At 34.9% G+C, this 72,089-nt stretch overlaps 3 protein-coding genes across 3 annotated transcripts; all 3 read right to left on the bottom strand.

Annotated features, from left to right (window-relative positions):
- Positions 1-32,358: 32,358 nt before the first annotated feature.
- LOC139892420 (protein PHYTOCHROME KINASE SUBSTRATE 3-like) lies at positions 32,359-33,293 on the bottom strand. Its single transcript, XM_071875491.1, has one exon. The coding sequence runs from the start codon at positions 33,286-33,288 to the stop codon at positions 32,434-32,436; it is 855 nt and encodes a 284-aa protein (XP_071731592.1). The 5' UTR covers positions 33,289-33,293; the 3' UTR covers positions 32,359-32,433.
- A 1,905-nt stretch (positions 33,294-35,198) lies between these two features.
- On the bottom strand, positions 35,199-39,041 carry LOC139892419 (probable methyltransferase PMT2). Its single transcript, XM_071875490.1, has 7 exons — positions 38,887-39,041; positions 37,675-38,330; positions 37,359-37,569; positions 36,898-37,186; positions 36,418-36,807; positions 35,743-35,820; positions 35,199-35,638 (listed from the first exon to the last, which is right to left on the bottom strand). The coding sequence occupies exons 2-7, from the start codon at positions 38,317-38,319 to the stop codon at positions 35,404-35,406; spliced, it is 1,848 nt and encodes a 615-aa protein (XP_071731591.1). The 5' UTR covers positions 38,320-38,330; positions 38,887-39,041; the 3' UTR covers positions 35,199-35,403.
- Positions 39,042-53,084: 14,043 nt separating this feature from the next.
- Positions 53,085-54,671, bottom strand: LOC139889239 (serine/threonine-protein phosphatase 7 long form homolog). Its single transcript, XM_071872201.1, has 5 exons — positions 54,654-54,671; positions 54,338-54,566; positions 53,509-53,977; positions 53,231-53,318; positions 53,085-53,141 (listed from the first exon to the last, which is right to left on the bottom strand). The coding sequence occupies exons 1-5, from the start codon at positions 54,669-54,671 to the stop codon at positions 53,085-53,087; spliced, it is 861 nt and encodes a 286-aa protein (XP_071728302.1).
- Positions 54,672-72,089: the final 17,418 nt, after the last annotated feature.

Here is a 72,089-nt window from a genome sequence, read left to right as displayed (position 1 = left end):
ATATATATATATATCACTATCAAGTGATCCATATAGATAATCAGTCACAACATCCATGAGATGCATTTCTAAATTTTTAGAAACTGCCAGGCTGATTAAGTATCTAAAAGTAATTGCATCCATAACAGGGGAATAAGTTTCTTCATAATCAATTCCCGGTCTTTGAGAAAAACCTTGAGCTACAAGTCTAGCTTTATACCTTGTAACTTCATTTTTCTCATTTCTTTTTCGGACAAAAATCCATCTGTATCCTACAGGTTTCACATCTTTAGGAGTGAGAATGATGGATCCGAAAACTTTTCTTTTATTGAGTGATTCTAATTCAGCTCGTATTGCTTCTTTCCATTGAGCTCAATCATGTCTATTTTAACATTCAACCATAGATGTTGGTTCTGGATCATCATCATTATTCATGATGTCATATGCAACATTAAATGAAAATTTTTCATCAAGATTTTTCATTTCATTTCGGTTCCATAATATTTTTGAATATGCATAATTGATTGCAATTTTTGTATTGACATCATCAATATCCTCTGCAGTAGGAGTACTGATTTGTGGTTCTTCTTGAACACTTTCTTTTACCTCATTATCAGCTGATTTTCTTTTTCGAGGATTTTTATCCTTTGAACCAATTGGTCTTCCACGTTTCTGACGTGGCAAAGATTCATGAGTGACGTTATTGCCAGCTTTTGGAATTTCAATTCGAGCTGGAGTATTTACTGCTGGTATATATGATTTTGTCACCATTTTTGTATCTGTAAATGCATCAGGCAATTGATTTGCAAGTTCTTGTATATGCATTATCTTTTGAACTTCTGTCTCGCATTCTTTCGTGCGAGGATCAAGATACTTTAATTGAGGTTCACACCATGAAACATCATTTTCTTTATTTTTCATTTCTTCCCCTAATCTAGGGAACAATGTTTCATTAAAATGACAATCAGCAAACCGTGCTGTAAAAACATCACATGTCATAGGTTCAATATACCTTATGATTGAAGATGTTTCATATCCAACATATATTCCCAACCTTCTTTGAGGACCCATTTTTGTACGTTGTGGTGGTGCAATTGGAACATACACTGCACAACCAAATGTTCTAAGGTGGGAAATATTTGGCTCTTGACCAAAAGCAAGTTGTAGGGGGGAATATTTATGACTTGCACTCGGTCTGATACGAATCAATGCAGCAGCATGTAAAATTGCATGACCCCATATAGATACAGGGAGTTTTGTTCTCATTATCAATGGTCTAGCGATTAACTGTAAACATTTAATCAGTGACTCTGCTAAACCATTTTGTGTATGTACATGAGCAACAGAATGTTCAACAAAAATTCCTATAGACATGCAATAGTCATTAAATGCTTGAGATGTAAATTCACCAGCATTATCAAGTCTCACCCTTTTAATGGTATAATCAGGAAAATGTGCTCTCAATTTAATAATTTGGGCAAGAAATTTTGCAAATGCCACATTACGACTTGATAACAGACAAACATGAGACCATCTGCTAGATGCGTCTATTAGAACCATGAAATATCTAAATGGTCCACATGGTGGATGAATTGGTCCACATATATCACCTTAAATTCTTTCAAGAAACATTGGTGATTCTTTCTCAACCTTAAGTGGTGAGGGTCTGGTTATCAATTTTCCAAGAGAGCAAGATGTACATGGAACAAATGTATCATGATGGATTTTTCTATCCTTTAGTGGATGTCCATGAGTACATTCAATAATCCTTTTCATCATTGTTGATCTTGGATGGCCTAATCTGTTATGCCATAAACTGAATACACCAGGATCAATATATTTTTCATTAACTATCATATGTGTTTCTGGTACATTTATATGTGTATAATGTAATCCAGAACTAAGTCTTGGCAGTTTTTCAACCACATGACTCTTGTCAGTGATACTTAAATATTTCTCATTTTCTGTTGTCACTGACTGATAATCATACCCATTAAGGTATATGTCGGAGAAACTCAATAAATTTCTGCTTGACTTGGGAGAAAATAAGGCATCATTTATTAAAAATTTGTACCATTTGGTAGTATGAAATTTGTCTTTCCTATCCCTTTTATCAAGTTAGCAGGTCCTGATATTGTATGTATAGTTCCTTCTGTTGGTTTTAGATCAATAAAATATTTCTCGAATTTAAGTATAGTGTGTGTAGTTCCACTGTCTGCTATACAGAGATCTCCACCACTTGATTGATGTTGTATTCTAGCAAAATTCATATTGAACTTCATATATAAGAAATAAATAGTGAGTACATTAATATTACACAATATTTTACACGCAAATAGATAGTACTGAAACATTTAGCAAACATAATGACAAAAACAGATGATATTAAATCGTTTATTTTTCGAAAGACACACAACAACTTAAACATTCAAGAAATCTTCATATAAATCAGATGGTTTCTCAGTGACTGTTGGATCGAGGTTATCCACAAAGTTTACTTCCTTTTCTTTATCTTTCAGCGAATCCTGATACATCTTAACAAGATGTTTAGATGTTCGGCAAGTATTAGCCCAGTGGCCCATTCTACCACATCTGTAGCAAGATTCTTCAGAATTTTTAGAAGAATTTTCTTCAACATCTTGTTTAGTGGGCTTGTTTTGTGGTTGATATTTATATTTTCGTGGATTATTATTTCTTTGACCACCACGACCACGACCACGACCACATCCACGCCTCTTACCATTACCATAAGGATGGTTTCTACCATAGTTATGACTTTTGGCATGATGATGGTGATGGTTATTATAACCACGACCTTGCCCGCGTCCTTGTCCCTGTTTATAATTATTTGCAGTATTTGCTTCAGGGATTGCAAGTGTACCAGTAGGACGGGATTGCTGATTTTTCATTAATAGCTCATCATTTTGCTCTGCAACTAAGAGATATGAATTAAGTTCAGGATATGTTTTGAACTTTAGCATTCTCAAATTTCTTTGCGCTGTGATGTTTGCAGCATTCATTGTGGAGAAAGTTTTCTCCATCATGTCTGCATCACTTATTTCATGTCCACAGAATTTAAGTTGTGAACATGTATTATACAGAGCTGAGCTGTATTCATTTACTTTCTTAAAGTCTTGGAACCTTAATGTTCTCCATTGTTCCATAGCAGCTGGAAGTAAAATTTCTCTTTGATTATTGAATCTGCTTTTGAGACCTTCCTATACAACATGGGGATCTGTAACACCCCATTTTTCCCCGTACATGTTTTATAGGTGTAAAGCGTACATACGACTAGTGGATGAAAGGTTCGAGACTTATTCGTGTGTTGAAGTGGTACGCGAGAAAAATGAATCAGGAGAGGTATGGTGTCGCGGCGCGACAAAGAGGGCCGCGGCGCGGCGTTTTGAGTAAATCCAGACCAGAAGTGCGATTAAAAATGATCCCAGTTCAAGGCAATCGTCACGGCGCGACGAATTAGGACGCGGCGCGGCAGACAGTGCAGACTGGTACCGAATTCTTGTGATTTTAAATAAGGATCAAGGGCAATTTGGTCATTTCACATTTGAGCCAGATTTTGGGTTTTAACCTCATCCACTCATTCATTTTCTTATTTTCTTTTTGCTTTTCTTTTCATTTTCTCTCAAGAAACTCAATTTCCCCAAGTGATTCAAGTGGGATTTTGGAAAGGAAGAAGCGGGTTTTGATCTTTGGCGTAGTTAACAAGTTTGTTCTCCTCGTTCTTAGCTACACAGTGATACTAGTGGTAAGTTCTAACTCCGAATTTCATTTTCGTGTTCATCATTCAAATTAGGGGCTTTTGATTGTATGATTCATAGATGGAACCCATTTAGTTGTTAATTGGAGATTAACACCAAGATTCGGGTTTGTAAGTGTTAGAGGCGGGTTTTGGGTTGGTTAATGATTTAACCATGTTTAAGACTCGTAAATGGTGTACAATCACTAGCATTAGTGATTATTGGTGTTTTGGAGACTTTTAGGGTTTTCGTGGTTGACTAATTTTGACTAGAGTCAAAATTAGGGTTTGTTGAGGATTATGACCCGAATGTCGATTCGATGAGGTTTGTAAACTTAAAATGGATTAAGTTGAAGTATAAAACCGAGTTAAACATGTTTTGGTGTCAAAACTTGTAAATGGTGAGATTTTGACCTTATGGGTCAAAATTAGGGTTTATGGGCAATTTTGAGAACGATAAGTGTTTAACACTTGTGTTCGGGTTTAATTGGCATATTAGGACCATTATCACTTGTGTTAGTGATTATTGGGTAGTTTGGGCGCGGTTTGTCCTTGGAAGTGCATTTGGGTCGAAATTGCACTAAGTGTCGAATTGGGTGGTTTGTAGATCCAATCTAAGTGTGTTGTTGAATTTGTGATAATGGATTAGGTACTTTACATTAACGGGTTGCGGATTACTTGGAAGCACTTCTTAAAGGCGACAAGGTGAGTGTTAATATCCTATATGCATATGTATGTGTAGGATGGGTGCGGGTCGGGTGAAGTGGTTCTCGGTTATAGAGCTCACTTCACATATAGGTGGATTGATGGACTTGTGTATAGGTCCAATTGGCACGGTTGTGCGTTTTGGTTAACCACCTTTGACGAGGTGTACACCTTGTGTGTACGTTATCACATGGGCGTGTGATGTGGATTATATAACCCCAATGGCGAAGGGTTAATATTGTGAGTGGAATAATTATACGTATGTGTATATGGCTTATTTATTTGTGAATGTTATGGTATGAACCATCGAGCCGGTAGTGCCATAATGTGTGTGTGTGATAGGATGTGAACCACGAGCCGGTAGCATCAAGTGTGAACCACGAGCCGGTAGCACTATAAAATAATTGATGTGAACCACGTGCCGGTAGCATCGAGTGTGAACCACGAGCCGGTAGCACTATAAAATAATTGATGTGAACCACGTGCCGGTAGCATCGAGTGTGAACCAAGTGCCGGTAGCACTATAAAATAATTGATGTGAACCACGTGTCGGTAGCATCGAGTGTGAACCACGAGCCGGTAGCACTATAAAAGAGTATGACTCAAATGCGTATGGTGTGAACCACGAGCCGGTAGCACCATAGCGTTATGGTTAACCTTGGGTGTTTTACGCGTTGTTATATATATATATATATATATATATATATATATATATATATATATATATATATATATATATATATATATATATATATATATATATATATATATATATATATATATATATATATATATATATATATATATATATATATTGTATACGTATAATGTTGTATTGACGTGTTGTAGTTAACCTTCTGGTTGTAGCTTATTGGCATTGTTCACAACGTTGTTTGCGAACTTACTATATTGTTGGTGTTGTTAGCTTGTGCTTAGTGAACGTACGGTATGCTAGGTTTAGCTTGCCTTATACCTTGATGCTTCGGTATGCGCTATTTGATTATTATTGTGGCGTGTCCATTTTATGCATATATATGTATGTAGTATATTTTCACTCACTAAGCGTTAGCTTACCCTCTCGTTGTTGATATTTTTATAGGTTCGCGTGATGGCGGCTCGGGTAAGCATGGGGATTAGAGATCTTGGCTAGGTTGCTTTAGAAGATCTTGCTTTTGGACTCGATTAGGATTTGGGTAGCGTAGTCCCAAATTACCATGCTCGGTTTTGTGTAAACGTAACTAGTTGGGTCATAATGATTATAACCGGTTTACGATTTAATTAATGAACCATTGTATTAGGGAGTTTAAATTATTAATGTATGTTTAAAGTTCGTTGAACTTACTTTGGTAACAAATATGTTTTGGAAATTGTGTAATGGGACCTAAAGTATTATTTAACGCGTATTAAAAGGAAAAAAAATTTATGGGCCGGTTTTAATACGGGTTGGGTCGTTACAAGTGATATCAGAGCATGGTCTAAGGGATTTAGGTGACTTGAGATAGGTGCCTAGACTTAGACTTTTGTGTGTGCTAAATTGTTGCGGGACTTGTAGGATTACGGTTCGGAATGGGTTATAGTTAGTGCCTTGTTGTAGGTAGACTAACATTTATATTAGTAATGCGGATATTATTAATATGTTATTGTGTTGTGATAATAATTCTCGCGTGTGTTTATATCGCGTAGAATTTTGTTTGTGTTTGTTATATCATCGAGCGAGGTGGTCGTTGTACTAACGAGTTGATACGGCGTGTGTGCATAATAAGGACTTGCAAACCTTATTATGGGTGCAAATCGTGTCTAGCAAGTGATGTACGACGAGTGTTTAGCAAGATGGGGCGGTGTTGTGTGCATAACTTTATACGTTCGTGATCTAATCGCTTTGCATTCCTTAGAATGGCTGTAGTGACCCGAACTTTTCCATGTATATATATATTAATTTTTATAATGATATTTACATGATTAAATGTTTCCAACATGTTAAGCAATCAAACTTGTTAAGACTTGATTAATTGAAATATGTTTCATATAGACAATTGACCACCCAAGTTGACCGGTGATTCACGAACGTTAAAACTTGTAAAAACTATATGATGACATATATATGGATATATATATATAGTTAACATGATATTATGATAAGTAAACATATCATTAAGTATATTAACAATGAACTACATATGTAAAAACAAGACTATTAACTTAATGATTTTTAAACGAGACATATATGTAACGATTATCGTTGTAAAGACATTTAATGTATATATATCATATTAAGAGATATTCATACATGATAATATCATGATAATATAATAATTTAAAATCTCATTTGATATTATAAACATTGGGTTAACAACATTTAACAAGATCGTTAACTTAAAGGTTTCAAAACAACACTTACATGTAACGACTAACGATGACTTAACGACTCAGTTAAAATGTATATACATGTAGTGTTTTAATATGTATTTATATACTTTTGAAAGACTTCAATACACTTATCAAAATACTTCTACTTAATAAAAATGCTTACAATTACATCCTCGTTCAGTTTCATCAACAATTCTACTCGTATGCACCCGTATTCGTACTCGTACAATACACAGCTTTTAGATGTATGTACTATTGGTCTATACACTCCAATGATCAGCTCTTAGCAGCCCATGTGAGTCACCTAACACATGTGGGAATCATCATTTGGCAACTAGCATGAAATATCTCATAAAATTACAAAAATATGAGTAATCATTCATGACTTATTTACATGAAAACAAAATTACATATCCTTTATATCTAATCCATACACCAACGACCAAAAACACCTACAAACACTTTCATTCTTCAATTTTCTTCATCTAATTGATCTCTCTCAAGTTCTATCTTCAAGTTCTAAGTGTTCTTCATATATTCTACAAGTTCTAGTTACATAAAATCAAGAATACTTTCAAGTTTGCTAGCTCACTTCCAATCTTGTAAGGTGATCATACAACCTCAAGAAATCTTTGTTTCTTACAGTAGGTTATCATTCTAATACAAGGTAATAATCATATTCAAACTTTGGTTCAATTTCTATAACTATAACAATCTTATTTCAAGTGATGATCTTACTTGAACTTGTTTTCGTGTCATGATTCTGCTTCAAGAACTTTGAGCCATCCAAGAATCCGTTGAAGCTAGATCCATTTTTCTCTTTTCCAGTAGGTTTATCCAAGGAACTTAAGGTAGTAATGATTTTCATAACATCATTCGATTCATACATATAAAGCTATCTTATTCGAAGGTTTAAACTTGTAATCACTAGAACATAGTTTAGTTAATTCTAAACTTGTTCGCAAACAAAAGTTAATCCTTCTAACTTGACTTTTAAAATCAACTAAACACATGTTCTATATCTATATGATATGCTAACTTAATGATTTAAAACCTGGAAACACGAAAAACACCGTAAAACCGGATTTACGCCGTCGTAGTAACACCGCGGGCTGTTTTGGGTTAGTTAATTAAAAACTATGATAAACTTTGATTTAAAAGTTGTTATTATGAGAAAATGATTTTTATTATGAACATGAAACTATATCCAAAAATTATGGTTAAACTCAAAGTGGAAGTATGTTTTCTAAAATGGTCATCTAGACGTCGTTCTTTCGACTGAAATGACTACCTTTACAAAAATGACTTGTAACTTATTTTTTCCGACTATAAACCTATACATTTTCTGTTTAGATTCATAAAATAGAGTTCAATATGAAACCATAGCAATTTGATTCACTCAAAACGGATTTAAAATAAAGAAGTTATGGGTAAAACAAGATTGGATAATTTTTCTCATTTTAGCTACGTGAAAATTGGTAACAAATCTATTCCAACCATAACTTAATCAACTTGTATTGTATATTATGTAATCTTGAGATACCATAGACACGTATACAATGTTTCGACCTATCATGTCAACACATCTATATATATTTCGGAACAACCATAGACACTCTATATGTGAATGTTGGAGTTAGCTATACAGGGTTGAGGTTGATTCCAAAATATATATAGTTTGAGTTGTGATCAATACTGAGATACGTATACACTGGGTCGTGGATTGATTCAAGATAATATTTATCGATTTATTTATGTACATCTAACTGTGGACAACTAGTTGTAGGTTACTAACGAGGACAGCTGACTTAATAAACTTAAAACATCAAAATATATTAAAAGTGTTGTAAATATATTTTGAACATACTTTGATATATATGTATATATTGTTATAGGTTCGTGAATCAACCAGTGGCCAAGTCTTACTTCCCGACGAAGTAAAAATCTGTGAAAGTGAGTTATAGTCCCACTTTTAAAATCTAATATTTTTGGGATGAGAATACATGCAGGTTTTATAAATGATTTACAAAATAGACACAAGTACGTGAAACTACATTCTATGGTTGAATTATCGAAATCAAATATGCCCCTTTTTATTAAGTCTGGTAATCTAAGAATTAGGGAACATACACCCTAATTGACGCGAATCCTAAAGATAGATCTATTAGGCCTAACAAACCCCATCCAAAGTACCGGATGCTTTAGTACTTCGAAATTTATATCATATCCGAAGGGTGTCCCGGAATGATGGGGATATTCTTATATATGCATCTTGTTGATGTCGGTTACCAGGTGTTCACCATATGAATGATTTTTATCTCTATGTATGGGATGTGTATTGAAATATGAAATCTTGTGGTCTATTAATATGATTTGATATATATATAGGTTAAACCTACAACTCACCAACATTTTTGTTGACGTTTTAAGCATGTTTATTCTCAGGTGATTATTAAGAGCTTCCGCTGTTGCATACTTAAATAAGGACGAGATTTGGAGTCCATGCTTGTATGATATTGTGTAAAAACTGCATTCAAGAAACTTATTTTGTTGTAACATATTTGTATTGTAAACCATTATGTAATGGTCGTGTGTAAACAGGATATTTTAGATTATCATTATTTGATAATCTACGTAAAGCTTTTTAAAACCTTTATCTATGAAATAAAGGTTATGGTTTGTTTTAAAAATGAATGCAGTCTTTGAAAAACGTCTCATATAGAGGTCAAAACCTCGCAACGAAATCAATTAATATGGAACGTTTTTAATCAATAAGAACGGGACATTTCAATGGCGACGGGAAACGGGATCGAGTCGAATGACGCGGAGTTTAACGCTAGAGTTGCGACCGCCGTTGCGGAGCAAATGAGTGTGTTTCGGAAAGAAATGGATAGGAAGTATTCCGAATCTCGGAGTAGTGGTGAAAAGGAGCGTTGTCTTAAGAGCTTCATGAGGACTAAACCCCCGATGTATGACGGGAAACCGAATTCTTTAGTGAGCACAACTTGGATCTCGGCTGTCGAAGGGTGTTTTCACACTATTGAATGCCCTCCCGAGAAGAAGACGAGACTCGCTACTAGTTTGTTGCGGGGTAGGGCAAAGGATTGGTTGGATGGTATGATTGATCTTGTCGGTGGCGAAACGTTTATGGCTTTATCGTGGGACGAATTTAAGGAGGAATTCTTCGTGGAGTTCCGAACTTCAGCTGATTTGTGGGAGTTGCGTAATGAGTTGCGAAATTTGCGACAAAAGATCTATGGATTTGAATACTCTCAAGATGACCTTTATGGCGAAGGCTCGTTTTTGCCCGGAGTATTTGGGGAATGATCGTTTGTTGATGGGGGATTTCTATCGGACCTTGAATGATGACTTGAAGAGTAAAATTAGCCGGGGTCAAGCGAAATCATTTGCGGAGTTATTCGCCTTGGCTAGAGGTTTCGAGTCTTATTCGCGATCGAAGGTTGGTGAACCTTCAAGTGAGAGAAGGGTTGTTTCGTATGGTGCTCCAAATAAGAGGACTAAGGGTCCGAGTGTGAGCACGGGTGGTGCACGGACGAATATATCGGATTCTAGTGCAGCTAGATGTTACAGTTGTGGCGTGAGGGGTCACAAGTCGTAGGAATGTTCGGTACCAAAGAGTGATGGCATGGTGTGCTTCAATTGCCAAGAAGAAGGACATCGTAAGTCGGAATGTCCCAAGTTAGCGGGGATGGGTGCGGCAAGGAGACGTTAAGGTACGTTTCGTTTTAATAAATATGTCCTTTGATTATTTATTGTGTGTCATTGAGTTTAAGTTGGTTAAATGCATGGTGTTACGCATGTTATTGATATGGGTGACGTTCCTAATGGAAGTACCCTAAGGTGACGTTTTGATTGCTGGGCGAAGGGCGTAAGACTTGGCGTAACCAAGCATTCCTTAGTATTTGGGAAATGTTTCTACCAAGCCATGGAAATGAGTTTTGGTGTTCGGATATTGGAGCGTGTTCGCTCTCGTGTTGAAGTTGATGAACCATGAGGTTTGACGGGTGGGATGAAACCCGAGAAATCGAGTGTTTTGGATCTCGATGTATGTTAGTAAAGGAGTCTACGTGACGCGACATTAGGTGCCTCTTTTATACCTACTAGCGTGGTGTTCGACTCCGATTATGTTGCGGTTACATTGTACTTAGGGTACCGAAGTGAAACCCTTAGTTACATGAGTGATTGGGTGAAGTTTGACAAGCTATAGCAATTGGATGATTGCAAGAGTAGAGCTGTGTAATTTGCGGTACACTTTTCATTCGAAGTGTTAAGGATTGGTTGAAATCCTTCGTGTGCCGAAGATTGGAGCGAGATGTAGTGATGGGTCATGTGAACCCAATTGTTGGTAAAGTCTACCTTTGGTAACATTGTACGGGTGTACGAGATACGGTTATGGAACGTAATTCTAAGTGGGGGAGTTACACTCTCGCACGAGGAGGTTTTAGTGTGAGATTTCGGACAATGCTTATGGTAGATCCGAAATTTGTGTCGGGACCTAGATTTGGTCGATTTGTGGTGGAGTACAATTTCGGTAAAATTGTACCTATGATTTTGGATTTGAATTATCACCAAGGTGGTAATGTGGTAAATCTCGTTGAGAGATAATGGACGGGTGTGGCAAGCAAGGTGGAATCCCTCGGTTAAGGGATGTGCGTGGTGGATTCTCTTATAGAGAATTATTGTTTTGTGTCTATGTTCGATATAAGTGGTTCTTGCTCGATTGTGTGAATGGTTAGTGGTATCCGTTAGGATTCACTATAGCGTAGCAGAGCGCAATGTTACGCTACTCGTTGTTCGAGGCCAAAAGGGCGTTGATTGGCGAAGCATGACCTTAAGGGTCCGCTGACTTCATCATGGTTATCGATTGGTGAAGCATGACTTTCGGGGTCCGCTGACTTCATCATGAGCGTGGTGTTATATCAGTGAAGCATGACTTTCGGGGTCCGCTGACTTCATCCGGTGTTGAGATTGGTGGAGCATGACTAGATATGGCAATGGATCGGATATGGAGCGGGTGACGCCGTATCCATATCCATATCCATTTAATTTTCGGTCATCCATATCCATATCCATATCCATTTAATTTCAGTTCATCCATCCATATCCATATCCGATGGATTAAGCGGGTTAATGGATATCCTTTGGATATTCAAAAAAAGTTATATTATTTCCGAATATGCGATGAAAACAAAAACGTAATATAACAAAAAAACATGACATAATTGAAATCTATTCACAAAAACGTGTAATGTCTGTCGAAAATTGAACACACTTTGTTGAATACACTATTAAACATATATTATGACAAATTATAAATGTAATTTGTATGTTTATTTTGTTAGATATACGTGTTTTACTATATCCTACCATACTTAATTCATCATATAGTTGCAAGCAAGATGTATGTATAACGATAAATACATTTGTAATAGTAAATGTGTATGTATATACCTATACTTAAATATTTATATATGTATTTCGGGTGTTAATGGATATATCCATGGATGAAATTTTTCATCCATATCCGTATCCATATCCATTTAGGTTCATCCATATCTGTATCCATATCCATTTAAGTTCATCCATATTCGTTAAAACCGGGTGGATCGGGTGGATATCCACTGGATCGGGTGACCATTGCCATCCCTAAGCATGACCTTCGGGGTCCGCTGACTTCATCAAGGGAGTAGTGTTACGTCGTTATGGCATAACATTATCGGGAAATGCGAGTACCGGTGGGAAATGAGAGTACCATTCATGAGTTGTGTTGTGGGACGTGAATATCGGGTTGTTCGTATTCACAGTATTTCGGGTTGTTTCGGCCATGTTGTGTTGTGATCTATTGGTTGTTTTATACACCAATGGTGGGGTCGTAAGGACCGTGTGGTGTGATCTATCGGTTGTTTTATACGCCGATGGTGGGGTCGTGAGGACCATGTTGTATGATTAGTGATGCGATAGCCGCGCTTCGCTCACGTGTTGTTGCGGGTGTGACAATAGTCGATTTTGTACACCTTGGGTTAGCGTTGCCATGGTCGTTTTGGGCGCTAACAGTTTTAGCCGTTGCTTGTTATGATGTTACGGTAGTTGCGTATTGGTCGTATTTCGCACTACAAGGGATGTATAGTGATTGGTGTTATCCGTAAGGATTCGTTTGGTTCGGTCTTCATCGTTTCGGGTTGTTGACCTTAGGTTTAGACTTGGTTGCCTTTAGCGTTGTACTCGGTAAGGGTACGCTAAGGGGTTGATATCTCGGTACGAGATTGGTTGAGTTTTCCCGATGTTAGGGAATGAGCATGGTTTTAGTGCTCGGATTGTGGATTTGATATATCGCGGGTGACGATTTAGCTGTTAAGGGTAACTCTTTGAGAAGAATTGTCTAAGGGATCGTTGTAGACTTCGGCTGTTGCGTGTATTGTACGTCTCAGGATGCGATCAAGTGTGTAATTTGTCATTGGATTAACCATCGGGTTAGCGAATTTGTGGTAGAAGTCGGTTTGAAATGCATGTTCGACGACCATTGAGTGTGGGTCCGTTGGGTTCGTGTAACGACCCGGATTTTTCCGATCGTTTTATACTTATGAGATTAATATTTACATAAAATAAACCTTACCAACATGATAAGCAATCCAAACTGTTGAGACTTATGTTTTTGAAAAGAGTTTCACACAACGTTTGACCGTCCAATTTGACCGATGATATCACGAACTATATAACACACGATAATTATACGATTATGTATATGTACATATCTATACATATTTAACATGATTTAAGGATGGTTTAACATTTCATTGTGAACTAACAACAATGAGTTATAAGTATACTTTGAGACCACTAACTTAAGTTTTCAAAACGATAACTATATGTAACATTCTTTGACATATATACTTACAATATATAATGTGTTGGTGATCTATGTCACCAATATGATTTAAGTGTAATGGGATTAATTTGTAACCAAAATAATCTTGATAAATATCGAACAAGTTTGGGGAAGTGTGGAGTGCACACTTGTTTGAACTTATCTTGATTATGACGGGGGTTCGGGGGCAGCGCCCCCGATAAGCGGGGTCCAAGGGGTGGCAACCCCTGGCGGGGTCCAAGGGGCAAAGCCCCTGGCTGGGGTCGAGCTGCCAGGTCAGCTTGGAAATTTTTTTTTGGGCTAACATTGCTTTATTAAAAATGTCTTAAAATTTTATTTTGGCCCGGTTTGACCCAAAAATAAAAGCCCAGTTTTGAGCCTCTTTTACAGTTATAAACCCGTCCATATTTGAATTCTCGTTCCGATTCCTCAAAATTTCTACAAGTATATCTAGGGTATATGTAACTGTATCATACCCAGCTTCTATACGTATTTACTATTGGTATATACCAACAATAAACTTCAATGATCAGCCACTAGACATGATGTTACATGTGGGAACCAGCCATTTAACCTCATGTGTGACTTTTGTGCAAAAAAACAAACTAAATCTCCTATATATCCATCCCATAATCATGCTATTTTGCACACACACACATACAATTTCATTTCCAATTTTCTTTCAAGTTAATTCACTCCCCAATCTCTCTTCATTTACCTACTCAAGAACGTATCAATATAGTCATCCGATTTCAAGGAGATTACTTCCAAACTTTCAATCCCACTCCACCACTCTTTTGATTCCAAGATTTTTCTTACCTTTTCCAGTAGCTTTGTCCAAGTAACTTGAGGTAGTAACCTTATTCATAACCTTATTCGATTCATATTTATATAGCTATCTTATTTTGTGTTATAAAATTTTAACAACATGAACATAGTTTGAGTGATTTCACACTTGTTCGCAAACTAAATAGATCCTTCTAATTTGATTTTTAAAAACACTTCAAGACCTGTAATATATCATATTATGACAAAATCGGATTAATCATATCTTGGCTAATTAACATAATATTTAATATATATTTACTTATGATTTGATTTTATATATTTCAGGACCACCCGTAAATAACACGAGAAGATTAATCATAAGACCTCATGATTGTACGCAACACGTCATTTGACAACACGGTACTTTATGTACGCAACACGTCATTTGACAACATGGTACCATGGGTCAAGATTAATTCTGATCAATACGAATACGATGGGGTCTTTATTTATTTTATTTAAGCAACTAATTGTGGACCACTAACATCGGACTGCTAACTACGGACTAAGAAAATATTAAAAGTATTAAAAGTATATATATATATATATATATATATATATATATATATATATATATATATATATATATATATATATATATATATATAACGATTACTTGAAAAGAAAATATGTTGATATATTATATATATGGTTAGGTTCGTGATATCTATCGGAGACCAAGTCGAGTTAAATACCTTTAAGACAAAAGTGAGTATATAGTCCCACTTTTAAACTCTAAATATTTCGGGATGAGAATACATGCATTTTATGATTTACGTTATGGACACAAGTGATTAAAAAATATATATTCTACGTTGAGTTGTACCACTGGCATACTTCCCTGTAACTTGGTAACTACTATTTACATGAGGTATTGTAAACGCGAATCCTGTTGATAGATCTATCGGGCCTGACAACCCCAACCGGACTGGACGACCAGTATTCAACGGTTGCACAGTACTTCGTTTCGGTGACTACACTTGGTACGGTGTAGTAAGATTTCATAATAAAGGGAATATGCGACGTTGATTAAATGTTAAGTATGGTTATCAAGTGCTCAACAACTTAGAATATTTTTATTAAAACGTTTATATATGAAATCTTGTGGTCTATATTCATAACGCTGCCGGCATTAAACCTATATCTCACCAACTTTATGTTGACGTTTTAAGCATGTTTATTCTCAGGTGATAACTAAAAGCTTCCGCTGCAACATGTTGAATTTAAGCAAGATCTTGAGTATGCATATTTGTGTCAAAAATAAAACTGCATATCGGAAGATTTGTAATGTAAAATATGTTAGAGGTCGTATTGTTATTATCACATGTAAAGTTTATAAGTCTAAGATTATCGCTAAACGATAATCATTATTAAGTTGTTTAAACCTTGTATTTGTAATAAAAGCTATGGTTTGTATTGTAAAAACGAATGCAGTTTTTGAAAAATGTCGCATATAGAGGTCAATACCTCGCGATGAAATCATATGTTATTGTATTTGTCCTTATGGTTAAGGTCGGGTTATGACATGTGGTATCAGAGCGTTGGTCTTAGAGAACCAGAAAATTTGCATTAGTGTGTCTCATCGAGTTTGTTAGGATGCATTAGTGAGTCTGGACTTTGACCGTGTTTGATTTCGAAAACTATTGCTTATCCTTGTTGGTTAAAAAAAAATTAATATGTAAATATTATGTGATACTAACATGCTAGTTGTTATGTGATAGATGTCTAGCTTAGAACTTGTTATCACATTCAGCGACTCCGAACCAGAATCTTCAGATGGTGTTCCAGTCATTAACCTATCCGATGATGAAAACGACACCTTTGGGGAAGACTCACAAGTTCCGGATGAATCAATTGAAGAGGAACCGGAAGGTGATCCTGAGGAGGACGAAATACACGAAATTACGAAAGACAAGTTCGAACGAGGAAAGAAACGAAAGGCTACTGAATTGGAAAATCCAAATCCCGAGTTTAGAGAGGATGTTGTGGCACTAACTCCACCAGATACTTCCACAACTATTCCCGCTATTCCTATTAGTTCTATCCTGACATCCAGTTCTTCAGCCCCTCAGCCAAAATGCAGGGAGACAACCATGATAACCTTTAAGCGATTCCTTTGAACACAAACGCTTTGGGTTAAATGATACGCTGTTGTTTTAAACCATGGGATCATATAATGTTTTGTATAATATTACTAGTGTGGTTTGCTTAATGTTTGATATAAGATAAGCATATGTAAAATAGTGAAGTATGAAATGCAATAATTTTCCATGGTTAAGTATTATTTGGGTGGTAGTAATTGATTTTCGTACTAAGCTATTAAGTATGAACTTTAACGGGTAGGTACTACCCTAGATATAATTATAAAACGCTAATAAGAAGAAAAGACTTTTATAATAATAACTGGTTCATATTATTAATAAGCTACGATGTACTGTAAATACATACTACATCTATAATATTCCATGTGAATAATTATTTTTTTCATTTTTGTTGAAGATTATGGCGCGATTGAACCGAATGATGGAACAAGAAATCCAGGAACTCATCAATCAGCGAGTGAACGACAGAATGTTATGGATCGAGGCTGCAAGAGGTGCTGCAGTTAACCCAAATCCTCGTGTGGGGTGCACTTACAAAACTTTTCAAGGTTGCAAGCCCTCATCATTCAGTGGAACAGAAGTACCGGTTGATTTAACCCGGTGGATCGAAAAGATTGAGTCTGTGTTTAAAATCAGTGGTTGTATTGAGAAGGACATGACCAAGTATGCATCGTGCACCCTACAAGATAGTGCACTCACGTGGTGGAAAAACTATGTGAAGGCCGTAGGAGGAGATGTAGCTTATGATACTCCTTGGGAAGAATTCAAAACAATGCTAATCAATGAATATTGTCCAAGGAACGAGGTTAGGAAGTTGGAAGCTGAATTACGAAGCTTGAAAGCTGTTGGTACTGAACTCACCACCTACAATCAGCGATTCATGGAATTAGCTTTGCTATGTCCCGAATTGGTACCAACCGAAGAACGGAAGATTGAACTGTACAAAGACGGTTTGCCTAAAAAGGTCAAGGCAAATGTTACAGCGTCCAAACCCAAGACTATTCATGAAGCTATCACCATGGCGAACGAGTTGATGGACCAGATTATTATGGATAAGAACACCGATGTCAAGACATCGGGAAACAAAAGAAAGTGGGAAGGTAATCATCAACAATCCAACAAGAAACAAGAAACCACGCAAGGTGCGGGTAGCGGTTCGAACTCAGGTTACAAGGGATGAAATCCTTTATGTAACAGATGCCACAAACATCACTCTGGTTATTGTAATGTGGTGTGCAACAATTGTAATCGAAAAGGTCATCTTGCTGAAGATTGTAGGGTTCCCGCTACAAATACAAACGGTACCAAGACTCCTGCCACCAATGCAAATAGAACTGCCTTGGCCACTGTTACTTGTTATGGGTGTGGAAAACAGGGTCATTATAAGAGTCAGTGCCCGAATCCAGAGAAGAATAACGGATCTGCACATGGAAGAGCATTTGTTATTAATGCTAGAGAGGCGTATGAAGACCCGGAGCTTGTTAAAGGTACGTTTACCATTAATAACTTATCCGCATCTATTATATTTGATACTGGTGCCGATAGAAGTTACGTGTGTAGAGACTTTCACGCTAAATTGAATTGTTCATCATTACCTCTAGATGCTAAGTACATGATTGAGTTAGCTAATGGTAAACTAATTAAAGCCGATAAAATTTGCCGTGATTGTAAAATAAATTTAGCCGGAGAAACATTTAAGATTGATTTGATACCCGTAGAATTAGGAAGTTTTGATGTAATAGTCGGCATGGAATGGATGTATAAAATAGGAGCTGAAGTTGTGTGCGCCAAGAAGGCAATTCGCATTCCTCGTAAGGATAGAACACCATTAATGATTTATGGAGAGAAGGGTAACTCAAAGCTAAAACTCATTAGTTGTTTGAAAGCTCAAAAGTGCTTGAAGAAAGGGTGCTATGCTATCCTAGCACATGTTAATAAAGTTAAAACGAAGGAAAAAGTGAAGAGCATCAACGACGTGCCTGTGGCAAGAGATTTTCCTGAAGTATTTCCGGAAGAGTTGCCGGGATTACCTCCATTTAGATCTGTAGAATTTCAAATAGATCTAGTACCAGGAGCTGCACCAGTGGCTCGTGCTCTATATAGACTTGCACCATCTGAGATGAAAGAGTTACAAAGCCAGTTACAAGAATTACTGGACCGTGGTTTCATTCGACCGAGCACTTCACCGTGGGGAGCTCCGATTTTATTCGTCAAGAAGAAAGATGGATCTTTCCGAATGTGTATAGATTATCGTGAATTAAATAAGTTAACTATCAAGAATCGGTATCCACTACCGAGAATTGATGACTTATTTGATCAATTGCAAGGATCATGTGTGTACTCAAAAATCGACTTAAGATCGGGTTATCATCAATTACGTGTCAAAGAAGAAGATATTCCGAAAACTGCCTTTCGGACACGCTACGGTCATTATGAATTTTTGGTCATGCCGTTTGGGTTGACTAATGCGCCAGCTGTATTCATGGACCTCATGAATCGAGTTTGTAGTCCGTATTTAGATAAGTTTGTTATCGTTTTCATTGACGATATTCTTATCTATTCCAAGAGTGAGCAAGAGCATGAGCAGCATTTAAGGTTGGTATTAGAATTGTTAAGAAAAGAACAGTTATACGCCAAATTTTCTAAGTGTGCATTTTGGTTGAAAGAAGTGCAATTTCTTGGCCACGTTGTTAGTAGCAAAGGAATTCAGGTTGATCCAGCTAAAATTGAGGCCATTGAAAAATGGGAGACTCCTAAGACACCAACGCAGATACGCCAATTTTTGGGTTTAGCCGGTTATTATAGAAGGTTTATTCAAGATTTTTCCCGAATAGCTAAACCATTGACAGCGTTAACACAAAAAGGGAAGAAGTACGAATGGACCGTTGAGCAGGAGAGTGCATTTAAATTACTCAAGAAGAAGTTGACCACGGCACCTATTTTATCGTTACCTGAAGGGAACGATGATTTTGAGATATATTGTGATGCTTCGCGACAAGGTTTTGGTTGTGTCCTTATGCAACGAAAGAAAGTTATTGCATACGCATCTCGACAATTGAAGATTCACGAGCGGAATTATACGACGCATGATCTAGAATTGGGGGCAGTAGTGTTTGCATTGAAGATATGGAGACACTATTTATATGGAGTTAAATGCACTGTGTTTACTGATCATAAAAGCCTTCAACATATTTTCGATCAGAAACAGCTGAACATGAGGCAACGTAGGTGGGTCGAGCTGATAAACGACTATGATTGTGAGATTCGCTATCATCCCGGGAAAGCGAATGTAGTAGCCGACGCTCTAAGCAGAAAGGAACGGGAACCAATTCGAGTACGAGTAATGAACATAAAAATTCGCATGAATCTCAACTCACAAATCAAAGAGGCTCAACGAGAAGCTCTTACTAAAGAAAACATAGGAAATGAAATAATGAAGAAGTATGAGAAGCAACTCGTTATGCGGGAAGACGGAATTCGATATTTTGCAAACCGTATTTGGGTACCGAAGTTGGGTGGATTAAGGAAGTTGATATTGAATGAGGCACATAAGACAAGATACTCGATACATCCTGGAGTTGGAAAGATGTATCAAGATCTTAAGACGCATTATTGGTGGCCTAATTTAAAGACAGATGTTGCAACATATGTTGGGGAATGTTTAACTTGTTCCAAAGTCAAAGCAGAACATCAGAAGCCGTCAGGGTTACTTCAACAACCAGAAATCCCAGAATGGAAATGGGATGGTATTACCATGGATTTCATCACAAAGTTACCTAAGACTGCCTGGGGTTATGACACCATTTGGGTAATAGTTGATCGTCTCACCAAATCTGCACATTTCTTGCCTATAAAGGAAACGGATAGAATGGAGAAACTATTACGATTATACATAAAGGAAATTGTTTCAATGCATGGAATACCTATTTCCATTATATCCGATCGTGATAGTAGATTTACATCAAAGTTTTGGCAATCACTACAGGAGGCCCTGGGAACCCGTTTGGATATGAGCACCGCATACCATCCGCAAACTGACGGGCAGAGTGAAAGAACAATTCAGACTCTTGAAGACATGCTCAGGGCATGTGTGATCGATTTTGGAAATGGATGGGATAAATATCTACCATTAGCAGAATTCTCGTATAATAATAGTTATCATGCGAGCATTAAAGCTGCACCATTCGAAGCACTGTATGGAAGGAAGTGTAGATCCCCTATCTGTTGGAATGAAGTAGGAGATCGACAATTAACTGGTCCCGAGATCATCCATGAAACTACTGAGAAGATAGTGCAAATCAAGGAGAGATTGAAAACAGCCCGTAGTCGCCAAAAGAGCTACACCGATGTCCGAAGGAAACCATTAGAGTTTCAGATCGGTGACATGGTTATGCTAAAGGTGTCACCTTGGAAAGGTGTAATACGTTTTGGAAAAAGGGGTAAACTGAACCCAAGGTATGTAGGCCCGTTCAAGATCATCGAACGCATCGGACCGGCAGCTTATCGACTCGAGTTACCACAACAACTCACCGGGGTACATAATTCATTTCATGTCTCAAACCTCAAGAAATGTCTTGCAAAGGAAGATCTCACTATTCCTCTTGAAGAAATCCAAGTCGATGAGAAACTACAATTCATAGAAGAACTAGTCGAAATCATGGACCGTGAAGTTAAACGGCTCAAGCAGAGCAACATACCAATCGTTAAGGTTCGTTGGAATGCTCGAAGAGGTCCCGAGTTTACTTGGGAACGAGAGGATCAGATGAAACAAAAGTATCCACATTTGTTTCCGGACAACGCAAAATAGGTACAACTTTAAAATTTCGGGACGAAATTTATTTAACGGGTAGGTACTGTAACGACCCGAATTTTTCCGATCGTTTTATACTTATGAGATTAATATTTACATAAAATAAACCTTACCAACATGATAAGCAATCCAAACTGTTGAGACTTATGTTTTTGAAAAGAGTTTCACACAACGTTTGACCGTCCAATTTGACCGATGATATCACGAACTATATAACACACGATAATTATATGATTATGTATATGTACATATCTATACATATTTAACATGATTTAAGGATGGTTTAACATTTCATTGTGAACTAACAACAATGAGTTATAAGTATACTTTGAGACCACTAACTTAAGTTTTTAAAACGATAACTATATGTAACATTCTTTGACATATATACTTACAATATATAATGTGTTGGTGATCTATGTCACCAATATGATTTAAGTGTAATGGGATTAATTTGTAACCACAATAATCTTGATAAATATCGAACAAGTTTGGGGAAGTGTGGAGTGCACACTTGTTTGAACTTATCTTGATTATGACGGGAGTTCGGGGGCAGCGCCCCCGATAAGCGGGGTCCAAGGGGTGGCAACCCCTGGCGGGGTCCAAGGGGCAAAGCCCCTGGCTGGGGTCGAGCTGCCAGGTCAGCTTGGAAATTTTTTTTTGGGCTAACATTGCTTTATTAAAAATGTCTTAAAATTTTATTTTGGCCCGGTTTGACCCAAAAATAAAAGCCCAGTTTTGAGCCTCTTTTACAGTTATAAACCCGTCCATATTTGAATTCTCGTTCTGATTCCTCAAAATTTCTACAAGTATATCTAGTGTATATGTAACCGTATCATACCCAGCTTCTATACGTATTTACTATTGGTATATACCAACAATAAACTTCAATGATCAGCCACTAGACATGATGTTACATGTGGGAACCAGCCATTTAACCTCATGTGTGACTTTTGTGCAAAAAAAAAAACTAAATCTCCTATATATCCATCCCATAATCATGCTATTTTGCACACACACACATACAATTTCATTTCCAATTTTCTTTCAAGTTAATTCACTCCCCAATCTCTCTTCATTTACCTACTCAAGAACGTATCAATATAGTCATCCGATTTCAAGGAGATTACTTCCAATCTTTCAATCCCACGCCACCACTCTTTTGATTCCAAGATTTTTCTTACCTTTTCCAGTAGCTTTGTCCAAGTAACTTGAGGTAGTAACCTTATTCATAACCTTATTCGATTCATATTTATATAGCTATCTTATTTTGTGTTATAAAATTTTAACAACAAGAACATAGTTTGAGTGATTTCAAACTTGTTCGCAAACTAAATAGATCCTTCTAATTTGATTTTTAAAAACACTTCAAGACCTGTAATATATCATATTATGACAAAATCGGATTAATCATATCTTGACTAATTAACATAATATTTAATATATATTTACTTATGATTTTATTTTATATATTTCAGGACCACCCGTAAACAACACGAGAAGATTAATCATAAGACCTCATGATTGTACGCAACACGTCATTTGACAACACGGTACTTTATGTACGCAACACGTCATTTGACAACATGGTACCATGGGTCAAGATTAATTCTGATCAATACGAATACGATGGGGTCTTTATTTATTTTATTTAAACAACTAATTGTGGACCACTAACATCGGACTGCTAACTACAGACTAAGAAAATATTAAAAGTATTAAAAGTATATATATATATATATATATATATATATATATATATATATATATATATATATATATATATATATGTAATGATTACTTGAAAAGAAAATATGTTGATATATTATATATATGGTTAGGTTCGTGATATCTATCGGAGACCAAGTCGAGTTAAATATCTTCAAGACAAAAGTGAGTATATAGTCCCACTTTTAAACTCTAAATATTTTGGGATGAGAATACATGCATTTTATGATTTACGTTATGGACACAAGTGATTAAAAATATATATTCTACGTTGAGTTGTACCACTGGCATACTTCCCTGTAACTTGGTAACTACTATTTACATGAGGTATTGTAAACGCGAATCCTGTTGATAGATCTATCGGGCCTGACAACCCCAACCGGACTGGACGACCAGTATTCAATGGTTGCACAGTACTTCGTTTCGGTGACTACACTTGGTACGATGTAGTAAGATTTCATAATAAAGGGAATATGCGACGTTGATTAAATGTTAAGTATGGTTATCAAGTGCTCAACAACTTAGAAAATTTTTATTAAAACGTTTATATAAGAAATCTTGTGGTCTATATTCATAACGCTGCCGGCATTAAACCTATATCTCACCAACTTTATGTTGACGTTTTAAGCATGTTTATTCTCAGGTGATAACTAAAAGCTTCCGCTGCAACATGTTGAATTTAAGCAAGATCTTGAGTATGCATATTTGTGTCAAAAATAAAACTGCATATCGGAGGATTTATAATGTAAAATATGTTAGAGGTCGTATTGTTATTATCACATGTAAAGTTTGTAAGTCTAAGATTATCGCTAAACGATAATCATTATTAAGTTGTTTAAACCTTGTATTTGTAATAAAAGCTATGGTTTGTATTGTAAAAACGAATGCAGTTTTTGAAAAATGTCGCATATAGAGATCAATACCTCGCGATGAAATCATATGTTATTGTATTCGTCCTTATGGTTAAGGTCGGGTTATGACATGTGGTATCAGAGCGTTGGTCTTAGAGAACCAGAAAATTTGCATTAGTGTGTCTTATCGAGTTTGTTAAGATGCATTAGTGAGTCTGGACTTTGACCGTGTTTGATTTCAAAAACTATTGCTTATCCTTGTTGGTTAAAAAAAAATTAATATGTAAATATTATGTGATACTAACATGCTAGTTGTTATGTGATAGATGTCTAGCTTAGAACTTGTTATCACATTCAGCGACTCCGAACCAGAATCTTCAGATGGTGTTCCAGTCATTAAACTATCCGATGATGAAAATGACACCTTTGGGGAATACTCACAAGTTCCGGATGAATCAATTGAAGAGGAACCGGAAGGTGATCCTGAGGAGGACGAAATACACGAAATTACGAAAGACAAGTTCGAACGAGGAAGAAAACGAAAGTCTACTGAATTGGAAAATCCAAATCCCGAGTTTAGAGAGGATGTTGTGGCACTAACTCCACCAGATACTTCCACACCTATTCCCGCTATTCCTATTAGTTCTATCCCGACATCCAGTTCTTCAGCCCCTCAGCCAAAACGCAGGGAGATAACCATGATAACCTTTAAGCGATTCCTTTGAACACAAACGCTTTGGGTTAAATGATACGCTGTTGTTTTAAACCATGGGATCATATAATGTTTTGTATAATATTACTAGTGTGGTTTGCTTAATGTTTGATATAAGATAAGCATATGTAAAATAGTGAAGTATGAAATGCAATAATTTTCCATGGTTAAGTATTATTTGGGTGGTAGTAATTGATTTTCGTACTAAGCTATTAAGTATGAACTTTAACGGGTAGGTACTACCCTAGATATAATTATAAAACGCTAATAAGAAGAAAATGCTTTTATAATAATAACTGGTTCATATTATTAATAAGCTACGATGTACTGTAAATTCATACTACATCTATAATATTCCATGTGAATAATTATTTTTTTTCATTTTTGTTGAAGATTATGGCGCGATTGAACCGAATGACGGAACAAGAAATCCAGGAACTCATCAATCAGCGAGTGAACGACAGAATGTTATGGGTCGAGGTTGCAAGAGGTGCTGCAGTTAACCCAAATCCTCGTGTGGGGTGCACTTACAAAACTTTTCAAGGTTGCAAGCCCTCATCATTCAGTGGAACAGAAGGACCAGTTGGTTTAACCCGGTGGATCGAAAAGATTGAGTCTGTATTTAAAATCAGTGGTTGTATTGAGAAGGACATGACCAAGTATGCATCGTGCACCCTACAAGATAGTGCACTCACGTGGTGGAATTTGCTTTTGAGACCTTCCTATACAACATGGGGATCTGTAACACCCCGTTTTTCCCCGTACATGTTTTATAGGTGTAAAGCGTACATACGACTAGTGGGTGAAAGGTTCGAGACTTATTCGTGTGTTGAAGTGGTACGCGAGAAAAATGAATCAGGAGAGGCATGGTGTCGCGGCGCGACAAAGAGGGCCGCGGCGCGGCGTTTCGAGTAAATCCAGACCAGAAGTGCGATTAAAAATGATCCCAGTTCAAGGCAATCGTCGCGGCGCGACGAATTAGGCCGCGACACGGCAGACAGTGCAGACTGGTACCGAATTCTTGTGATTTTAAATATGGATCAAGGGCAATTTGGTCATTTCGCGTTTGAGCCAGATTTGGGGTTTTAACCTCATCCACTCATTCATTTTCTTATTTTCTTTTTGCTTTTCTTTTCATTTTCTCTCAAGAAACTCAATTTCCCCAAGTGATTCAAGTGGGATTTTGGAAAGGAAGAAGCGGGTTTTGATCTTTGGCGTAGTTGACAAGTTTGTTCTCCTCGTTCTTAGCTACACGGTGATACTAGTGGTAAGCTCTAACTCCGAATTTCATTTTTGTGTTCATCATTCAAATTAGGGGCTTTTGATTGTATGATTCATAGATGGAACCCATTTAGTTGTTAATTGGAGATTAACACCAAGATTCGGGTTTGTAAGTGTTAGAGGCGGGTTTTGGGTTGGTTAATGATTTAACCATGTTTAAGACTCGTAAATGGTGTACAATCACTAGCATTAGTGATTATTGGTGTTTTGGAGACTTTTAGGGTTTTCGTGGTTGACTAATTTTGACTAGAGTCAAAATTAGGGTTTGTTGAGGATTATGACCCGAATGTCGATTCGATGAGGTTTGTAAACTTAAAATGGATTAAGTTGAAGTATAAAATCGAGTTAAACATGTTTTGGTGTCAAAACTTGTAAATGGTGAGATTTTGACCTTATGGGTCAAAATTAGGGTTTATGGGCGATTTTGAGAACGATAAGTGTTTAACACGTGTTCGGGTTTAATTGGCATATTAGGACCATTATCACTTGTGTTAGTGATTATTGGGTAGTTTGGGCGCGGTTTGTCCTTGGAAGTGCATTTGGGTCGAAATTGCACTAAGTGTCGAATTGGGTGGTTTGTAGATCCAATCTAAGTGTGTTGTTGAATTTGTGATAATGGATTAGGTACTTTCCATTGACGGGTTGCGGATTACTTGGAAGCACTTCTTCAAGGCGACAAGGTGAGTGTTAATATCCTATATGCATACGTATGTGTAGGATGGGTGCGGGTCGGGTGAAGTGGTTCTCGGTTATAGAGCTCACTTCACATATAGGTGGATTGATGGACTTGTGTATAGGTTCAATTGGCACTGTTGTGCGTTTTGGTTAACCACCTTTGACGAGGTGTACACCTTGTGTGTACATTATCACATGGGCGTGTGATGTGGATTATATAACCCCAATGGCGAAGGGTTAATATTGTGAGTGGAATAATTATACGTATGTGTATATGGCGTATTTATTTGTGAATGTTATGGTATGAACCATCGAGCCGGTAGTGCCATAATGTGTGTGTGTGATAGGATGTGAACCACGAGCCGGTAGCATCAAGTGTGAACCACGAGCCGGTAGCACTATAAAATAATTGATGTTAACCACGTGCCGGTAGCATCGAGTATGAACCACGAGCCGGTAGCACTATAAAATAATTGATGTGAACCACGTGCCGGTAGCATCGAGTGTGAACCACGTGCCGGTAGCACTATAAAATAATTGATGTGAACCAAGTGCCGGTAGCATCGAGTGTGAACCACGAGCCGGTAGCACTATAAAAGAGTATGACTCAAATGCGTATGGTGTGAACCACGAGCCGGTAGCACCATAGCGTTATAGTTAACCTTGGGTGTTTTACGCATTGTTATATTTATATATATATATTTATATATATATATATATATATATATATATATATATATATATATATATATATATATATATATATATTGTATACGTATAATGTTGTATTGACGTGATGTAGCTAACCTTCTGGATGTAGCTTATTGGCATTGTTCACAACGTTGTTTGCGAACTTACTATATTGTTGGTGTTGTTAGCTTGTGCTTAGTGAACGTACGGTATGCTAGGTTTAGCTTGCCTTATACCTTGATGCTTCGGTATGCGCTATTTGATTATTATTGTGGCGTGTCCATTTTATGCATATATATGTATGTAGTATATTTTCACTCACTAAGCGTTAGCTTACCCTCTCGTTGTTGATATTATTATAGGTTCGCGTGATGGCGGCTCGGGTAGTCATGGAGATTAGAGATCTTGGCTAGGTTGCTTTAGAAGATCTTGCTTTTGGACTCGATTAGGATTTGGGTAGCGTAGTCCCAAATCACCATGCTCGGTTTTGTGTAAACGTAACTAGTCGGGTCATAATGATTATAACCGGTTTACGATTTAATTAATGAACCATTGTATTAGGGAGTTTAAATTATTAATGTATGTTTTAAGTTCGTTGAACTTACTTTGGTAACAAATATGTTTTGAAAATTGTGTAATGGGATCTAAAGTATTATTTAGCGCGTATTAAAAGGAAAAAAATTTTATGGGCCGGTTTTAATACGGGTTGGGTCGTTACAGGATCTTCTACAGTCACATAATTATTTTGTAAGCATTCATCAATATGTTGATGAATAAAACAACATGCCGTTGCTTGTTCTTTTTCAGAACAAGTGTTGTTTTCATTTATGGTTTCAAGAATGCCCATTGATTTAAGATGCATTTTTACTTTTATAACTCATGGCATGTAGTTGTTTCCAGTTGATTCTAAAGGAGTAAATTTAAGCTTTTCCAGATTCGACATTTTCTATTATCAAAAATTAAAACAAACAACATGATAAATTAGAGTCAATTTATATTCATAAGTATATAAACACTAAACATAAATTTAAGATAACATAATGATAAGTAGGCGACAGTGTCGACCATGTATAAGCAATCATAAATAAATGTTATATAACAGAAATATAAATATTAGTAAACATAGATGATAATTAGGCGACAGTGTCGACCATATAAATGTTAGATAATAGAAATATAAATGTTAGTAACATAAATGATAATTAGGCGACATTGTCGACCATATATTTTTCAGGTGGTATAACCGACCATATATCATTTAGGTAGCAGAGCCAACCATATTTAGTATTAAGATTATCATGCTGATAACGTGTTATAATTCAGTAGGCTTATAACTACCTTTAGTGGTTTGATTCTTGATTAAGAATACTAATAATGAAGTGTAAGAACAAAGATGATAATGGAGAGAAAGAAACACTTTGTAAGTGTGAGAAATGGCGCAAGTTTAATGCTTGCATTCATGACTATTTATAGCAAAAATATCACAAGTTTAGGTAATACAATAATATTACTTTTGTGTATCAATAATTGACTATCCATTTATATAATATATATTCTATATTATAACAAGAATAAGTTTATGCGAAAATCTGATAACATTTGAAACAGGAAAAATGTCACTAGGAAGATGTTTGATTCTAATTCATTATTTAATTTATTATCTTAAAACACAATTTATTTATTTTAAAATTAATTTATAATGACAAATATAAGCCGTATAGGTTACAAACACCTCAAGTCACAAGTTTATAAAATTTATATGTTTTGATCTTTTCGTCCAAGGGTAACAAGTTACGCAGGACCGACTCTGATGATTCATAATTCAACATATAAGATCTTAAACGCGCTAACTACCCTGACGTCCGAGTCTTCAATAAGATATAACCAAAACAGTGGCAACTCGCAAATTCTGCGAGCCTTCACTATTTTGGTCATATCTCTTTCATACGGACTCCGTTTTAGTTGATTCAAAAGCTCAAACGTCCGTAACTCAGAGGGCTACAAATCTCCACTAGCTACTAAAACTTTTGGCGAGGCGAGGGCCCCCTCCTGCCCTAAGAAAGCTCCGCCCTTGGGCGTGGCGCAATAAAGCTTATGGAAAATCCTTTTGATTTCCAAGAATTCTTGTTCGGACAAAAAAGAAACACCAGGACCAACATAAGAAAACATCAAGACATAAGATTTTTGATGTGCCGTGACTTTGTGAAACATTAATCCATGGTTGTAGGACCTTTGCATACTTCAAATGATCAATTATTTTTTATGTTAAAAGCACTAAGCACCAAAAAAAAAAAAAAAACCATCATTTGGATATTTTCTATACACGAATGGCCAATAATCTAAACAAGGAATATACTTTATAATCGATGATGAACCCAAAAGCGACTTGAGTGGACTAGGTTAATGATTGATCAATCTTAATCACTCCGACAAATATGCAAATCATGGCCAATGTGAAACAATCAAGGATGGTTTAAGAGTTTGATCATCGTAGGTAGGTTTGAATAAACTATGGGGTTCTACCGTCACACGCAGTGTTGTAAAAGTCGGCCGACTTGGCCGACGCGTCGGCCGATGCGTCGTTTTTTTGGGTTCTCCGTCCCGTTTTTTCTGAAAACGACTCAAAAGACGGTCAAAGCTAAAAGTTCGGTCAAAGACGGTCAAAGTTGGTCAAAAACGGTCAAAATCAGTCAAATTTTCGTCCAAATGTGATATGTTTTAAAATTAGGGTTTGTTTTCATTTTTAGGGCCGCTCTTTTCTCTGTGTCCTTACTAATTATGCACTCCGTAACATTCATTGAGTTTGAAGTTTGATTATATTTAAATTCAAGTTCTTATTTAAGAAATTTATGGTACAAAATCAACTATTTTATACATATATAAATATATATTTAAGAAATTATTAATAAAGTCAACGTTGGTCAACGACCGACGCGTCCCCGACGCGTCCCCCGACTCGGCCAACGCGTCCTTTTTAGGTCTCGACCGATGCATCCCCGACTCGCGACTTTTACAACCTTGGTCACACGTTCGATCTATGAAAATTTGTTTTTTTATTGAATTATCTTTTTTCCCGCGGTTTAAAATATTAATATTGTGCGTAACTTTTCTCACAGCTTCACGCTGAATTCCACACAATTGTCCTCACAACTTTTCCCGTAGCTTCGCGTGAAATTGGTTTTCCGCACATTTGTTCGTGCATCTATCTGCGTAGGTGTTTCGCATACTTGTTCTTACCGTATTGCAATAGAGAGTTCAATATGATACTTAACAAAAGATATCATACCAAACTAAGGGGACTAATTCAAGTAATGTTAATTAGGGTTCCATATGAGCTTGACCCATGAGCTCTAAACCCTAATTTTATCTTAACCATAGTTTTCCTCTATAAATAGAGGAATATCTCCCTATTCAAAATGCACCTTGTAATGCATCGAAAAAGACCTCTCATGGTCATCTAGGTTTTTTACCTAATGCCGTGTAAGGTTTTTCTGGGCCTCAATCGACAAATGATTAGCCTTTGACCACCCTCCTCGGGACTATCGATCTCTAGGGATTGGGTCATTCATGGTGAACCACTGGAGAATTAAATCCGCTAAACTCTAAAAATGACCCAATTAATATTGCACTCAAGTGTAGTTCTCCCTAGCCTTGAAAATATGCTTGATCAGTTGAGAACCCTTCTTTAAGAAAGCTTCATAGTTATGGAGAATAAAATCGTTCTTTATAAGTTACGTGCGTTACTAGGGTGCTTGAGTTCAGTGCAAACTATGTTATGAATTTTACAGACCCCAAATAAGACCGATGCTTAATCTCAATCACAACCAACAACAACAACACACGAATAAAAGATGCAAAACGATAAATAAAATGTGCACGACACAAGGATTTAACGTGGTTATATCTGATCTCTGATCAAATGAAGAAGCATTTAGTCTACAAGCGCAAACCAGATAATTTTGTTTATTATTTTCTTGCACAAAGTTACAGGAGGTTACGGTTACGTTATATAGAAAGCAAAATATCAATAATATGATAGAATCATTTTTCAAGCTAGGAGGCATATAGGGACTTGTATTGTTATATTTTAAATAATAAAATAAATCTTTTTTGCTTTTCAAAAAAAAAAAAAACGAATGAATCACGAATCATTCGGTACTGAACCTAATTGTCTATTTTTTCTTCTATTTTGTTTCAAGCTTCACAATACTCTAACAAGTTATAGACCAACATGTTATTAACCAAGTCTCTTTAAATCTTATTGACACATAATCCTCGAGGCGTTTTATGACATCACGATATAGGATTCCGCGGTGTATGGAGGTGTAGAACACTAGTATAAGGGCGCGTTTGTTTACTTCTTAACTGAATGGTTCAACGCTGAATGCTGAACCATTCAACATTCAGCGTATTTGTTTCTTATCTATGAATGACAGATGGTGCTGAATGGTTCAGTATTCAGTAGCTGGAACTATCTCTTAACCATTAAACACCTAAATTTTATGTAATTTGCTCTTTAAATTATATCAAAGACACTTATTAAATAACTATATTGTAGTTTTTATGCATGTCAATGGTTAATAATGTAATTTTACATCATTCACATTATTCGTTTAAAACGATTATCAAACACATTATTTTCATGCTTAAGCAAATTCATTCAGAACTTTTGGATTATTCAGATTATGAATCATTCAGTGTTAAATTATTCAGTTTTATCAAACGTTTCCTAAAGATTAATCTCCACAAGTATGGGTTTGATATTAATGAATATATGTAGTACTTGGTAGAAAGGATAATTACAACAAACAATCCTATTGTTAAATCTTATGTATGGAAACATATCTATCAGTCGTTAATAACTAGTACTGTAAACGAATGACTAACGATTATACGCTTCAAAGCATTGTAATTGTAGTTTTTGAAACATAACTAAAATTTATGATTGTGATAACATGTGTGTCATTAGGATTAATAAACACATCTTTATTTAATAAATACATAGATGATACAAATACAAAATATACAAACAAGCGTACATACATATATTTATGATCAACTATAGCTAACGTTTAGGTTTTTCAATACTTCTATGAATGGGTTCGGCTACATTGGTTGATTCGTAACCTTTGCATCCCAACAAACCATTAGTCCTCGGTGTTTGTGCTTTTCTCGTGGGCCCGGTTTTGGATTTTGCAGTGGTTCGAGTATTGTAAACCGTATGTTTTTCATCATACCCCGAATAAACAGACGCATATTCAGCTGCACTTGCAGTCACAACACTCCATTCGATACTAGCTTCACTTGGTGCACACTGAGTAGATGGGCTCATGACACTCGACTCGTAATCTTTCCATTCGGTTCTCGAAATATTCTCTATCTCGAACAAATCTGAGCTCGCTTCACTCGCCACGTCATCACATATCACACTTTCTTTACTCTTTGGAATCGCGTCCCAAGTCAAAATCGACATTTTTCTCACCAAGTTTCTTGCTATATCACCTTTTGTTAGTGTTCCAGACCCGAAAACCTCGATTGAAACCCTTGGCAAATCTTCAACTTTTTGTTTGTCATTTGTTAAAACAGGGAATGCGAATTGATCTCTTTGTTCAACACTTTGTTGGACACAAACGTCATTTCTTGTCGAACAAGTAGCTACGAAGCCATGAAACCATCTCTTAACGAATGCTTTACTGCTCGGTTTTGGTTGTAGCAATGCCCCTTGGTTGCTGCTAAAAGTGGATGACATACTCGGTGTCCGTGGTGTGAACATACTTGGTTTAAGTTTGTGAGGATCAAACAACGACATGTCGGGAAACTTTTCACTAGTGTCAAACATGTTGGCCACGCCTTCAGCAGGTTTAAGGTAACAAGAAAACGAAGCGGCACGAAGCTCATTCGGGTTGTTTTCAGTTTCCATTTAAAGGAGGTTTATTAAGAAAAGGAAAGTTTAAACATACAATCTAGAGTGTTTGTGAATGTTTTTCTTTTAAAGGAAAAAAGAGTATTGATGGTAGGGGCGGAGTTTATTAGGGGGTATAGTAGGATGGGTCCTAGTCCCTCTAAAATTATTTTAGAGTAATTAGTGAAATTTGTAGCCCATGAGAATATGAGATACGAGATACGGACGTTTGCATTATCAGCGGTTTACTTCACAAGTTTAAAATTTACCAATGGCATATCTTAGCGTGCCAGAAAATTTTTTCGAAACAGTATTAAGATACCGAGTTAGGCTATATACATTTGAGTGAAATGTTCTTTGATCGTACTTTATTCCGACTAGTGGGTAAGATACAGTGCATATTAGATCACATTGAAGATGAACGGCTTAATCGAAAGTCGCTTGAGTCCAGTCAAATGGCCTGCTTAGATCTTCAAGAGAGAGAGAAACACTTTCTGGAGAGAGAAATTATACGTGTTCCGACTCAATCTAAGTGTCCGAATAATGGAGGCCCAAGTGTCCTATTTATAGATAGAGTCTACAACTTTGACTTTACACGTGTCATGATCTAATTGGCTAGTCAACCCTAAAGACTCGGAGTGGTCAATCCCCAATTATTCGCAACATGACTTTTGCGTGGTCTTCTTGATGACGTGTACAACTATATCACGTAGGGCTTACACACTCACCACTGCTTGTAAGCCTTTTCTACGCGCTATTCAGTTTTGAGTGCTTTCACGATTTTATGGCCTTCAATCACGTTTATGGTGAACGATTCTTCTTGCAGATAAGTTTATTTGATAGTTTTGTATACGTTATCCGGATGGTGAGCGGTTCTTTAATCACGTTCATAATGAGCGGTTCTTCTTGGGTAGCCTAAACAGAGAAACCTTATTAATTTATCCGTTTACATGTTTACACTTCTATAACTTCGTCATCTGACTCAAGCTCCACCACTATTATGGGTCCAGTAGTATGATCGTATTTGTGGCTTGAGTTGTATTATCTCGGAAAAAAATAACAAGGTGGATATGTTATAAATGTGATGTTGTATTGTTGTTTGAAATTAAATATATTCTTATGGAAGAATGACATGAAAGGTGTTGGTGGGCATGATTAGAACACAAGTGGTTTAATCGTTCAATCAAGAATTTATGGATCGAGGTATACGAATGGACCACGAGGAATAAATGTAGCCGTGAATGTAGGTTTAATTGATAATTGATAATACTGTAAGTGGTTAACAAGGTATTCATTGGTTGAGTGATTGAAACTTGTGAGTATGCTATATACCACAAACTAGCTATTGGTATTCATATCAGTGTTATTAGTTGTACTGATCCATTTTTTTTTTTTACATGATAGATAACTACGGAGTATAATTTAGTTATAAGTAAGTTCATCTTTATAACCTAATGCATACGACCTTAGTTGTTGCTTCCGCCATGGCCGCCATAGCCATAACACCATAGGAACATGATTGTTGTAGATGATAGTTACAATTATCGCGGACACGTTTGTATAGATTAGTTATGAGTTAGTTATAATGTTTAAATGTTAATACGACGATATGACAATTAAAAAGTTCACTTTACTACAGTGAGTGTTCTAATTCAAGAAACATCATTTCATAAGGATATATGTTTGTAAAAAGTGTTGATCAATGATAAAATATGATCATTTTTGGGTGTATGGTCCTACATGTTCTCTACATCCATTTATGGTTAAATAAATGGAACACAAGTTGACGTCCATGATCATCCATCGAGTTCATCAAACCAAACCAAACCAAACTAACTTTGGCTGGTTCTGTCCACTTCTATTCAAAAAGCTTTACACCGAAAATAACTCGCAACAAACTGACCAAGTACTAATTGAGGTTCAAACAATAATCGATCCAAACAAAACCATTAAACCTTAACACTGTTCAAGAGAGAACACATATAAGAGAATGAAATACAAATACATCAGGCTGCCAATAATTTCCAAAAACTATTAATTTAACTCTAAACTAAACTCATCACTAAAATCATGGTACAAGCTAATTAACATAGAAACTTGTAATTTGCTACATCGTCTTCAATTCTTCATGAATCATGTAGAAGATGTTGTGTTGTTTTCACCTGCAACCCAATACTGTTTTACAGCAAACAATATCTTCTCTGTAACCAGAGGCCCATCTTCATGATCCACCATTTTTGTGTTCCATCTCATCCCAGAAACAATATTTTTCACCTTGAGTACTTCTTTTTCACTATCGCGTATTATAACAGTACCTTCAGGACGTAAAATTCTGTCCATTTCTAAAAGAATGTCCTCGTAACTACACCTACAAGTATGCCCACCATCAAAAACCAGTTTAGATTACAAAGAAGTTGGATATTTATAACAAATGAGTGTTAATTACTGAATCTTGATGCTTAAACAACTTACTTGTTTTTGTACAAGCTGAAAAGACCGTTGGCGTGGATTAGGTCATACGTTCTTGGGTAAGTCGAAAACGCTTCACACCTGAAAAACGAGGTAAAGAAGTTTGTATAATAGGACAAAGACGACACATACAAAAATGAATAGTAGTTTCTTTCATAGTATATCATTTGTTTAGTTCATTCTCCTGTATCAAGAAAGAGTGAAACACTAAAGTGACGTTTGGTTCAGGAATTTGAAACCCTATCATGAGCATGTTTGTTTGAAATTTTTTCGGAGCTTTTAGCTACTAAGTTTTATGAAAAAACTCGTAACTAATAAAAAGTTTTATTTGGTTAAAAGAGCTTGAAAGCTTTTAGACGGATGGAAAAGCTAAAACTGAGCTAATAGAAGTGGTGTTTGAGAAAAAGCTCCTAGCTTTTTGCCATTTTAATCTTATTTTTAACACTTCGAGCTACTGAGCCAAACATCTAAAAACACATAAAAAGCTAACAGCTACCATCTACCAGGTATTAGCTACCTGCTACCAGCTAAAAGCTAACGGCTAGTTTTGCCAAACATACCCCATATGTTCGGTTAAAGAGTTTGAAATCCCAGGATTTGTAAAATGTAAAACATAAAAAGGTAAACATTCTTATGCAATTTACTCATGCATAAAAGTATAGAAGATTTAGTTGTTACCAGTCATGATAGATGCCGATAAGACCTCGCTCGAAAACCACACCAAGAGTGTCTTTCTTAGCTATCGTTGGCATCACGTTCATAACCCATGATTTGGGGGACTCGATTGCAGCAGCAAAACAGCCAAGACCCGCATTCATATCCATAATATTACGATACCGCCCTGAGTCAATGATCTTATTCACTCTCTTATAAGCATTCAAATGCTTCTGCCACAATTTGTTATCCTCTTGAAATTTCTCAACCGAAATCCCGGGAACCGACCCGCTACTGATCCGTGGAGGAACATCATTAAGCCTCTCGGGAAACGGTTTCAATTCACCACCAGAAACATCATCTGCACTGTTTGTTTCGGGATAATCTGTTACACACTCTTCCATCTCCTTGTACCTATACACACAAACACAAGTATCTGATCATTAAACCAAATTTTCTTATTAAAAAAAAGTCGAAGCGCATGAATTTTGTTAGTTTTCATACCAGACATCATCTGGATTAGTGGATTGACACATGGTAACACGAGACTTTCGCTCTTGACAATATGATTTATTGACTCTTTTTCTCCAAATTGCGGTTTCGCCTTTTTCATATTTCTTCTCCCAACAAAGAAGTTTAGCCGTATCCTCGATGTTCTTTTGTTCCTTTTCAAGCTCTTCTCTAGGACGCTGCCATGATCGAAAGTTCGTCTTCCAGTTAATCGGTGGACCAGACAGAACCCAGTAGCCCCCGGGCCTCAAGACTCGATCAACTTCCATCATGTACCTCCCACCTAACACAAAACATATATTCATTTAATCTTCAATACCAGCACGACTCCCAGCTTGTAAAGCAGGTTGTTGCCTCGAGATTAGTCTGCTCGCAAAGCGAGTCAGAAACTCAAGCCCAAAAAGGACCAAAGAACAATACCAACAATTAAAAAAAAATAAAGTTTACGAAATTACTATTTCCGCCCCATGGAATCAAGCACCGGGAACAATGAGCCATATCGAAGGATCTCGAGGGATATGGAAGCTTTATGGTTCCAAGCACACCAATGATTGCCGGAACACCTCGTTCGAGAGCAAATTGAACTTGCGCTTCATGCGAGTCTCGTGGTGCAAACGACATCGCTATCACGTTTCTTTTGAATAGATACGCTCCCCAACTTGCAACCTAGGGATTTTAACCACCAAATTGTCAAAAAAAAAAAAAAAAAAAAAAAAAAAACCTTAAAATGTAGGTTGAATATGGAGCTTGCAAAATAAAGGTTTTACTTACACCACATCCGGTGTCTAATGCGGTTCGAACCATGCCATTAGCTATAGGAATAACAGAAGCCAATTGATCAATATACGCATCAGCTCCATGAGGAAACTGTGTTCCACCACCAGGAAACCTAAAAACATCGCCTTCGTATTGGATCCAATTCTGGATCGCCTTTTCAACTGTCAAGCTCTTATAAGGCGCATTAGCAAAAGGTACAAAATCCCTACTTTTAGGCCACGGAAACGGGGTCACGTAACCTTTTGGAGCAGGAATAAGACAATGCAACTTCTCATTTTCGGGAGGACAATGTCGTTCCCTGTAATTCATGTTGTCTCTAGGGAACGTCATTGCACGCATTTGATCGTGACATGGCGTATAATCAACATATTTATCTTCACAAGGCTTGAGAACCTTACTTACAGCTTGCAAGTTGTTACTTTTTTTCATTTCGTCACCATGGTGAGTCTCGACGTTCAGATTTGAAAGAACGCTACAATCGGCACTTTCTGTTACCTTTTGAGCTATACTATCTCCTTTCCCAAACCCACTCTTTTGCCACGCACCGAGTAAATAAAAAAAGCAACATAAACCGACGACTATAAATATCGAAAAGGATCTCCTGGTTCTGTTATCTCCTGGATTCCCTTTAGTTGCCATAACTAATTAACCTGTAATATTTAATGTAAACAATCAAAATGTAGTTGTAAACTGTCTGATAATGTATCAAAATTTATCAATGTTCTAATGTATGTAATAAGCTTTCTATTATTGTTATTATATGTATATGTATATGTATATATGTATCTGACATGTCATCAAAACCAGTGCAATACCAATAACAATTTACAGCTTACAAGTATTCATATGTTTGTTAGATCTTTTACATGTACATATTAAACGATGTCTATAACTTTATGTAGCAAATTGATAAGCAATTTAACACTAAGCATTTCATCGAACACCTTACAGGCATGTTAGAACAAAAAGGGTATTCAAAAGGCAAGATCTAATGTTGTGGGCAATCAAGATGTTGATCAAGTGGTAAAGTATTATTAAACAGACAAACAAAAGATCCATTCAAGATCTTGAACTAGATAAAATGTACATGATCAGATTCAATTAAGCTGAAATACTTATTCAATCCAGTTATTAGGATGAATAGAAATACAATAACAAATAACAAATGATAATTATAAAGCAAATCGAAGTTATGAAGAATCTTACGGATCTTGAAGCCGGGAATTAAGGGGATCGTGATGATGTTCTGTTTTTTGGATCAGAACATTTTTATGTGTGACATATGTTTAGCGATTGTTATAGTTAGATTTTGGTGGGGGAATATTTTAGTATATAAATGAAGTGATGATATTTGGGTGTTTGATTTGATTTGATGATGGTGATGATGATTATTTATTGAAGTGATGAGATGGGTTTGAACTGGTCTGGTGGTTTGGTCTGATGGACTGATCATGGTCTACCTTTTCTTGGATTTTAAGGCATCTTAACTAAACTATTAATTCTAACTTTCCACGTCAGCCCAACAACAACACCAATATTCTATAACTAACCCATAACTAAACACTCCTTATCATGGCTAAAATAATTTTCCTCTTAATATACAACGTACAAGTAATAAAGCATCAAGTCCAAACAATAACTAAGCCTCATAGCTCCGTTACATTAATGGTGAAAGCGGATAACTAAGGCGGGTAACTAGCTCGTGGCTATAGTTAATTAAGGGTAATGACGGATAATGAGCGGGTAACTAACGGGTAACTAGCTGTAGGGAGTGGTCACAGACTTATTTATTGGTCACCAATACTTTTATACTCCACTGTTTACTATGTTTAATTTTTACTTAAAATCCCTAATTCTAATCATTTTTTGTTTAGTAATCCGTATTAAATACAATATACTTCAACATTGACAAAGTGGAGCTTGAGGGAAGATCTTATGAATCAAGCGCACAAACAATTCAAACTACAAACAAAAAGAAATTTTATGTACGAGAATGCATGACGTGTAGTTAAAGATTGTGTGAAGTTTATAACATTTGAAGGTCTTATGTCGCACAAAAGAAAGCAAATTCAACCTGATATTGTGTTCCATAACAAGCAAGAGATTCCAGAAAATAAAGCCGAAAAATGTACCAAGCCCGAGTCAGTTTGAGAGTTTATTTAGAAACGATGATTTTTTTTTTAAAAAAATAGTATTTTTTTTAAACAGACTTGCAAAAATGAAAATTTTAGCAAAATCATTTCGAAAATGGTAAAACCGAACTTCCAAAGTTCGGTTTTGGTCAAACCCGAAGTTTGGAAGTTCGGTTTTGATACTTTATCCATTTACACAATGACTTGACAGACATGTGTACAAGCTTAGCCACCCGTGCCCTAAACCGAAGTTTGAAACTTCGGTTTTGCAGGCTTTTCAGCAAAACCGAAGTTTGAAACTTCAGTTTTAGGTCCTGCCATATTTTGTTCACTTCTAAGCCGAATCTTGCTTTTGCATGTCGAAATCTATGCTTTTATATATCTATTTATACTAGTTGAAACTTCATTATCAATTACAACATCACATACAACACAACCACATTTCAAACACCTCAAACCGAGTTTTAATTTTCACTGAAATTAGCAGTTGAAAACTAAAAAAAAAAACACAAAATCACATTCTAAAAAAATGGCCAATGATGAGAACGATGGATGGGAATACCTACTTGATATTGATGATTCTGATCTCACTCAATCTGTATCAGTTTCAAAACCCACTCAAACCATATTGGTGCCCACTGAGTCGCCACCACTCCCCCGACCTTTAGAGTCCCCCCAACTTAACCGTCAAAAACAAAAGCAACCTATTTCACCACAACGACCTGTTCTTCGCGGTTTCGGGTCTAACAAAAAGAACAAATTATCCTACCGAATCCCTGGACCCGCTGATGTTTTCCAAGATACGTATGAACTTCGAAATAAGGAGAATAACGTTGTGGATGACATGTCTACGCAAGATTTTGTAAGGGAAATAATCAACAGACCTGAAGCGGATGATTCGTTTACACTGGATCCGTGGCTACGGGCGATGGAGTTTGCATATCCGTACAGAGGTAAACAACAAAATTGTATACTTATTCTTGAAACCGTAAGCCAACATTTTATGTGTATTGTTGTAACTGTAGGTAGATCTGATATAGCAAGCATTTTGAGACAACGTAGATTTTTACCAGATGATCAAGTTATTGGTATTGTTAAGACTTGTGAGAAAAGTTGTGTCGATGATCTGTCTGTAACGCTCAAAGTGATTTTACATCACTAACTTATGTATATTTTCATAATTGTATTGCGTTGACTAAAACAGGTTAATGTAACTATATTCATTTATGTTTAATAGGACACTACGGGTACTATTCGAGGAACAGTATCTAGCAAGGTCATCGATGGTGTACATGGGAAGTATGAATTCAGAACAGTACTAGAACATCATATGATTACATTTTGCGTTCAAACCCATCAAAATTCTTGGAAACACTTCAACTAATGAACAAACGAGAAGACAAACCAACTACACGATATCTACGAGAAGAAAGATTTGTAATTATAATCATATATCTGGAAAGCTCTCGAAACCTAAGTAAAACTTTAACACGTATCTGTGATAAATCCTTCGGCATTATCATTACTGAAAATAACCTTGCAATTCCTTTTTAAAAGTATCCAGTATTATCACCCATTCAACTAGTCAACGAAGACCTTTCAGACTTATAACTTTGGCATATACGTTTTTGTTACTGGGGAACCTTTTATGTTCCACCATATTAGCAGTAAATGTACCAGCGACTCCGTCACTCTGCTATTTGAAACTCTCCGGAAATTACTATATATACATTGAAACCCTATCATGTACTCATCCACATCTTGTAACAATAGTTGCCATTCCAACTATCGGGAATTTGCAATCAGTATTTTGAAATCTTGCAGCACGTCTACGCCAACAGTTATATGTGTACATATAACGTCTACCTCCTCGAATTACATACTTCAAATGTGAAGTTTTTGAAAAACACCCCAAACTATGAAACTAGTTCTCTGAAATTAGAACAATGCTGATGAAGCAGCAAAAACTGTAAACGACCTTAACAGTCAAAAGTTTGATGATAAAGAATAATATGATGGTAAAGCTGAGAAAAAAAAAAAGGTTTGAAACTGGAAAACGGATTGAGCAAAGTATGAAGGAGGGCTGTGGATAAATCACAAAGACTAAACCTGCCTTCAAAGAATACAAATGATTCAGTATCTGCTGAAGTCATTAACGAATACCTTGCTACTAACTCAAAATCCGTTACGAACAAATCTTCTTCATCATTCTTCGATATTAGAAATTCTAAGATATCATCGTATCTTTTAAATATCCTCGATATTTCTGAAGATATTTTCATAAGCATTCTTATCTGAAATCATTCATCTCTTCGCGCTATCTGTATTACATCATAAAAGAAACTATTTTAGTTTCTAAATTCTGAAACCTTCAAGTTTAAAATTTGAATGTTTTGAAGTAGTGTTGGGAACTGAAGCATGAATTAGTATAATATAATGACACTTGATCAACGTGATTATATTACAGTAAGTCATGCTGAGTTTCTAATGGAACGTGATAAAGGTTCACAGATCATACCCTCATCATGAACCATGTTACATAACTCTTTCATTCTATTTAACCTCTAAACATATCAAGAAAATATTTTTCTTGATGATTAAGGTCTTTTTCGAGGTATTCTGGTAATTTGACAAGTCAGATTGTGCCATTACCGTTTCTTTCTTAGAATATTAATTATGTTCATTTCAAAATCCATACCTACGAATTTTGGACCATTATTCGCTTGACTTAAAGTCGGGAAAAGAAAACGAAAGCATGAAGCTCCGAAATATAATGGAAAATATAAAGCCCAAAAACAACCCCGAAATTACAAACCGTGTATATCAATGCGTATAGCAATATAAAGACACGGGAGAATGAAAAACACTATAACCCCAAGGTAATAGTAGAAGAAAATAACTTCCTCTGGTGGCAGATGAAAAAGAAGAATGAAGGATACGATAGCCAGGAAAATATCAAGAATCAGAACTGGATTAAGCATTTTCACAATCTATTGGGATGTATGAAATAATAAAGAAAATTATAGGAGTGTTGAAAATAAATGAAACGGAAGAGGACAATTTATAGCAAAATATCGGACGCAGTAATAGAGTCAGATTACGCATTTAATCAAAGAAAATCCTAATTTCCCCAAATTCCGAAAAATCAAATCTTATTTAAATTATGAAGATTTTCTATTCCTTAAAATCCGGAAATCAATCGTTACTACATCAAGAGATAAGACGCATCTCTATTCTCCATTTCACTTGATTACGATAACTTCTCTCATACGCTTCGAGTAACTGGATTATTTTATCCATATTATTCAAACATAGATAAAACTCTATTATCAACTCATATTCGTCATTAAAACATTTTTATTGTTAGCCATGACGACCTCACTCAAATTTCGGGACGAAATTTCTTTAACGGGTAGGTACTGTGATGACCCGGAAATTTCTGACCAAATTTAAACTTAATCTTTGTATGATTAACATTTTCGACACGATAAGCAAAGTCTGTAAAACTGAATCTCAAAATTTTTGAATTACTTTTATATATTTAAATACCCTTCGGTTGTTTTCGACGATTCGCGAACAATTATATGTAAATAGATACATATATACTATAACATGAAAAGGTAACAATGTATTAATTGTTTGATACCGTACATTAAACTTATTGGTTTAAATATCTATTTGAATGTATATGATAAGTTGAAATATTTATTATTAAAATTTATTTATAAATAACTTCCAATGTGTATTTAAAAACTGATTTATGTATATTAAAAAGATATATACATATATATAATAAACGATAGTAACATTCGTTTATTGATTCAATTGATATTTAGATAAGTTAACTAAAGCGTTTAAGATGAACCAGTTAAACACTAATTTGTTACAGTGTTTTCAAATTGCCACATTACTCAAAATGCTGCAGTGTTTTTGAAAATCACTATTTGCTACAGTGAAATTGACTTTGCTACAGTGAATTGCTACAGTAAAAATTGACTTTGCTACAGTAACTTTGCTACAGTGGTATATTTTATGGATGATTTAAGACTATATTTTGACAAAGGTACGATTCACGAAACGTAAAGTACAAGTTTTCTCAGCGTACGAAAGGGCGTTCGAAAAACCGGAACCGGGACATAAGTCGAGTGACAACGTACGACTTATCGGAACAAAAATTACAAGTCAACTATGCACGTGAATTTAATATAATATATAATTAATTAATTTAAATTATATATATTATATTTATATTTATTTTATATTATGTCGACAAGCTAGGAGCCAAAACAATGTGAGCTGTCCCTGGTCCTCATGCGAGTTGCATGGCCAGAAGGCCATTTCCATGCGAGTCGCATGACTCCAGATTTCAGGCCACATCTATAAATTTCAGTGTTTTCGCTCGATTTAAATCACACACATACACAAATATATATATACTCCGTAATATTATTTATTATTTATTATTATTATTATTATTATTATTATTATTATTATTAATAAGATTATTATTAATCTTATTATTTTTTTATTATTATTAGTGTTATTATTTTTGCGATACAAAAATAATAATGTATAAAAAATATTACGACGGAGTGCTGTCCAAGTAATTTTCAAAATGAGTTTTCGAGCAAGCTAGAGCTAAGGAAATTATGGGTTATTGCCAAGGAGGTTATGGGTAATGTTCGGGGGTATTTTTTTTTGTGAATCAAACCTCGTGTTTATCATCTCCGATGCGTCTACGTGCTTTCCTACAATATTGTATATCAATATTTAACTGTGAGTTTCATAAGATCCCTTTTACTCTTTACATTTTGGGCTGAGAATACATGCAAATGCTTTATTAACCGATATACAATATTTATATGTGTGAGTTTCATAAGATCCCTTTTACTCTCTATATTTTTGGGCTGAGAATACATGCAAATGCTTTATTAACCGATATACAATATTTATATGCGTGAGTTTCATTTGCTCCCTTTTTAATTGCTTTTGCAATATATATTTTTGGGATGAGAATACATGCACTTTATTTTAAACACAATGGATACAAGTACATACTAAATTCTACACTGAGTTTGAACCGAAAATCCCTTAGCTTTGGTAACTGGTAACTGCCAGTTATAAGAACTGGTGGGCGCGAGTAGTAGTATATGGATCCATAGGGCTTGATATCCCCGTCCGAGCTAGAGCGCTAGCCTTTTAACGGACGTATGCTATTTGAGAAGCGTACACGTTGGTTTGCGTGTATTATTAAGATGATTATACAAAGGGTACAAATAATATAAGCATTAAAGTTTAGTTACCAGGGTGCTCAATTTTGTAGAACCGATTGATAAACGTTTCGGATGAAACAACTGAAATCTTGTGATCCACCTTTTATGTAAAACTTATTGATAACGTTTTAAATAAAACAACTGAACTTTTGTAATCCACATTGATATACGGATTATGTGTAATATTAAAACTATGAACTCACCAACCTTTGTGTTGACACTTGAAGCATGTTTATTCTCAGGATTCTAGAAGTCTTCCGCTGTTTGCTCATACGTGATACAAGTTATGTGCTTGGAGTCATACATGCTATATACAAGAAACTTGCATTCATCAAACCATTACCATGTATCTTATTTTGACTGTATTGTCAACAGATGTATTATTGTAAACTATTTAAATGGTGATTGTCTATACGTAGGAATCATCAGATGTAAAAAAACCTGGAATTTATATATTCATTTATGAAATACCTTTTCAAACGAATGCAATGTTACAAAACGTATCACATAGAGGTCAAATACCTCGCAATGAAATCAATGAATGACGTGTTCGTCCATATGGATTTGGAGCGATCGTCACAGGTTAATTGTCCTTTGTCCTGGATTATTCGATATGTCCATCTGGTTTTTGTCCATAACAGTCCATCGGTCATAAATATAAAGTGCGATGTCCTCGTCAAATTACCCTTATACCCGAAGTCAAATATTCCAACTAATTAAAGATTTAAACTGTGATGCAGTTATCACTTCTGTCAACAATTACACCAGTTATCACTGTATGTAATCCACCCCTGTTTTGATTAGATATGAATATTAATTTACCCACTTGATCAGTTTGATTAATCAATTACCCAACCCGAATAATTAATTAAATGATTATAATAGATTCCGTATGAATGTCACTAAATAGGACAACCATAATCATTATTAATTATTAAGTTAATTAATTTGAAGATAGGTTCGACAGACTCCAATGAGTTGTCACTCAATTAGACAATACCTCCCATCTATTAATAGTCCATAGTCAAATGCCCATAAGTGTCGGTCTTTTGTTCAAACATTAATTATGGTACAAAATCCAATAACCCCGTCTTTAATATTTAGTCTAACATCACGATTACTTCGGCTCAAATAAGCATAATAATAACTTAGTTACGATACATTAATTTAAAAAGGAAGAACATAGCTTACAGTGATTATTTATCGCGTAGCGTTACACGGACAGAGTTCCGACTTTAAAACCCGTAAAACATTTCTTACAATAACCCAAATTATTATTAATATTAAATTAAACTTTAATATTATAAATATATATATATATATATATATATATATATATATATATATATATATATATATATATATATATATATATATATATATATATATATATATATATATATATATATATATATCGTATATAGATAGAGAGATTGAGTGAAAAAGGGATGGTGTATGGATTCAGCAGAAAGCTCGAGCATTTATAGGCACATTTTTGATCCTGGCGGCTCTGCGAGTGCGGAGGTTTTGTGCCTCACATCTCCGCGAGTGCGGAGGTACTGAATCCAGCTCACACTTGTTTTGGAACTTAGCTTGTCGACGTTTTATTTAATTATAAATATAATATATAAATAATTTATATAATTATTTATATATTATATTATATTCTTGTGCATAGTTGACTTGTAATTTTAGGTCCGATGACTTGCGCGTTGATGCTCGGTTCATGTCCCGGTTCCGGATTTTCGAACGTCCTTTCGTATAATTTAATATCTTGTACTTTGTTTTTCGTGACTTGTACTCTTGTCAATTTTAGACGCTTCTCATCAATAAATTGAACCATTTGAATTGTATCTTGTACATTTGAGCTTTTTGGATGTTTGCATCTTCAAATCTTCGTTTTTGCCTTTTGTCTTCGCACTTATTTATTTAAACGAATATTACTTGAAAATAGAACAATTGCAACTAAAAACTTTACATATTGGAAGGATATTGCTACTAAATATATGTTCATTTGGAGCACTATCAAATATCCCCACACTTGAACGTTGCTTGTCCTCAAGCAATACAGAACTTGAAATTAAATCACACTTCACTCGAATCACTATTTTATTCTCACACTTTATACATCAGTGATTTTGATACGGCGGTATAAACAATGATAGTAATGATGTGGTTTACAGTCCCACGTGACTATGAAAATTTAGATCCTTTAAGGAAATTGGATCTTTATGAAAACATTTGATCTTTTGAAAATTCATTCTAGATTTTACCCTAGATAAGTTTTCTGATTTGACCCACCATCGATGTTGCAAAATATTTTTGTGGATCAATATTTTGGCTAAAACTTTTAGGTTCATGTAATCCACTGCTATCCCTGTATCATAAAGCACACATCCAATTTACTTGTTCCGTATATTACCTTTCGGCAAACTACCGTCCGGTTGTAAAGGAAAGCGATGAACAAGAAACTGTTAAGGCAATGTCTAATGACATGCATTTGTTCATGGTCTAAAACGTGTCGGATGCAATTACTATCCTTTGTAGGAGTAATAGTAAAGATCACCCTATGATTTTTTCGGTCTGGCACAAGGTCCTGTCTCCGACCATGCTATGCAACCACCGTTCTTACGGTTGACACCCGATTTGGTTCAGGTGACCTAATGAATTCTGATGAATTCTAGAATTTTACGTTCAATGGTAATGAACGCATTGAAAATAGGTTTTCAGAAAACAAATCGGTTTTAATTTTTGATCAAATTATTTTCTCGTTCAAGCTCGAGTTTAGATATCATCAAATTCCATGAGTTTGTAATTCTCAATCTTTAAGGTCAATCTCAAGGATTGAGTAATATCAGGCTTAAAAGCTGATTTTTAATCTTTAAGGAGATTATCCTTTCCGGGGGTCTGATTCATTAGTCTTATCAAGCTAATTTGCACGGCACCCTCCCCATTTTACGAGACAGATCCTCTCATGGTTAGGATAAGTCTGACCATATGGCGACCCTGTTTGATGCTGAGGTCCGTGGATTTCCAGCTGATTTTCGAGAAAACTTTTCAAGGTTTTTCGTAGACTCTACAACTGGTCTGGACGACAACTTCCTGACCTAAATCAAGAAGCGCGTGTCTTTTTCAGAAGACTTTACTTCCTTTTAATGATGGAATTGATTCATCGTGTAGATTCATCTTTCTTTCATCTTTATTACAATTTACCGGGTAAAACAGTTAATTTAGTCCAAAACAAAAGCACCTGCAATAACTTTACAGAAACATGTGATAGATAGTTTTTAATTGAATAACTTGGTATATTCTCCCCACATTGGCTTTTATTTATTTCTTTCTTTGCCTTTTTATTCTTCTCTTTTCCATTTTAAATGAATTCAAGCATTTTAGGTTGTTTCTCAGTTTATGTCCTTTCCGAGGTAACGATAATTTCGGTATTAACACATAGTTTTCATCGTTCATAAATATGTATAAACATGATTTTGAATTCATTTAGTTGAAAATTTTTCAAATTTTCACAAAATTTGGCAAATAAACCAAGTGCAAACCCGAGAGAATTTATTACCCTTCCCCACACTTAAGATCATGCAATGCCCTCATTTGCATAAAATCAGACTATAATTATAAATTCATGAGGGTGATTAATGTAGAAAAGTGATTAAAAATACCCAGTTTGTAATTGATAAGCTCGTCGAATGATAGATGGCGCGCCTCATCGTTCATTCCTTTTGTTGTTTTATCACACATGTTTTTCTTCAAAAATGGTTGCTTTTCTGAACTGTTTGCTAATTTTTGAAAATGCGTATTTTACCCTAATTTATCATGCATTTTTATTAACGAGTTATGCACAAACCTGGACCCCTAATTTAACGTTAAATGGGGTTAGACTTCCCCACACTTAGTTGACGACATGTGAAGTTGGTAGAATAAGTTCCACGAATTAAAATAGTGAGCCAGTTATTTACATCTCGGGTGGTGTATAATATATCAATGGGTTTAAAGTTTAGACCCACCCGATCGTCACTAATTAATTCTTTTTTAAGTGTAGCTTTCAGTAAATGGATATGTCTCTTTTCTGATTCTTGGTCAAATGGATCGTTATACACTGACATACATATTTCTTTAGGGTGGACAATTCCTAACATTTCCTTTCGTTCATTCTCGGGATCAAAGTTTTCACCTCTATTACCCAATTGGGTGAAATTTGATGTGTCAATATCTATTACTGCTCGTAGTTCATCTTCGGTAGATGACTCATCTATTGAGAATATTGGGTTAGAAGGTTGTGGAATGGTGAATTTCGGGATCGAAGCAAATTCTTCTTCATTAACGGTCCTTATCGGTCCCACCACTTTCGTCTCGGGGGTAAAATTTTTAACGTTATCATTTTCCCAAGAGTACCAATCTGTCACCCTTACTTCTTCTTCATCCATTGATGGATCGATTATTTCGTCGGTTGAGGCTAATGTGTCGATATGTTGTGAAATTGGTAAAACTGAATAAAAAGTATCATCGGGATAATTGGTGATTTCGGAGCTCTCGAATTCATCAAAATTCGATGATATGAGATTTTCTTGCACAATACTCCTCAGATCAACAGGTGTGTAGTCTGATAGAGTTTCAACTTGCCTATTTACAAACTCGCTCATTTGTTCATTTTGAGCATCAAGTTCTTCGAGTTTGATTTTCATATAATCTAAAAGATTTTCAGACACATAATTTTCCTCGTCATCTGGTTGTTGAGTTTGGATATATTCTTGGGAATAATCCCAATTTGAATTGTATTCTTCGTAATCGTTCCATTCAGGTTCTATGGGTGCATAATTTTCCATAGGAACGTAATAGTAACATTTCCATGTTGAGTGACAATCTCTACAGATGTCACAACCAGTTATTGTTTCTTCATTCGTGATCCAAGATTGACCGAACGAATTGTCATCAACACTCGTTTGAGGGTATTGATGTGATTGATTTCGGATGTCATAAAGAGTTTTTAAGATATTTTCGAGATTTTCCATAATACGCTTTTTACCAAATTTTAGCTACAATGTGGTGCATTTACTAATTATTCTATTAGTTATAAAACTAAAAATTATATAAGTTATCAAATTAATAGACTTTTCTGATTTTGCCCACGTTTCGAATAGCCAATAGAAGCAGCAGGTAGCCAGGACCCTTTAAATCGGAAGTTCACAACTCGCCACTAACAAATCCAACTATTACTACGAACCATAAAAATGGCGTCTATAATTTAATTGCTTACAAATATTTTCGTTGAAATTTAAAGATTTTAAAAATTCTATGTCCTAAAAACTAGCGCGTAGAAACGGAAAAGAAAAAGAGCGTCAAAAAACGTCGAAAAATAAAAATAAGAAAGAAAAACGTCGAAACTTAAAAGTCTAAAAACTAAATCTAAAAAGTTGTGCCTAAAGGTCTAAAGGTAAATGCAATTTTATTCGGAAAACGGCAATTACTTAAATTGGCACTAAAATCTATTAAAAACTAAAGCGAAAAATGGCGTCGCAAAATTCTAAAGCACCTAAATTCTAAATTTAAAGAAAAAGCACTTAAGGGATTTTATAGCAAAACTTAAAAGTCTAGAAATATAAAATTAACTACGGCAAAAACTATAACTTAAAACTATATATTACGAACGACGAATATTACGAAATAAACGATAAAAATACAAATTATAACTAAAATGATAAAAATACAAATTTTATAAAAAATATTATTTTTATATTATTATTATATAAAAATATTAATCTATAAATTTAATAATAATATTAAAACTTAATATTACTAATTATATATTAAAACTAGAAAATTAAATAAACAAACTCTAATTAATAACAACAATTTAATTAAACCCTAAAAATTAAATAATAAATAAAAATTTAACCTAAATTTGTAATTAATGCAGCTAGGGTTGACCTGTCAGACGACTCCGCGAGTGCGGTCTGCTGGTGCCAGAAAAGCTCCGCGAGTGCGGAGTTAACTGTGCAGGCTTAAACTGGTTCGGCAGGTTCAGTTTTTTTTTTTAACTTTTATATTGTTTTTCTAAAAATTATATATAAATATATTTATAAATATATAAATTAAAAATATAGCGTTTCGTCGAGTCCCCAGCAGCGGCGCCAAAAACTTGATGTGCGAGCGAAGGGGTATGAAATATACTTATTTTTAATATGAAATACGGCGAAATATGATACAAGTTTTATTTATTTATATAGAATGGATATACCTAAACCTTGCTACAACACTTATAGGCTGTGTACCTAATCGTAGAGTAGTGTAGTTTTTTAGTAAGTCCGGTTCGTTTCACAGGAAGCTAGCTGAGTTTAACGCTATATTTATTTTAAACTATATTTGTATAAAAATATATATATAAGTAATATTATTATTGTTATAAAAGGGGGTTTTACCGTTTAGTGACCGGTTTGTCGATTTTATGCCTTAAGTCACAATTAAAACCTAATGTAAAATATTAAATATAAATACAACTTATTTTAAAGCGTAAAGTAAATGACAATAAATAAAAGTGCGATGATTAAAAGTGCGATAATTAAAATGACGATAAATAAAAGTGCGATGAGATATAAAATAAAGGAATTATGCTTATTTGAACTTCTATAATCATGATGTTCGACGTGTTGATTTTAATTTATTACCATGGGTTAATTGTCCTTTGTCCTGGATTATTCGATATGTCCATCTGATTTTTGTCCATAACAGTCCATCGGTCATAAATATAAAGTGTGAGTGTCCTCGTCAAATTACCCTTATACCCGAAGTCAAATATTCCAACTAATTAAAGATTTAAACTGTGACGCAGTTATCACTTCTGTCAACAATTACACCAGTTATCACTGTATGTAATCCACCCTTGTTTTAATTAGATATGAATATTAATTTACCCACTTGATCAGTCTGAATAATCAATTACCCAACTCGAATAATTAATTAAATGATTATAATAGATTCCGTATGAATGTCACTAAATAGGACAACCATAATCATTATTAATTATTAAGTTAATTAATTTGAAGATAGGTTCGAAAGACTCCAATGAGTTGTCACTCAATTAGACAATACCTCCCATCTATTAATAGTCCATAGTCAAATGCCCACAAGTGTCGGTCTTTTGTTCAAACATTAATTATGGTACAAAATCCAATAACCCCGTCTTTAATATTTAGTCTAACATCACGATTACTTCGGCTCAAATAAGCATAATAATAACTTAGTTACGATACATTAATTTAAAAAGGAAGAACATAGCTTACAGTGATTATTTATCGCGTAGCGTTACACGGACAGAGTTCCGACTTTAAAACCCGTAAAACATTTCTTACAATAACCCAAATTATTATTAATATTAAATTAAACGTTAATATTATAAATATAAATATATATATCGTATATAGATAGAGAGATTGAGTGAAAAAGGGATGGTGTATGGATTCAGCAGAAAGCTCGAGCTTTTATAGGCACATTTTTGATCCTGGCAGCTCCGCGAGTGCGGAGGTACTGAATCCAGCTCACACTTGTTTTGGAACTTAGCTTGTCGACGTTTTATTTAATTATAAATATAATATATAAATAATTTATATAATTATTTATATATTATATTATATTCTTGTGCATAGTTGACTTGTAATTTTAGGTCCGATGACTTGCGCGTTGATGCTCGGTTCATGTCCCGATTCCAGATTTTCGAACGTCCTTTCGTATAATTTAATATCTTGTACTTTGCATTTCGCAACATGTACTCTTGTCAATTTTAGACGCTTCTCATCAATAAATTGAACCACTTGAATTGTATCTTGTACATTTGAGCTTTTTGGACGTTTGGGTCTTCAAATCTTCGTTTTCGCCTTTTGTCTTCGCACTTATTTATTTAAACGAATATTACTTGAAAATAGAACAGTTGCAACTAAAAACTTTACATATTGGAAGGATATTGCTACTAAATATATGTTCATTTGGAGCACTATCAGTCAGCTGCGCACTGCTGGGGTAGTCGGGCGAATAACAAATCATCATAGGGTTGCTATATAAACTGCATCAACATATTATAATACTTAATAAATGTTTTGACTTTAACATAGCTTCTATAGTTTCACACTAAATAAATGTTACCTGTCTAGGCGTTAACGCCGAAAGTAGGGAGCGAACTGTAGACAATACATGTGCTGGCGTATTTTTGTTCTTCCGTTTACCATGCCACCTACATATGAATAACACATAAAATTAAATATAGTTACAAGAACTATAGGTTTAAAGTTACAATGATCTATTACCTAGAACCATAGGGTGCTCGAATCAATGGAATCCAGTTCGGTGGCATGTCCTCTGGAATCTCTCGTACATCATTTTTGAGAATTGGCGCGAGGAATGGAATTCATTCATACACCCACAGTTGTACTAAAAGTAGCGAACCATTAATGGCCCTGGCTTCATAGTTTGTGGTCGCTTTACACAAATTTCTATAAAGATGTGCGAGAACCGCACTACCCCAACTAATACAATTAGCTAGACTCAAGTCCAGGATGGTATGCAAGAAACTCAAAGGGACATCATACGCATTAGAATCAGAAAATAGAACGCCACCCATCATAGCTAAAATATATACTCTAGCCCGCTGTTGGTGAGACTCGACAGTGTCTCCAACATCTTCTGCCAACTCCGTTATTAAAATGGAAATTAATATCCTCCCTTTATGTATACCCCTATTACCAATAGCCTGAGGGGCGATCCCTAAGTAGGTAACGACAAACGGTATCCAATCGCTATCATTTGTTTCATACCAAATACTGGAGAATACATCCCCGTCTATTGGTAAACCGAATAAAACCTGAACGTCTTGCAACGTTACAGTTGCTTCTCCTACAAATATTAATATGAATTATATATAGTATTCGGATATATATATAGATATATTTATTCGAATAACAAATATATATATATATAAATAAATAAATAAATAAATAAATAAATATATATATATATATATATATATATATATATATATATATATATATATATATATATATATATATATATATATATGTATGTATGTAAATACTATTTTAATAAGAAATATCTAATAATATATATTTATATATACATATATCTATATTTATATATATATTATATACTTGACTAAATTAATATATATATTACGAATATATAATAATATATATTGAAATAAATAATTAATATATATATAAGGTAATGATTTTGTACCAATCGGTAAATGAAACGTATGCGTCTCCGGGCACCATCTTTCAATCATAGCAGTAACAAATGACCAATCTAGTCTTTGTTTACCCAATTTACAAACTAAACCTAAACCCACATTATCGAGATACACCTGCACCCGCTCATCAATTGTTTCGTTTGGTAGCCGTGAAATATGCTGCCAAAAGCTCAGATCAGCTCTTCTTGGTTTGATCAACTTCTCCTCGTCAAGCTTCTTTGTAAATAGTGCATACGATTTATGATTCCTTTTTGCTTATAAAAACAATAAAGAACTATCAATCGGCTCCGATCTAGCACGTACTTGGTTCGTTTGAGCCATTTTTTTTTGTTAAAAATCAAAGGGTTTTCGAATTTTTTTTTTATAGCTTTGAATGTGTTTTGTGTGTGAGAGCCGAAGTATCAGACTTTGGATTTATACAGATACCAAAACCGAAGTTTGAAACTTCGATTTCCACGTGGCCTTTTTTCATTCGCCAGTTTTTATTTTTACGAATTAAAGGTATTTATGGGGGATAAAATTACAGTAAATGGGGTAGCTGGAAGTTAAAGCAAAATCGAAGTTCCAAACTTCGGTTTTGACACGTCCCCAATCCAGTCATCAATTTAACAGACCAAACGAATAAAGTACCAAAACCGAACTTCCAGACTTCGGGTTTGACCAAAACCGAACTTTGGAAGTTTGGTTTTACCATTTTCGAAATGATTTTGATAAAATTTCCATTTTGCAAGTCTGTTTAAAAAAATTACTATTTTAAAAAAAATTACTATTCAACATACCAAACGATGCGCTATGCCGTTCACCGGGTCAAACCAAGAGCCAATGGGATTCATATTCATCGGATGCCGCTTCTCATAGATTGTCCGAGGAAGTGTGCGAGAAGATAACACCATTTATGGAAGCTGCCGCACTAGTTACGAAACAAAAAATGGAAAAGCTAGCAGGGGAGGTTGAGACGCGATGTTTAAGGGTTTAAATCTTCTTTTAAAACCAGTATCACGCGACTTACCTCCCGACGAATACGAAATGGTGATGAGAGCTTGGGCGAGGATCAAGAAAAAGTACGTGAAGCAACTTGCAGAGGAGTTAGACGAAAACGAGTAGTTCTTGTTTTTAATTATGCCGTATATTAATTTATTAGTATAGTGTTTTAATTATGTTTTATTTAAAATGTAATACTATTTTTATTGATGAGGGTATTATTAGCTTAAATAATTATGTTATTGTTTATTTTATAGAAATTAAAAAATATAAATTTATTATATGAAAACTAAATAAATATACCTAAAAAGGTGAGGAAGTAAGTCATTGTTGTAAACGACTAGTCATGTGTTAGTCATGGTGAGAAATTGTTGATGTGACAGTTAATCATGAGAAGAAAATACGTCATGGTCGAGATTGGTCTAACAACATAGTAGAGAGTGGTCACTAGAAAAAATTTAAAAATGATCATGTATATCTAAATAAAAATGTACACTTTCTTCGAATAACTTGAACATAAGAATTCATCTGCTTTTGAGAAATAATTAATTACTCGTATCATATATATATATATATATATGTATATGTATATATATGTGTGTATATATATATATATATATATATATATATATATATATATATATATATATATATATATTGTAAAGGCAACGAGTGATTGCGTTAATATAAATATAAGGTACGCGAGGACATATATAACTGTACAACTGTTGGGATTTAACAAGTTCATAATATACTTAAAACCATTTAAGAATTAAGATAGCGGAAGCATGTAAATTACCATTTTGAAACTTGTTAATCTTTAACCATTTAAAGTTAAATCCCAATTAAGATCAAGTTATAAAATATACTTACAAACTACAAGCAAGAAAAGAGTTTATACCTACTCCAAGCTTGTTGATAAGTGATGAAGATGATGATGATGAATGGAGCTCCAAAAGAATGAAACCTCAAGTTGTTATACCCCAAACTTATGCACCCATTTTGGTTAGGATTTATGAACATTTGAATTTAGCTTGCAAAAAAAAAAAAAAAAAAAAAAAAAAATTTAAGAACCCTTTCTTGCTACCAAAAGGCCACGGCCAGAATCAGCTTAAGAGAGCTCTTTGTGCAGTTTTTTTTTTTTGCTTGTTTTAATGTGTATTTACTTATGTTTTGGTCTCCCACAAACCTTGGTTAATATGCACCTCAAAAATAGAAGTAACCATACAAATGGCTAGTCAACTGGCATGCTTGCATAGACTCTAATGCCACTTCCATTTTTGTTTTATAAAATATGTTTTATAAAAAAAAATAAGATTTTATAAAACCATTTTATAAACTTCCATATTAATTTTATGTACATTTCATTATATAAAACCAATTTATATAAAATGTAACATAAATTAATTAATTATTTAACCTATAAATAATTAAATCCATATTATATAAATTATTCCATAATTTATATATATACACATCAAGTAATATTTCAGAAAACCATTTTTCTTAAAGTTCAAGTGTCGCGTATTTAATCAACGATCCAATCGCTAAGATCAAATACGAATAAGGTGTCGGTAAGCTTGTTATTGGGTATGACCCGACTTGGATCAAAACACATTAGCCACGTTAATTTAATATGTCTCTCGGGCATACGAAATACCTTCAATCTCCCACTTGCACGAGAAACATAAGAAATTAATGCAAGTGATGGATACCACCTAACGACCGTCCATCACCCCCAATATGTTTTGACTTTGTGCCATTCAATAACATCATCCCTTTCGAGTTCCCATCTCGAATATGAATAAGTGAATCTTTCATTATATCCTTTCGTCCTAGATGTCATGTTAAATCCAAGAGATACAGAGTGATCACTCTCTTTTAGATTTAGCTTTATCAGGCCTTGGACATCTGACTCTCAACGAATAAGAGGGACAAATTCCATCTTGACTACATACATCCTAAATATATACCTTGCATTATACCTGAGCTCCTCCTTATGAACTACCATATTTCAGAATAGTGAAGGAAAGAATCAAGGCACAATACTTGGTAAATATCCGAACCCAATATGTATCTCAGGTCAGAGGATACAATGATATTCGCCTTTACTCAAGATTACATGTGATCAACCACAAAGGCTCCATTTAGTAAATCTTGAGGGCGGGTCTTCCAATATTTGTATCCCACAAGTATCTATGAACCTTGGTTGCAATTTTGCCCCACATTCAACCCGTGAATGTATACCAATCCAAGTTCATAATAGTCTAAACCTCACACTTGTTCCCACAAATGTGATCGACTACGGAATTTAGAATAATTACTTATTCATGGATAAAATATGCAAAATAGGAACCTGACTCAAGATTAATAAATTAACACCATAATTATATTAATGAGTTTGAACCACTTCATTTTGTTACAATACATAAAACAGATCACAACCAATCACTAGAATATCGAAGCCCTAATGCACTAACATGTCCTTGATGTTTTGCACCATGTAAGTGTAGTGACCCGAACTTTTCCATGTTTATATATATTAATTGAGATTGATATTTACATGACTAAATGTTTCCAACGTGTTAAGCAATCAAACTTGTTAATACTTGATTAAATGAAATAAGTTTCATATAGATAATTGATCACCCAAGTTGACCGGCGATTCACGAACGTTACAAAATTGTAAAAACTACATGTTGTGGTATATATAGACATATATATATGGTTGACATAAGATTATGATGAGTAAGTATCTCACTAAATATATTAACAATGTGTGATATACATAAGAAATGAGATTACTAAGTTAAGAAACTCGAAATGATATATATAACGATTATCATTATGATAACGTCTACTAAATACATATGTATCATATTAAGATATTGATACACTATATTTAACATGATAAAATGATATTTAAATATATCATTAAGTGTGTTAATAATGAACTACATATGTAAAAACAAGACTACTAACTCAAGAATTACGAAACGAGACTTATATGTAACGATTATCGTTGTAACTATATTTTAATGTATATATCATATTAAGAGATATTCATACATCATAATATCATGATAATATAATATTTAACATCTCAATTGATATAATAAACATTGGGTTAACAACATCAATTGATATCGTTACCTTAAAGGTTTCAAAACAACACTTACATGTAACGACTAACGAAGACTTAACGACTCCATTAGAATGTATATACATGTTGTGTTTTGATATGTATTCTTACACTTTTGAAAGACTTCAAGACACATATCAAAGTACTTCTACTTAACAAAAATGCTTACAATTACATCCTCGTTTAGTTTCATCAACAATTCTACTCGTATGCACCCGTATTCGTACTCGTACAATACACAGCTTTTAGATGTATGTACTATTGGTATATACACTCCAATGATCAGCTCTTAGCAACCCATGTGAGTCAACTAACACATGTGGGAACCATCATTTGGAAACTAGCATGAAATATCTCATAAAATTACAAAAATATTAGTAATCATTCATGACTTATTTACATGAAAACAAAATTACATATCCTTTATATCTAATCCATATACCAATGACCAAAAACACCTACAAACACTTTCATTCTTCAATTTTATTCATCTAATTGATCTCTCTCAAGTTCCATCTTCAAGTTCTAAGTGTTCTTCATAAATTCCATAAGTATAGTTTCATAAAAATCAAGAATACTTCCAAGTTTGCAAGTCTACTTCCAAGCTTTCTAATCCATTCCAAGTAATCATCTAAGATCAAGGAACCTTTGTTATTTATAGTAGGTTATCTTTCTAATTCAAGGTAATATTCATATTCAAACTTTGATTCAATTTCTACAACTATTACAATCTTATTTCGAGTGAAAATCTTACTTGAACTGTTTTCGTGTCATGATTCTGCTTCAAGAACTTTCAAGCCATCCAAGGATCCTTTGAAGCTAGATCCATTTTTCTCATTTCCAGTAGTTTTATCCAGAAAACTTGAGTTAGTAATGATGTTCATAACATCATTCGATTCATACATATAAAGCTATCTTATTCGAAGGTTTAAACTTGTAATCACTAGAACATAGTTTAGTTAATTCTAAACTTGTTCGCAAACAAAAGTTAATCCTTCTAACTTGTCTTTTAAAATCAACTAAACACATGTTCTATATCTATATGATATGCTAACTTAATGATTTAAAATTTGGAAACACGATGAACACCATAATATCGGATATACGCTGTCGTAGTGAAACCGGGGGCTGTTTTGGTTTGGATAATTAAAAACTATGATTTAAAAGTTTTTATTCTGGGAAAATGTTTTATTATATGAACATGAAACTATATCCAAAAATCTTGGTTAAACTCAAAGTGAAAGTATGTTTTTCAAAATGGTCATCAAGATGTCGTTCTTTCGACGGAAATGACTACCTCTTTAGTAATTGACATGCAACTTAAATTTCTGACTATAAACCTATACTTTTTATGTTTGGATTCTTAAATTAGAGTTCAATATGAAACCATAGCAATTTGATTCTCTCAAAACGGATTTAAAATGAAGAAGTTATGGGTAAAACAAGATTGGATATTTTTGATCTTTTTAGCTACGGAAAATGTTTAACAAATCTATACAATCATATCCTAGCTAACTTATATTGTATTATATATGTATTCTAATATATTATGTAATCTTGGGATACCATATACACGTATGCAAATGTTTTGACATATCATATCGACCCATGTATATATATTATTTGGAACAACCATAGACACTCTATATGCAGTAATGTTGGAGTTAGCTATACAGGGTTGAGGTTGATTCCAAAAATATATATACTTTGAGTTGTGATTTAGCCTGAGATGTGTATACACTGGGTCATGGATTGATTCAAGATAATTTATATCGATTTATTTTCTTTACATCTAACTGTGGACAACTAGTTGTAGGTTACTAACGAGGACAGCTGACTTAATACACTCAAATCTTTAAAACATAATAAAAAAGGTTGTAATTATATTTTGATCATACTTTGATATATATGTACATATTTGTATAGGTTCGTGAATCGATCCGTGGCCAAGTCTTATTTCCGAGGAAGGAAATATCTGTGAAAGTTAGTTATAGTCCCACTTTTAAAATCTAATATTTTTGGGATGAGAATACATGCAGGTTTTATAAATGATTTACAAAATAGAAACAAGTACGTGAAACTACATTCTATGGTTGAATTATCGAAATCGAATATGCCCCTTTTAATTAAATCTGGTAATCTAAGAATTAGGGAACAGACACCCTAATTGACGTGAATCCTAAAGATAGATCTATTGGGCCTAACAAACCCCATCCAAAGTACCGGATGCTTTAGTACTTCGAAATTTATATCATATCCGAAGGGTGTCCCAGAATGATGGGGATATTCTTATATATGCATCTTGTTAATGTCGGTTACCAGGTGTTCACCATATGAATGATTTTTTATCTCTATGTATGAGATGTGTATTGAAATATGAAATCTTGTGGTCTATTGTTACGATTTGATATATATAGGTTAAACCTATAACTCACCAACATTTTTGTTGATGTTTAAAGCATGTTTATTCTCAGGTGAATACTAAGAGCTTCCGCTGTTGCATACTAAAATAAGGACAAGATTTGGAGTCCATGTTTGTATGATATTGTGTAAAAACTGCATTCAAGAAACATATGTCGATGTAATATATTTCTATTGTAAACCATTATGTAATGGTCATGTGTAAACAGTATATTTTAGATTATCATTATTTGATAATCTATGTAATGCTTTTAAAACCTTTATTGATAAAATAAAGGTTATGGTTGTTTTAAAAATGAATGCAGTCTTTAAAAAATGTCTCATATAGAGGTCAAAACCTCGCAACGAAATCAATTAATATGGGACGTTTATAATCAATATGAACGAGACATTTCAGTTGGTATCCGAGCGTTGGTCTTAGAGAACCAGAAAATTTTCATTAGTGTGTCTTATCGAGTTTGTTAGGATGCATTAGTGAGTCTGGACTTCGACCGTGTTTTCTTTAAAAATGATTGCTTAACATTTTTGTTGGAAACTATATATTATTAACATGTAAATATTATGTGATATATTAATCTCTTAACATGTTTGATATTGTGTGATAGATGTCTACCTCTAGCACAAATCCCATTGACTCACCTAATAATAACGAAGAGTCGAATATATATTGGCAAGATTCACAAGTTCCCGAAGAACCGGAAGAAGGGGAAACAGAACCGGAAGAAGAGGAACTGGAAGAAGAGGAACCAGAAGAAGAGGAACCGGAAGAAGAAGAGGTTCCGGAGGGGGGAATAGTAGGAACCACAAAAAACCGGTCAAATAAAAGAAAATCCTCAAACAATGGACCAAAGTTAATAATGGTCAATGGTGTTTCTGCTAAGGAAGCAAAATATTGGGAAAATTACCAATTTTTCGATGAATCGGATCCTGATGAGGATTCCGATGATGTTATAGAAATTACCCCGACCCAATTTAATGAGGCAAAAGAAAATAATAAGGGAAAATGCATCAAAATAGAGAAATCTGATTCTGACCCCGATGAACTTTATATGTACCGTCAACACCCGTATTTTCAATATCGTGACAATAACCCGGGAACCTCTAAACCACCAGGTTTTTCTAAACCAATGTGGAAAATGATGGCTCGTATTAGAGGAACATCATATATCCCTAGAAAATTAGGAAAAAGAACCAAGTCCGAAGAAGAAGAAACCAGTGATTCAGATTAGAGGGGTGTGAGCATGTTGTGTAATAAATGTATTGTAGTGTGCTTGTACTTTTATGTTCTATGTAAAAATTGCTTGTATTGTTTGTTATTACGAATCTAATCCTTGTCTATTTTACAGTATAAAAACAAAATGGACGTTAAGGGCAGACAACCGAATATTTTAGAAGACCTACAAGAGGATATGATTGAGGAAATCTTGTCTAGAGTCGGTCAGAATTCATCAGCACATTTAGTTATGGCGAAATTAACTTGTCAAATATTTGAAAGACTTTCTAGAAATGCCTTAGTTTATAAAAGGCTTTCCTTTGATAGGTGGGGTATATCACATTGGGGATACTTTAAGTTACGCCGTGTTTTCTTTAAAGCATTAAATGCGGGGAACCCAAATGCAATTTTACGCTACGGGTTAAGAACCTATTTTGACTCAACATATCCCAACATAGGATTTCGTGAATTAGAAAGAGCTTCTAACATGCAACATAAAGAAACATGTTATGCTTACGGGTTAGTGATGTTCGCTTCTTACCAAAGTGAGAAAAAGAACATCGGATTGCAGCTTTTAAATAAAACTTTCCCACAAGTGACGGATTCAGTAGTTGGGGTGAGAAACAAGGTTTTTAGATTATTACGGGGCTGTTGGACATTACGAAACCCTCGTCCTTTTGACGACATTACAACATGCTGCCTAGCCAATGGTCATAACGGTTATTTTCCACAAGACCAAGGATGGGAAGTCGTCTTAGTAAAACCAGAATGCATGACTTGTTTCTGGACTTATGAATTACGTGTCTTTATTTCCTTTGCTGAACAACTTGCGTATTAACTAGATTTATCTTCAAAACTGTCCTGTATCATAGTGTACTATATTTCATGTTATATGTAATATAGCGAAGTTGTAATTTTGAAGAATATTTGTATGTGATATATTATTATAATCAGTTTTTCATATGGAATTGTAGTAGTTGAATTGTATATTAGCTACTAAGTATGAACTTAACGGGTAGGTAGTACCCGAATTTAAACTTATAAAACGCTAATATGAAGAAAAAGCTTTTATAAATGAGTTCATATTATGCTACGAGATACTATTGACTACTCTTAATATTCTGTATGATTAACTTGTTTCATTTGACTATTTTGAAGGAAATGGCACCGACTACTCGACACACCTTGAATATGAGCGAAGAGGAATTTCGTGCCTTTCTTGCTTCAAACATAGCCGCAGTACAAGCCGCGCTACATACCAATAATAACTCTGAATCTAGCAATACAGCTAACGGCGCAAGAAATCGTGTAGGATGCTCCTACAAGGAATTCACTGCCTGCAAACCTTCAGAATTTGATGGGACCGAAGGACCAATCGGATTGAAATGGTGAACCGAGAAAGTTGAATCGGTGTTTGCCATAAGTAAGTGTGCTGAAGGAGACAAAGTGAAGTACGCTACGCATACCTTCACAGGTATTGCGTTAACATGGTGGAATACCTATCTAGAGCAAGTGGGACAAGATGCTACTTACGCGCTACCGTGGTCAGCATTCAAGCACTTGATGAACGAGAAGTACCGTCTCAGAACCGAGGTTAATAAGCTCAAGTTAGAACTTAGAGGGTTACAAACACATGGATTCGATATTACTTCGTACGAAAGACGATTCACAGAATTGTGCCTATTGTGTCCGAGAGCGTTCGAAGATGAGGAAGAGAAGATCGACGCGTTTGTGAAAGGGTTACCGGAGAGAATCCAAGAAGATATAAGTTCACACGAGCCTGCCTCCATACAAAAGGCATGTAGAATGGCTCACAAACTAGTGAACCAGATTGAGGGAAGAATTAAAGAACAGGCGGCCGAAGAGGCCTACATGAAGTTAGTCAAAGGAAAGTGGGAGGAAAACGGTGATAAGAGTCACCAAAACAACAACAACTATCCCAACAATCGCAACATCAATCGCAACTACAAAAAACGGCACAACAACAAAAATAACAACTACAACAATCATCCCAATAACAATAACAACCGCAACAACAACAACAATCAGAAGCAGCTATACCAAAGGTGTGAAAAGTATCACTCGGGGTTCTGCACCAAATTTTGCAACAAGTGTAAAAGAAATGATCATAGCGCGATGAAGTGTGAGGTCTACAGACCAGGGGTTAACAGAACAAAAGGAACAAATGGTGTCGGAACGAGTAATGGCAGAGCAAGTAGTGTCGGAGCAAGTTATGCAATGTAGTTTTCTATAAATGTGAAAAACCGGGCCACATTATTAGAAATTGCCCAAACCAGGAGAACACGAATGGACAAGGACGCAGAAGAGTTTTCAATATTAATGCGGCAGAGGCACAGGAAGACCCGGAGCTTGTTACGGGTACGTTTCTTATTGACAATAAATCTTCTTACGTTTTATTTGATTCGGGTGCGGATAGAAGCTATATGAGTAGAGATTTTTGTGCTAAATTAAGTTGTCCATTGATGCCGTTGGATAGTAAATTTTTACTCGAATTAGCAAACGGTAAATTAATTTCAGCAGATTATATATGCCGGAATCAAGAAATTAAACTGGGTAGCGAAATATTTAAGATTGATTTGATACCAGTAGAGTTAGGGAGTTTTGATGTAATAGTTGGCATGGACTGGCTGAAGGAGATGAAAGCAGAGATCGTATGTTACAAAAATGCAATTTGTATTATACGAGAAGAAGGAGAACCCTTAATGGTGTACGGAGAAAAGGGCAACACGAAGCTACATCTTATTAGTAATTTGAAGGCACAAAAACTAATAAGAAAAGGTTGCTATGCTGTTCAAGCACACGTTGAGAAAGTACAAACTGAAGAAAAGAGCATCAATGATGTTCCCGTCGCAAAAGAATTTCCCGATGTATTTCCGAAAGAATTACCGGGACTACCTCTACATCGATCTGTTGAATTTCAAATAGATCTTGTACCAGGAGCTGCACCAATAGCTCGTGCTCCTTACAGACTCGCACCCAGCGAGATGAAAGAACTGCAAAGCCAACTGCAAGAACTATTAGAACGTGGTTTCATTCGACCAAGCACATCACCATGGGGAGCTCCTGTTTTGTTTGTCAAGAAGAAGGATGGTACATTTAGGTTGTGTATTGACTACAGAGAGTTGAATAAACTTACCATCAAAAACCGTTTTCCACTGCCGTGAATTGACGACTTATTTGATCAACTACAAGGCTCATCGGTTTATTTGAAAATCGATTTACATTCTGGATATCATCAAATGCGAGTAAAGGAGGATGATATTCTAAAAACTGCTTTTAGGACGCGTTATGGTCATTACGAGTTTATGGTTATGCCGTTTGGATTGACTAATGCACCAGCTGTGTTCATGGACCTTATGAACCGAGTGTGTGGGCCATATCTTGACAAGTTTGTCATTGTTTTCATCGATGACATACTTATTTATTCAAAGAATGATCAAGAGCACGAAGAACATTTGAGAAAAGTGCTAGAAGTATTGAGGAAAGAAAAACTGTATGCTAAGTTTTCAAAGTGTGCATTTTGATTGGAAGAAGTTCAATTCCTCGGTCACATAGTGAACAAAGAAAGTATCAAGGTGGACCCGGCAAAGATCGAAACCGTTGAAAAGTGGGAAACCCCAAAAACTCCGAAGCATATACGTCAATTTTTAGGATTGGCTGGTTACTACAGAAGATTCATCCAAGATTTCTCCAAAATAGCAAAACCCTTGACTGCATTAACGCATAAAGGGAAGAAATTTGAATGGAAGAATGAACAAGAGAAGGCGTTTCAGTTATTGAAGAAAAAGCTAACTACGGCACCTATATTGTCATTGCCTGAAGGGAATGATGATTTTGTGATTTATTGTGACGCATCAAAGCAAGGTATCGGTTGTGTATTAATGCAACGAATGAAGGTGATTGCTTATGCTTCTAGACAATTGAAGATTCATGAGCAAAATTATACAACTCACGATTTGGAATTGGGTGCTGTTATTTTTGCATTAAAGACTTGGAGGCATTATTTATATGGGGTCAAAAGTATTATATATACCGACCACAAAAGTCTCCAACATATATTTAATCAGAAGCAACTGAATATGAGACAACGCAGGTGGATTGAACTGTTGAATGATTATGATTTTGAGATTCGATACCACCCGGGGAAGGTGAATGTGGTAGCTGACGCTTTGAGTAGAAAGGACAGAGAACCAATACGGGTAAAAGCTATGAATATAATTATTCGTACTAACCTTACTACTCAAATAAAGGAGGCGCAACAGGGGGTTGTAAAAGAAGGAAAGTTGAAGAATGAGATACCCAAAGGATCAGAGAAACATCTTAATATTCGGGAAGACGGAACCCGATATAGGGCTGATAGAATTTGGGTACCAAGGTTTGGAGATGTGAGAGAAATGGTACTTAAAGAAGCACATAAAACCAGATATTCAATACATCCCGGAGCGGGGAAGATGTATAAAGATCTCAGGAAACACTTTTGGTGGCCGGGTATGAAAGCCGATATTGCTAAATATGTAGGAGAATGTTTGACGTGTTCTAAGGTCAAAGCTGAACATCGAAAACAATCAGGTCTACTACAACAACCTGAAATCCCGGAATGGAAATGGGAAAACATTACCATGGATTTCATTACTAAATTGCCAAGGACTGCAAGTGGTTATGATACTATTTGGGTAATAGTTGATCGTCTCACCAAGTTAGAACACTTCCTGCCAATGAGAGAAAATGACAAAATGGAGAAGTTGGCGCGATTGTATTTGAAGGAGGTTGTCTCCAGACATGGAATACCCGTCTCTATTATCTTTGATAGGGATGGTAGATTTGTTTCAAGGTTCTGACAGACGTTGCAACAAGCATTGGGGACTCGTCTAGACATGAGTACTGCCTATCATCCACAAACTGATGGGCAGAGTGAAAGGATGATACAAACGCTTGAAGACATGCTGCGAGCATGTGTTATTGATTTCGGAAACAGTTTGGATCGATACCTACCGTTAGCAGAATTTTCCTACAACAACAGTTATCATTCTATTATTGAGATGGCGCCGTTTGAGGCACTTTATGGTAGAAAGTGCAGGTCTCCGATTTGTTGGAATGAAGTGGGGGATAGACAGATTACGGGTCCGGAGATAATACAAGAAACTACCGAGAAAATCATCCAAATTCAACAACGATTGAAAACCGCCCAGAGTCGACAAAAGAGCTACGCGGACAGTAAAAGAAAAGATATAGAGTTTGAAATTGGAGAAATGGTCATGCTTAAGGTTTCACCTTGGAAAGGCGTTGTTCGATTTGGTAAACGGGGGAAACTAAATCCAAGGTACATTGGACCATTCAAGATTACAGATCGTGTCGGACCAGTAGCTTACCAACTGGAGCTACCTCAACAACTCGCGTCTGTACATAACACTTTCCACGTCTCAAATTTGAAAAAATGTTTTGCTAAAGAAGATCTCACTATTCCGTTGGACGAAATCCAAATCAATGAAAAACTTCAATTCATTGAAGAACCCGTCGAAATAATGGATCGTGAGGTTAAGAGACTTAAGCAAAATAAGATACCGATTGTTAAGGTTCAATGGAATGCTAGTAGAGGACCCGAGTTCACCTGGGAGCGTGAAGATCAGATGAAGAAGAAATACCCGTATCTATTTCCAGAAGATTCGTCAACACCTTCAACAGCTTAAAATTTCTGGACGAAATTTATTTAACGGGTAGGTACTGTAGTGACCCGAACTTTTCCATGTTAATTGAGATTGATATTTACATGACTAAATGTTTCCAATGTGTTAATCAATCAAACTTGTTAAGACTTGATTAAATGAAATAAGTTTCATATAGATAATTGATCACCCAAGTTGACCGGCGATTCACGAACGTTACAAAATTGTAAAAACTACATGTTGTGGTATATATAGACATATATATATGGTTGACATAAGATTATGATGAGTAAGTATCTCACTAAATATATTAACAATGTGTGATATACATAAGAAATGAGATTACTAAGTTAAGAAACTCGAAATGATATATATAACGATTATCGTTATGATAACGTCTACTAAATACATATGTATCATATTAAGATATTGATACACTATATTTAACATGATAAAATGATATTTAAATATATCATTAAGTGTGTTAACAATGAACTACATATGTAAAAACAAGACTACTAACTCAAGAATTACGAAACGAGACTTATATGTAACGATTATCGTTGTAACTATATTTTAATGTATATATCATATTAAGAGATATTTATACATCATAATATCATGATAATATAATAATTTAACATCTCATTTGATATAATAAACATTGGGTTAACAACATTAATTGAGATCGTTAACTTAAAGGTTTCAAAACAACACTTACATGTAACGACTAACGAAGACTTAACGACTCCATTAGAATGTATATACATGTTGTGTTTTGATATGTATTATTACACTTTTGAAAGACTTCAAGACATATATCAAAGTACTTCTACTTAACAAAAATGCTTACAATTACATCTTCGTTCAGAATTCTACTCGTATGCACCCGTATTCGTACTCGTACAATACACAGCTTTTAGATGTATGTACTATTGGTATATGATGTTATGCGAGGTGTATATAAAATATCTTTATATTTTAGCAGGAAATACTATTAAATACGATACAATTTTACACAAGATATTTATTTATTTAGAGAATGGATATACTTAAACCTTGCTACAACACTTATAGGCAGTGTACCTAATCGTACAGTAGTGTAGTTTTTAGTAAGTCCGGTTCGTTCCACAGGGAAAATCTTTAAACAAAGCTTAACGCTATATTAGTTTACTTTTATAAAAATACAAATATATATATAAGTAATATTATTATTATAAAGGGGGGTTTTTACCGTTTAATGACCGGTTTGTCGATTTTAAAACTTTAGTCGCAGTTAAAACCAAATGTAAAATAATAAATAAATACAAGACTTAATTTAAAGCGTAAAGTAAATAACGATAATAAAATTGCGAATAATAAAAGTGCGATAAAATAAACTTGCGATAATTAAAAAGTACGATAATTAAAAGTGCAATTAAATACAATAACAATAAAAATGCGATAATTAGAAGTGCAATTAAATATAAAATAAAGGAAATTAAATATGAAATAAAAGAATTATGCTTATTTAAACTTCCGTAACCATGATGTTTGACGTGTTGATTTTAGTTTTATGCCCATGGGTTAATTGTCCTTTGTCCTGGATTATTTAATATGTCCGTCTGGTTTTTGTCCATAACAGTCCATCAGTCATAAATATAAAGTGCGAGTGTCCTCGTCAAATTATCCTTATACCCGAAGTTAAATATTCCAACTAATTGGGGACTTAAACTGTAACAAGGTTTTATTACTTTGTTTAATAATTACACCAGAATGTCGACTGAGTGTAACCCAAGGTTTTAATACTTTGTTATCAATTATGCCAAGTGTCCTTGTACATAATTTCACCCATATTTTAATAATTCTAGTGGCTATTAATCCATTCCCGTGTCCGGTTAAATGAACGATTATTTGTACATATAAATACCCCGCCCATCGTGTCCGATCGAGTGTATATGGTAATTTATAGGGACGCCCAATTGTAAATCTTTATATTAACATTAACAAACTATCATTTAGTTAAACAAATATAAATCCCATTAATAGCCCATAGTCTAATTTCCACAAGTGTCGTTCTTTTGTCCAAACCCCAATTATGCTACAAAGTCCAATTACCCAATTTTAGTAATTAGCCCAACATCATGATTACTTCGGATTAAATAAGCATAATAATAACTTAGCTACGAGACATTAATGTAAAAAGGTTGAACATAACTTACAATGATTAAAAATAGCGTAGCGTTACACGGACAGAATTTCGACTTACACCCTTACAACATTCGCTAACATACCCTTATTATTAGAATTATAATTAAAATTAAAATTAAAATATAAATATAAATATATTTACGTATACATATATAGAGAGAGATTGAATTTTTTTATGATCAAAATGATCAGAATTCGTTTGGCTTTATAGGGAATTGAGTTCAGGGGTACTCCGTGACTCGCGACAATTTTTGCCTTCAAACTCCACGAGTCGCGGAGTTTGAAAATACAGCTCACCCTCCTTTGGCTTCTTTCTTGCCGACGATTTATAAATATATTATAATATATATATTAATTTTAAGAATTAATTATATATTATATTATATTTATGTACATAGTTGACTCGTAAATTTTAGTCCATTGCGTCGAGCGTTGAGAGTTGACTCATGTTCCGGTTCCGGATTTTCGAACGTCCTTGCGTACAATTTTATATTTTGTACTTTGCGTATTGAATCTTGTACTCTTGTAATTTCGAGACGTTTCTTATCAATAATTGGAACCTCTTTGATTGTATTTTGTACTTTTGAGCTTTTTGGACCTTTGCGTATTCAATTCATCGAATCTGTCTTTTGTCTTCACCTTTTATTATTTAAACGAATATCACTTGTAAATAGAACAATTGCAACTAAAAGCTTGTCTTTCTTGAGGAATAATGCTATGAAATATATGTTCGTTTTTAGCATTATCAAATATTCCCACACTTGTGCGTTGCTTGTCCTCAAGCAATATAGTCTTGAAATACTAGAATCACTTCTTTATTCTTCACACTTTGTACATCAGTGATTTCTTTACGGCGGTATAAACAATGGTAGTAACGATATGGTTTACAGTCCCACATGACTATAAAATTTAGATCCATTAAGGAAATTGGATCTTTATGAAAACATTTGATCTTTTGAAAATTAAATCTAGCTTTTACCCTAGATAAGTTTTCCGGGATAACCCTTCACCGGTGTTTGCAAATTATTTTTGTGGGTTTGGTGGGTTTCAGATTTGAAAATTTTAGTTCAAAACTTGCGGTTTTGTGTCACCCACTTGCTAACCTTGTATTAGGAAAGCAACACGTCCAGTATACTTGCTCCGTATATTACCTTTCGGTAAACTACCGTCCGGTTGTAAAGGAAAGCGTTGAACAAGCAACTGTTAAGGCAATGTCCCCTGACATGCTTTTAATTACGGTCTATAACGTGTCAGACGCAATTACTATCCTTTGTAGGAGCAATAGTAAAGCTCACCCTTTTAATTTGTCGGTCTGGCACAAGGTCCTGTCTTTGACCATGCTATGCAACCACCGTTCTTACGGTTGACACCCGATTTGGTTCAGGTGACCTAATGAATTCCAGGTGAATTCCTAGGATTTTACGTTCAATGGTAATGAACGCATTGAAAATGGTTTTTCAGAAAACAAATCAGTTTGTAATTTTGATCAAAATATTTTCTCGTTCAAGCTCGAGTTTAGATATCATTGAATTCCATGAGTTTGAATTCTCAATCTTTAAGGTCAATCTCAAGGATTGAGTAATATCAGTCTTAAAAGCAGATTTTAGATCTTTTAAGGAGATTATCCTTTCTGGGGATTTGATTTATTAGTCTTATCTAGCTAATTTGCATGGTGCCCCCCATTTTACGAGATAAATCCTTTTCATGGTTAGGATAAATCTGACCACTTGGCGACCCTGTTTAATGCTGAGGTCCGTGGATTTCCTGCTGATTTTAGTGATGATTTTTCTTGATTTTTCGTCAACCTACAGCTGGTCTGGACGACAACTTCTTGACCTAAATCAAGAAGCGCGTGTCTTTTTCGGAAGACTTTACTTCCTTTTAATGATGGAATTGATTCATCGTGTAGATCCATCTTTCTTACAGTAAATCAGGTAAAATTTTTTAGTTTAGTCCAAAGCAAAAGTATTTTCAGTTATTTGTACAAAAATATGTGACATATGTTTTGAATAACTTGGAGAATTTTCCCACACTTGGCTTTTATTTTACTTTTTATTGTCCTCTATTCCATTTTAAATGAATTTTAATATTTTGGTTTGTTTCTCAAT

The sequence above is a fragment of the Rutidosis leptorrhynchoides genome, chromosome 2 (assembly GCF_046630445.1).
Source record: "Rutidosis leptorrhynchoides isolate AG116_Rl617_1_P2 chromosome 2, CSIRO_AGI_Rlap_v1, whole genome shotgun sequence".
Taxonomy (NCBI): Eukaryota; Viridiplantae; Streptophyta; class Magnoliopsida; order Asterales; family Asteraceae; genus Rutidosis; species Rutidosis leptorrhynchoides.
Note: the sequence above shows the minus strand (reverse complement) of the source record. Positions and strands in the feature narration are given on the sequence as shown.

Coding starts and splice junctions, on each gene's coding strand:
- LOC139892420 (XM_071875491.1), bottom strand. CDS start 33,288: ATGGAAACTGAAAACAACCCGAATGAGCTTCGTGCCGCTTCGTTTTCT.
- LOC139889239 (XM_071872201.1), bottom strand. Junction 53,319..53,508: donor TCGCTACTTTTAGTACAACT/GTGGGTGTATGA, acceptor ATTCATATGTAG/GTGGCATGGTAAACGGAAGA. Junction 53,142..53,230: donor CGGCGTTAACGCCTAGACAG/GTAACATTTATT, acceptor CAGTTTATATAG/CAACCCTATGATGATTTGTT.
- LOC139892419 (XM_071875490.1), bottom strand. CDS start 38,319: ATGGCAACTAAAGGGAATCCAGGAGATAACAGAACCAGGAGATCCTTT. Junction 36,808..36,897: donor ACTAATCCAGATGATGTCTG/GTATGAAAACTA, acceptor TTGTGTGTATAG/GTACAAGGAGATGGAAGAGT. Junction 35,821..36,417: donor ATCGGCATCTATCATGACTG/GTAACAACTAAA, acceptor CTCGTTTTTCAG/GTGTGAAGCGTTTTCGACTT.